The sequence below is a fragment of the Lactuca saligna genome, chromosome 9 (genome assembly GCF_052625555.1).
Source record: "Lactuca saligna cultivar CGN05327 chromosome 9, ASM5262555v1, whole genome shotgun sequence".
Lineage (NCBI taxonomy): Eukaryota > Viridiplantae > Streptophyta > Magnoliopsida > Asterales > Asteraceae > Lactuca > Lactuca saligna.
Genome location: NC_136425.1, coordinates 20,897,946 through 20,970,034, shown reverse-complemented (window position 1 = coordinate 20,970,034; position 72,089 = coordinate 20,897,946). Strand labels below are relative to the sequence as shown.

The 72,089-nt window shown below is 36.0% G+C and overlaps 3 protein-coding genes and 1 long non-coding RNA gene across 5 annotated transcripts; 2 read left to right on the top strand and 2 right to left on the bottom strand.

The window, feature by feature from the left end:
* Positions 1 to 18,572: 18,572 nt before the first annotated feature.
* CSLD5 (cellulose synthase-like D5) lies at positions 18,573 to 22,488 on the bottom strand. Its single transcript, XM_078976392.1, has 2 exons — positions 21,413 to 22,488; positions 18,573 to 21,318 (listed from the first exon to the last, which is right to left on the bottom strand). Exons 1-2 carry the CDS (start codon positions 22,360 to 22,362, stop codon positions 18,738 to 18,740), a joined length of 3,531 nt encoding a protein of 1,176 aa, XP_078832518.1. The 5' UTR covers positions 22,363 to 22,488; the 3' UTR covers positions 18,573 to 18,737.
* A 7,584-nt stretch (positions 22,489 to 30,072) lies between these two features.
* On the top strand, positions 30,073 to 33,121 carry LOC145014040 (uncharacterized). 2 transcript variants are annotated; one of them, XR_013665379.1, is made up of 5 exons: positions 30,073 to 30,370; positions 30,478 to 30,596; positions 31,426 to 31,517; positions 32,474 to 32,539; positions 32,885 to 33,121. XR_013665379.1 is itself a non-coding variant. In XM_078972402.1 (5 exons), exons 1-5 carry the CDS (start codon positions 30,259 to 30,261, stop codon positions 32,887 to 32,889), a joined length of 330 nt encoding a protein of 109 aa, XP_078828528.1. In that variant the 5' UTR covers positions 30,073 to 30,258; the 3' UTR covers positions 32,890 to 33,121. The 2 variants fall into 2 exon arrangements, 1 of the variants encoding a protein (XP_078828528.1); XM_078972402.1 differs by having other exon boundaries at positions 30,073 to 30,306.
* A 1,374-nt stretch (positions 33,122 to 34,495) lies between these two features.
* LOC145018551 (uncharacterized) lies at positions 34,496 to 36,574 on the top strand. The gene is made up of 2 exons (XR_013667068.1): positions 34,496 to 35,991; positions 36,085 to 36,574. It is a non-coding gene; the product is annotated as an uncharacterized LOC145018551 (long non-coding RNA).
* A 24,546-nt stretch (positions 36,575 to 61,120) lies between these two features.
* On the bottom strand, positions 61,121 to 62,893 carry LOC145015545 (ethylene-responsive nuclear protein / ethylene-regulated nuclear protein (ERT2)). The gene has a single exon (XM_078974022.1). The coding sequence runs from the start codon at positions 62,487 to 62,489 to the stop codon at positions 61,275 to 61,277; it is 1,215 nt and encodes a 404-aa protein (XP_078830148.1). The 5' UTR covers positions 62,490 to 62,893; the 3' UTR covers positions 61,121 to 61,274.
* Between the last annotated feature and the right edge of the window lie 9,196 nt (positions 62,894 to 72,089).

Here is a 72,089-nt window from a genome sequence, read left to right as displayed (position 1 = left end):
GGCCTCTCATCTGTTTACCACACATCAACTATCTACCCATGTTCTACTCAACATATTAGTAGATAAAAATATATATTTTTATACATAGTTTAAAACCTATATAGCATTCTCATTCAATACATTTTCCAAACAACATATGAGACACACACACACACATAACACGTATTTCATAGAGAACAAATCATATCTATGAGATAGAAGAAAGTGAATATCCATTCGCACATATAACAAAAAAAATATGCACATAACACGTATTTTATATAAAATACTTCATAATTATGCGTTAGAAGAAAGTAACTACACACTCACTTGATCAGAAGATGATCGGACAGCACTACGACTTGTAGAAGTAGTATTCTTCGGTAGATCTTGAAGATCTTCACAAAAATCGAGCTTCTCGCGGGCAGAGCTTCGGCTCGGGAATTCCAATTCTCGGGATCTTCGGGGCTTCGGGACTTGCTTCGGGGCTCGGGATGAATACCCGGGCTTCGGGATATTTCTAGCACGTAAAACGGGGCGAAAATGCGAGAGAAAGAAAGAATGGAGCAAAAGATCTCGGCTGCCCCCGCATGCCTTTTATAGGAGCTGAGTCCTCGCATTACGCTGGGCGTAATGCTCTGGTACGCGGGGCGTACTCCGGATCGGACCTCCAGGTGGCGATGTTTCGGTGGTGCTACGCGTCTCTTCTTCGGACCGCACTAACCGAAGTACGCTGGGTGTACTTGAAGGTTACGCAGGGCGTATCCTTCGGATCAGATTGGTGACTCCTCGGCCTCGGATAATATCGGGATTAATAATTAAATTTAATACTTTAATTAATTAATAAACTTCAAAAATTCATATCTTCCTCATACAAACTCCGTTTTCGACGTTCTTTATATCCACGCGTAAGTGAGACTAAGCTCTACAACTTTCGTTTAGACTCCGTCGGCTAATTTGAGTTTATTTTTATTATTTATTTTTAATAGGCCGAGATAGGAAAACTCCGTTATAAATTCATAAATTCTTCATCTGACGTCCGTTTTCGTCTGTCCTGTTACCGTTGCATTACCATTGATGAGATCTGATTTTCGTTTAGATTGTATCGGCTAAAAACCGCTCTAAAATAAATTTCACTTTTTACGTCATTCAGCATTGTCGGTTCTGTCGCGAAACTTCGACAGATCATAACTTCTTCGTTATAACTCGGATTTCGGCATTATTTATATATTCGGAAACCTCGTTTCAACTACTACAACATTATCTCTATATATCGGCTTTATCTAACATTTTATTTTGACGGTTATTTTCATTCTTAATTCAATTAAGACACACAATTAAGCACAAAACACATAATACTCAAATAATAAATTTCTATTATTTCAAGATGGGTTACAAAGGTTAACCTAAACTATTAGATTGCTATTAATGACAAACTCAGAAACACGGCGTTACAAAAAATGTGCCCTTGTTCAACACACAAACTACTAGAAATGTCCTTTTATATATATATATATATATATATATATATATATATATATATATATATATATATATATATATATATATATATATATATATATATATATATATATATATATATATATATATATATATATTAGAGAATAGGTCATGAGTAGAACAATATTGCAGAACATATCCTTATGTAGAAAACGATTTCAGAAAAATTCCTTATGCATAAATATTTTTATAGAAATAATCCCTACTTAATTACCTAAATAGATTTTAATTGTTCATATATAAGATGGTGCTCAAGGCCTAAAAATGAATGAAATGATGATGGTTATGACGGAAGCGACGCATAATATATAGACGCATAATATATAGGTGCTGAACATTTTCACTATTAAGTTAGTTAATGAAATTCTCACTTAATGGTAATTAAATTGATTTAACCATATTTTTTAATTTTGAAAGGGCATTTTTGTAACTTCCATATGATATTTTAAATTTTGGTTATGTTTTTTAATATTAAATTGTTTTAAACCTAAATAAATTATGAGTTAGGATATAAATGTGAGTTTTATACTTTTAGATGAATAAATACATAAATTATCGTATATAATTGTATTCAATAACCAATTGATTATTTTTAATCATGTTTACAAAGATGAAGATATACATTTAAAAGGTATATATATATATATATATATATATATATATATATATATATATATATATATATATATATATATATATATATATATATATATATATAGTAAAATGTGGATATTGAAGTATTTGATGTTTTCATTTTCTGGCATTTTATGGATGACACGACGAGGTATAGTTACGAGACGACGTGGGAACACAAGCTTGGAACGCGTGTTTCATCTCTGCTGTCACGACGTGGCAGCTGTCTAATGGACAATCCTATTTTTCCAGGTTTTCTCCCTATTTAAAGGAATGAGGAGGCTAGTGTATGCTCATCCTCAGCCTCCATCAGCCTCCTAAAAATCTGAAGAAACCCTAACATCATTGTTGAAGCTTTTTTTGGTGTTCTTGGAAGTTCTTGCAGGAAGAAGAAGTGAGTTAGGAATCAACAAGCAAGTCTTCCTTCTTCACCCTAGCACTCTCTCTCTCTCTCTCTCTCTCTCTCTATATATATATATATATATATATATATATATATATATATATATATATTGTAAAATCTGGATATTGAAGTATTTGATGTTTTCATTTTCTGGCATTTTATGGATGACATGACGAGGTATAGTTACCACACGACGTGGCGACACAAGCTTGGAACGCGTGTTTCATTTATGCTGCCACGACGTGGTAGCTATCTAATGGACAATCCTATTTTTCCAGGTTTTCTCCCTATTTAAAGGAATGAGGAGGTTAGCGTTTGCTCATCCTCAGCCTCCATCAGCCTCCTAAAGATCTAAAGAAACCCTAACATCTTTCCTGCATTGTTGAAGCTCTTTTTGGTGTTCTTGGAAGTTCTTGCATGAAGAAGGAAGAAGAAGTGAGTTAGGTATCAACAAGCAAGTCGTCGTTCTTCACCCTAGCACTCTTCTAGGACCGTGTAAGTGTCCAAGACTCGATCTTTATCATGTTAGGTTGCTAGATCTTAGTTTTATCCCATAAACTTCTTGTTTTTGTTAGTTGGAGTAGTGAGATCTCATAAGGTTTGTAACTTTATGAATCTTTGGGAGGTGTGTTTATGGCTTGGATCTGAAGTATAGTTGAGTTTTTAAACCATGCATGAGATTTTTATTAAAACCCTTATTTTTAATTATTATGGCTTCAAGACATGCATTGGACATGTGTGTCTATAGAGCACTAACTTTTATGTTAGTTTTGGTGTTAGAAACCCTTCTCGAGTTAATGTGCTAATGACTTTTTGGAATAAGTGCTTAATGGACGAATCCATTTCTTGCTTAGCCTTTTTGGAACCCAGGGTTTGAGATTTTGACCTTTTGGGTGGTCTTAATAGATTAAGTTATAAACATTATCCTTCTAGACTATGTTTCGGACCAGATATGAGCTTTGAAGCTTTTGGGGTTGAAGGAAACAGCTTAAGCCATTATGTTGTTTGAAACTCATTTCCCACGACGTGGCATCAGGTCGCCACACTGTGGTGACCGGGGATGGTTTGAATGTTTTGTCTTGATTCGGCGTCACGGCGTGGCCAAGGATGTCCATGCTATAGCGATTGGATTAAGTGTGAAGTTTGACGATTGACCTTGACCTTTGACAGTTGACTTTTGACTTGAGTTGACTTTTTGTCAAAATCCTAGTTTTGGAAGAAGAGTTAAGGACTAACTTATTATAACTATATAGGTGGTGCATAGCATCAGTGTTTCTGGAAGTAAGAGCTATAGCAGTTGAGTATCGATTGAGAGGTGAGTCTCTTCACTATACTCATGAGTCGAATGCACCAATGTTGGCATACTGAATTATGTTTTTAGGATGATAGTTATCTTTGTGACACTTGCTGATATGTTTGTATGTTCTTGTTGTCGTTGTGACTCTTGTTGTTATGATCGTATACTTAGGTGTATGGGGTTAAGTAGACCTGTGGTGAAATAGACCTATTATGTATGAAAAAAATACCGAAGGAGTTGAAATAGACTCGGGTGAAATAGACCCGTTCCAATTGAAAAATACACAAGGATTTGAAATAGACTCGGGGGATTAAATAGACCTGTCCCAGTTGAAAAAATAACGAAGGAGTTAGAATAGACTTGGGGGTAAAATAGACCCATTCTGTTTGAAAAACACCGAAGGAGTTGAAATAGACTCCGGGGGGGGGGGGGGGGGGGGGGGTGAAATAGACTTGTTTCAGCTTCGAGTTGTTATGTATGTTTAGTATAGGGTATTTTTAGGGAAAGTCGCTAACCTTTGTGCTTACAATTTTATGTGTATGGTTTAGGTACTTTTGGTTCCAAGGGAAAGAGTTTGACATGATTGTATCACCTCCACTTGTGTTCAACATGATTTAACTTGTTTTATACTCTGATCATTATATGACATGTTTTTATACTCTACTGGGATTTTTCTGAATGAATGAATGGTTTATTGGCTAATTTAAAGAAAAAATTGCACTTATAATTTTTGGGATGTTACAAGTTTGTATTAGAGCCTTGGTTCGCATGTGTCTGAACTCAAACTGAGCACCACCCATATATAAGAATCTAAGATTGCTCAAAAGTGAAAGTTTCTTATAAACTTCATGTGTAAATCTTTAAAAAATAAATGAACTCTTCATAAATTATTAAATCAAGTAAGTGAAGTAACACAATATAAATTTTATTTATTTCCAAAGAAGTCCTTTAAGTTTAATTCCAATGGAACGTACACGCATATTAAGAATGATCAGTTACACCGAAAACACTCTTTGACGCCGACATAGTATTTTTAAGATATTTTTGATGACAATGTCAATTTATTTGAGAAAATTATTAAAGCATCATACTTATGCTTATCATGTTGGGATGAGTTGACTTGAGAGTGACCGGGAACATGATGGAATCAACTCCTTATAATTTAACTTAATGATTGTTTGTTTACCTTAATAGTCATATGGATGGACATTGGTAACTCATTCTTTGGTTATTCATGGGATGGTTATGAATTTCCTAAAAGTTGACCAATGGGCCCGATTGACATACAATGTAGGTATATAACACTACTTTTACATTTAAGTCATTAGCAACAAGTTTGGTGTAATGCTACAACCGTGTCTGTGCCAAATGACCATCCTGACTATCCAGACTTATATGAGTGTAATGAATTGGATTGGGATTAGATGATTGTGCATTGTGTTATTAAACTATAATTTCATCCACTCTTAAGCACGCGTTATTGACTTTTTTAGAATGGGATTTGTTATTTATAAAACGATTTTCAAATCTTTTAGGGGATTAAGACTTAGGAATTGTATTATTTTCATTACCCAATTCTATTTCATAGTAGGTTTTCGATATTACTCACTAGGCTCCCCAAGCCTAACATATATTTTGACATGTGTCCGTAGATGAAGACGAAGCATAGATTTATCATTGGATATTTAAAAAGGTCATAACTTGTATGTTTAATTAAATTTTGTGATGATATTGGATTTAAGCACCATTATATTGGAATTAATAGATTTTCGTTTAAATGTTAAATGAACATTTCAGACAGAAATCACCCTCTAAAATTTAGTAACATATTAAATGATTTTGTAAAAAAAATATTTTTTACTAGCCGTAATATAGGTTGTTTCATATTAAATACATAGAGCACATCACAAATGCTATCAAGTGTAATTTTACTTCTTTTCAAATGGGGTCTTTCAGTTTAAGCGCAAACGAAACTACACACACAAGGATAAGGACCGATTACACCAGATTGCCAACACTCTCCTGCGCCGCCATAATGTTTTTTAAGACATTGTTGTTGACAATGAACCGGATTACAATTGTGTGGATCCAACACATCTCTACAGATTTTTTGTCCACGGGCCATTGAAACTCCAACTACAAATGAAAAATCCATAATTATAATATTATGGACGATAAAAATAAATATAAAATACATGAATGTTTAAATCTATAATCAAAATTATAATTCCATGGATGATACTTTTCCACTTAGTATCTATAAAATTATTTCGATAGTATCACAACTACACCAACATGTACTTTAAGCCAAAATGGATTTTTTTGTTATATAAGTATATTTATAAAGAACTTCCTTGAATATGCATTATAAAATTAGAATAATATTTTACAACATAATTATAAAGAAATTCGAATTGACAAACCTGTAATAACTACAAGAAGAAATAACAAGTAAGAGTATGCAAGCTTGACCATATTTATGTGTGTGGAATCCAAATCACTCGCAATATTTTACCGGATAATTTCTAAATGTTTATGTTTTGTGGATTGGCATGTTCATATATATAGAACAAATATATATTCCATTTTAGTTTTCTTATAATTCTTAGAACTGCAATATATAAATGTAATAAATGGACTGAATTAATACATAAGATTTCCAATTATAATAAATTTTGTTAGTTTTAAATAATAAGATGAACATTTTTACTTTTTAAATATATTTGACTATTTAATATATCAACACATTTTTTTATATTTGTTTTTCATAAAGTTGATATCTGAGACCATATAATTTAATGAAATTGATACGTTAATACAATGACTTTTTTATTGTGTTATATGAAATTTATACATAGTGTTTTATATATATATATATATATATATATATATATATATATATATATATATATATATATATATATATAATGTATATTCCCTATATATATATATATATATATATATATATATATATATATATATATATATATATATATATATATATATATATATATATATATATATATATATATATATATATCCATTCAAAACGATAAAATCAAATCTATATTATTAACCATAATATAATTAGAATTAAATCAAATTAAGACTAAAAAGGTTAATCGTTCTATATCACTTAAACACTCTTTCCAATTAAATATTATATTTAAAACAATTTAATTACCATTAAGAAAGAACTTCACTAATCGATTTAATATGGAAAATGATCAAAACACATTATCTTGTCAGTTTAATCATAACCATCATTAGTTAATTTTTTTCTATGAAAATATCTTATATATGAATTATTAAATTCCACTTAAGAGGAACCAAAAAGGTGCTACTGTGCAACACAAAGACTACCGAAAATGTCCAAGTATAGATTTTTTATAGAATAGCTAATGTGTAGAACAAGGTTGTAGTAGTGCAATCTTGGAGAAATTCCAAATGAATCTATGGTAGTACCCTATTAATTCTAGAAAACTCCTAATATTTGAGTGAGATCTCGGCACCTTCTATTGCATGACTGCCTCGATTTTGGCCGGGTAACCAAAATCCCCTCCTGATTAACGAGATGTATGAGGAACTGGACCTCTCATAACCAAAACACACACTTCGAGATCTTAGCATACAACCGTTCTCATCTCAGAACTCCCAATAACTCATTGAGGTGCTCCTCGTGCTGCTCTCAAGTCTTGGAATATATCAAAATATCGTCAATAAACACTATGATCGAACGATCAAGCATCGGTCTGCAGACCCGATTCATCAGGTCCATGAATACTGCCGGCGCATTGGTTAGCCCAAATAGCATCACCACAAACTCATAATGACCATAACGAGTCCGAAACGCGGTCTTCTCTACATCCTCTTCTCTGACCCGGAACTGATGATACCCCGACCTCAAATATATCTTAGAGAACCAAGATGCACACTGCAACTGATTAAAGAGATCATTTATCCTTAGTAGTGGATAACGGTTCTCCCTTGTCAACTTGTTCAACTCCGTATAATCAATGCACATCCGATGCGAACCGTCCTTCTTCCTAATGAAGAGGATCGGTGCTCCCCATGGAGAACTTCTAGGTCGAATGAACTGCTTGCCCAGCAGTTCCTGCAGCTATGATGACAACTCCTGCATCTCGAGTGGCGCCAACTGGTACGACGCCTTGGCGATAGGGGACGCACTAGGCACCAGGTCGATTCAAAAATCGACCTGCCTCTCTGGAGGTATCCCTGGAAACTCCTCAGGAAACACATGTTGAATATACTACTGAGCCCTGGCAGCTGAACAGAACCCTGATCCCACTCTGGTGCCCTCGCCATATACAATCAATTCTCCCCCACTTGGAGTTCGAACTACCACTCAATGGCCCTCACAATCTATCATGGAACCAAATCGACTAAGCCAATCCATCCCCATAATCGCCCATACTTCCCCCATGGGAATTAGAATCAAATCTATCGGAAATGACTCTCCGAAGATCTCCAACTCGCATCCTCGGTAGACCAAAGAAGCAGAAACTCCGTGTTAGTTGGCGATAGAGACTCGTAACGGACACTCTAGGTCGCCTACTGGAACAGTGAACTTCTTACAAAATGTATGAGATACGAAAGACCGACTCGCCCCCAAGTCAAATAAAACCAATGCAGACAAGGAGTTCACTAAAAACGTACCTAAACACAGGTACAACAGATAAGCATAACACATATATAATAAATGAGATAAAGGATAGAAACATACCTCAACCACATTCGATGCTGCCCTAGCCACCTCGGTTGTAAGCTGGAAGGCACGCCCCTGAGCCTTCGGAGGCTCTGCCTTAACTAGCCTCCCATCTGCAATCCTCAATGTAGCCGGTGTTGAAGCCTGCGCCAGCTAGGTGGCTACAAGAGGACATTGGGCCTTCATATGGCCCACCTGCTCATAATGATAACAAAATCTGACTCCAGAAGCTAGAGTCTATTGCCGGCAATCCCTAGCCAGATGACCTTGCTTTCCACATCGACGACACCCACTCCCTGATCGGCATGTCCCTAAATGAGTCTTTCCGCACTTCCCACAAGTGCGGCCTGGTTGTTCCCCAATCCTGGTATGAGCAGTCGTAGACCGCTTTGGCGCCGACTGCAACTGTGTCAGGGCATGTCGCTGCTCCCTCAACCGCAGCCCGATCTCCAACTCACGCCGCCTCGCGACCTCCTGTAGCTCCAGCAGAGTATCACATCGCTGGGTAGACATAAACTGTTGGATGTCGGTCTTGAGCATGATCAAATAATGAGTCATCCGAGCCTGCTCGGAAGCAAACTCTGGGCTAAACATCTCCCTCTCTTTGAACATACAGGTGATCTCCATCACCGACTCCCCATCCTGTCTCAAACTCAAAAACTCCTGAGCCAATTGTTCCTGCTCAACCCATGGAATGTATCGGGCGCAGAACATATCCCGGAACTGCTCCCAAGTAACACTAACACTCTGATCATCAGTGTACAACCCAATCGTCAACCTCCACCAGTCCTTGGCTCCGTACCTAAGCAGGTTTAGAGCACACATGACCTTCTGGTCAGTAGGACATGAGCAAGTAAAGTAACATCCCTCCAAATTGGAAATCCACCTCATAGCCTTGATGGGATCCTGAGTCCCATCAAAAGTAGGGGGCTTCGTGTTATGGAAGTCCTTGTACTGGAAGCCCCGACTGGATCCTACTCCTCCTCCTGTCGTTGTTACAACTGATGCAGCTGCAGCGGCAACCGTCTCCGCAAGGGCTGCATATCTGTCATCGAAGTACTCCATCATAGAGGTCTTGATAGACACAAACAACTCCGGAATCTGCCCCCGGACAACCTCGACCACCTCCTTGCGGATGATCTCCCTGACTTGATCCTCTGTCAACACTAGCCCCTCCTGCCCAATAACCTCAGTCGCTGTTGGGGCCTCTGATAACCTAGGGGTTGTGACTTCCTTGCTACGCGTATGGGTCCTGTGCTTTCAGTAGTATGGGCCCATACTACCTTCCACACCTACCCATATTTTTCTCAAGTATCATCATAACACCCTAACAATACACATGCATATGGTAGTCGCTCGACCTCACTCATCCATGAGACTTCCACCAACTCCTGCAACACTAGTGTATGCTAACCATACATAACACTGGACCCTATAGATTTTCAAATGTCGGATCCTACCCTAACCCCTAATCAATATGAACAGAAAAAAGGCCAAATCAAACATTCTCGGGCTATAAGATCTTAATTATGTACAACCGTGATACACACAACTACAATAATGATGTCAATCTCATATAAGGAAAACCCTAGGCTAGCACGCATCATGTAATCAGGCAATTCTATCATGAAATTCATGAAAATCACTAGCCTAGTACTAGCATGATGTTCTAACATATCACATAATCAAATAACTCTATGGTATTTTGGGATTTACTTACTGGCTCCGGCTGATTATACACCCTGAATCCTCCTTTACTTATTTTGAAAACCATTTAAAACCATTTTGAAAATCTTTCCTTGATTTGAGACTGGATTCACACGAATGTTCCTCTAATTCACTCAAACCAAGGCTCTGATACCAACTTGTAACATCCATAAAAATCATGCCAAATTTAAACTTTTTCAAAGCACGTAAAACCATTTAACATTACATAGTGTGTTTTCAAAATAATAAATATAGAGTATCCCGGTATCAAATCATAAAAATCATAACAACAGGAGGAGTGGTACGATCATGCCTTCGCCTTCCCGCGATCTCTAGAAGTACCTAAAACAACAAACTAAAATTGTAAGCCCAAAAGCTTAGTAAGTTCCCCTAAAATACCCATACCCACGACAATACACATATAATCATAAACAACATACTATGGGTCCAGTAAACCATCGGGTTGGAATACCCCAAGCCCTCAACCAATCGGTTGGAATGCCAACATACTATGGGTCCAATCATCCTCGGGATGGAATACCTTCAGGCCCACAACCAACAGGTTGGAATGCCTATATATTATGAGTCCAATCATCCTCAGGATGGAATACTTACGGCCCACAACCAATAGGTTGGAATGCCCGTGTCTATTGGCTTTCACACAATGCAGATAAGCCTCAACCACCAAACAAACATGTGCACATATAACAGATAATCACATAACAGTCTATAGAAAATGAACTGATCAAAACAGATCATACCACGTAACACATAATACCATCCTATCTATCAGGATACCAATCTAACAGATCATACATGCATATCACATAATATCATCCTATAACCAGGCACCGACCTAACCCGCTAATCATAGACATAACCTCATCCTAACTACCAAGATGCTAACCAATAAACATATCATGCCATAACCAGATACAATCCATAAAGGGCCAGCCTTGGTGCCTTAGACCCTATTGATATAGTGAGGATAACTCACCTTGCTAGTAGTGTTGAAATACTGTAAATCTATGATTGTTGTCTTGCCGGGAATCCCAAACTATTACACAATAAACACCAAATTAATACCCAAAATAACCTTCATAATTAAATGACCACACCATTCATTAAGTGCATTCTCTTTATTGGGCCAAGGCCCAAATACCCAGTTCTCGACTTGAAAGTCCATAGAAAAGCCCATTATTGGATCAACTTACCAAATTAGGCCCAACTTCCTAATTGGGCCTCACCCCATGATCCACTATCACCATCGGGCCAAAACATCTTATTTACTAAGTCCAGTAAAGGTCCAATTCCATTTAGACCATAAACAACCAAAAATCCGAAGCCCATTTGACAAATGCCCAACAGAGGATGTACGTGGGGCGTACTCGACCAGATGTTGACCATCATCGAGGTAGTTGACCTAGTATGCCGGGCGTACTGGATTTACGTTGGGCATACTCAATAGATTGCCAAAACCTTATTAAGTGCTTAATGGACCTTGATAAATTCGGCTAAAAGTCACTCGATCTAAAATTCAAGTTTCGGGCTGCATACTGCTAAGCTGAAACTTACAAAAATCATAATTTCCTCATACGAAGTCAGATTTGGGCATTGTTTTTATGCACGTTCTTGGTTTAACGAACACTACGATTTCTGTTTAGATCACTAAGACTAAAAATCGTTCTGTCGTAAATTCACTATTTACGTTACAAAACATCGTGCCGGTTCTATCGCAAAAACTTCGACAGGTCATAACTTCTTCGTTATAACTCGGATTTTGGCGTTCGTTATATATCCGAAATCCTCGTCACGAGCACTACAAATTGGTTAAGATTATTCATCTTAAACAATCTTCTAAAAATTCATTTTCAACGCTTATCGTCTCTAAATTAACTAGCCCGGATCTACGAGCGTTACAATTATCTCTCCCTTAGGATGAGTACGTACTAGAATCATCAACGAAATAGGGCTTGTATAATGATTCTGTACATTTTCTATTCATCCTAGGTAATAACAGTGACTTTTTTGTTCCTTCGAACGAGTATCTAACTTTTGGACTTCTCGACCGCAGGCAATGCTCAATCCTGCACATGCTCCATGTGTTATGTCGGACAAGATTTGATATGACGTTTAGGGTCGGAATATCAATCATCTTCTTAGTCATTACCAAAACAATGGTAATGGCATACTTGAACAAAAACGAAATCAATTACTAGCTTCTTGGTAACCTTATGACTTTCCCTGATCCAAGTGTAAGTCCAGTGCTTACAGTAGTATAGGCCTCTGCTACTATTCACACCTACTCATACTCGTCTCAAGTATTGTCTCGCAGTTTTTTTTCCTAGTCACCTTTCAAGAATTTCACATAATCATTTAACACATCAGGTAACAAAATGAAGCTTTATATTACTTCCTGAAATGATTACAAAAACTTTCAAGTTCAACCTATACTATACTTCTAACAGGCTACACCATATGTTATTACTAGGGATGAGCACATGGACCGGGGAACCGGCCGGAACCGGTATCGGAACCGGAACCGGAACCGGCACCGGAACCGGAACCCGATGGAACCGGTCGGGCCGGGACGGGGACGTTATTTTTGTAGATTTTTGGAACCGGGAACCAGTAGGAACCGGAACTGATATAACCGGAACCGGTAGAACCGGCAAAAACCGGAACCGTATGATGCTATTTTTCAAGGACCGGTTCCAACATTTGAAGACACGACAAGAACCGGTAGGAACCGGGAACCGGTAGAACCGGACCGATAGAACCGCCGGGCCAGTTCGGTTCTTGATTTTGGCCGAAGCCGGTTCCCGGTTCCGGTCCGGTTCCGGCCGGTTCCGGCCGGTTCGGTCCTTTTGCTCATCCCTAGTTATTACAGCTACTTCATAAATGTTAAATTCCTCATCCTTGATTCCCCGTGTTGTTATCTGCTTCATCGAGGATCATCTGGAATGCCCTTGGCTTTGGCAGTGCATTTGGCCTTGTTGCTTTGTTTTTCTTTAGGTAGTCTCTAGAAATATGCCCTTATTTGTTACATCTGAAACACACCTTCTTGTTGAATGTGCACTCGTTGGTGTAATGCCCAGACTTTCCACACTTGAAACATATCACCTCTTCGCTACATTTTCCCAAATGTTTCTTCTTGCACTTATTGTACCATAGTGCTTCACCTCCTCCAAACTTCGAGAATTTTTTACTCTCATTGGACCTTCAAGATCCTTCAAACTTCCTCTTGTCTCTTGTCTTTTCTTTTTCTAGACCCTTTTCTTTTATCTTGGTCTCTACATTCTTAGCATCCCAGATGGCGGCTTTCAGAGTGGTTGCTTGCTTGACCATTGGACCAAAGTTCGTTGGTAATCCATAGGCAAACTTATTAACCTTGGAGAGTTCAGTTGGAACTAGGTATGGAACAAGCTTCATTTTCTCAGTAAAACTTGCAGCGTATTCAGTAACTCTCATTTTTTTTCCTTTTTCAGATTCTAGAACTCATTGTTGATTTCCAAAAGATCCTGCTCAGAGCATTAAATCATCTTCAGCTGTACCAGAAAATCCTCCTAAGACATCTTACTAGCTTCTCCCTTAGAAATCAAATCAGCTAGTAGCTTCCACCAATTCAGTACTCCAGATTTTAACAGAGGTATTGTGAGAGCGGTCTTCTATCTGTTACTTCACTCGCAACTTTCAAACATTGTCTCCATTTCGGAGATCCAATTCATGACTTCCACCGGTGTCAGGCTTCCAGATAGGCACGGTGGTTTGGATGCCATGAAATCCTTGCATTTGCATCCACGTTCATCATTTCCTCCTTCCTGGTTGTTTCGTCTAACTATTGGTAGGTTGGCTTGACCAATAGCCCCACTGTAGTTTTCTCCTTCTGACTATCCATCATTCAACTTGGGTTGTTCAACAGGCACCAGAAGTTCCTCTTGGTTTTGTTGAAGTAAACATCTTGTTTCCTCCATTTGGCGATCCAACATCATCTGGATCATCACTTGTACTCCAGCCATTGTGATTGGCTCAGGTGCAGCTTCTGCTATAGGCACCTGTTCCATCACTTGGAGTTGAGGTTGTTGATTTCTGTTTGCATTTCCAACTCTACTTTGGGTTTTCGTCATTATGATATATACACCAAATTAGGCGAATTTAGATCCTTATTACTACGAAACGTTACATGCTAGTTATAAAATCATAGTCGTACGCTTAGAATCCTAAACACATAAGGTTTCCAGATCCGGTCGGCAACAAACCATAGATCCGAAGAAATAATGGCATATATGGCAAACATATAGCATTTAACACATCAAAGCATTTTAGTCATATTTCCTAATATATACTAGTACTCGTGTCTAAAATATGGTAGACACTCATCTCAAAATCATCACTTAGAATTCTAAGTTTAAGTCTAGAAATCCTACAAATTCTTAGTTCTCTTAAACTAATGCTCTGATACCAACTGTGATATCCCCCAATTTCTCGGCCAGAAAAGACCGATTTAGTTTATGATTTTAAAATAAAATCAGAGTAATCTTCCAAAGATGTTGCGGAATTTGTTCCCAAAAACATGATAATACATTATCAAATCATTTCCGAGGAAATCTATTTTATTCATTTTAAAACTTTGGAATGTCATCGTCAGTACAAAAAATAAGCATAAACAGAACTTCCATTCATTTACACTAGTAATTTTACATCTCCTTTAATCTCTCAGTGTAACGTAGTTTCGTATCGACACCTGTGATAATAATAACTTGAGTGAGTCAGACTTGGGAGCCTGGTGAGCATATAGGGTTTTCAACCCACAATAATAAAGTTATTATGTTTTATCATCAAACAATTAACTCAATTACTCATCCCCAATATATTCTTTAATTCTTAAGGATTTACCCTATGAATCATCTATCACACACTCCTAAGGAATAGGCATGAAGTTACATTGTAGCCAAGGTGTTTACAACAGGCACTAAGTCCATAGCTGCCAGGGTTTATACAACATGTGCTAAGTCCATAGCTCTCATTTATTAATAATCATCTTTCATTCATTTCTAAGGATTCCTCCTAAGGAAAAGGCACGAAGTCACATCGTCGCCAGGGTTTATACAACAGACACTAAGTCCATAATTGCCATTTATCGACAATGTTATTTGCAGGAGTCCACCTGCAATACATGTCAAGGGGTTTTTAGAGTACATCCGATGAACATATAGTTCACAACACCTACAGGTTGCGAGTCTGCTAGTGTTCCACGGACCGTCTAGAATAGTTCATGGTTGTCATCCATAATCTTTTGAATAACAGGGCCATCGCTTGGCTCATCGTTTGGACTTCACTTCTCACCATATTTTAGCACTCATATATCATCAATCATCTTTCATCGCTCATCATTTATCTCATCTTTAATCTACCCATCTTTTACCCATCATAATTATAGGTGGATATAAAATACATATACAATTTAAATCATTTAAAACCTGTATAAATCATTCATTCAACATCCATCTCAAATAAAAAACAATATACATTCACATAGCATGTATTTTATATAAAATACTTCATATCTATGTGTAAGATGAAAGTGACTACACACTCACATGATTTAACGATAATCGGCAGTACTTCGTTTCTTAAAACGATCGTTTGTGATCAAACCGGGATGATTTCTCAAAAACCGGGTTTCACGCGGACATAGTTTCGGCTCGAAAACTCTTTTTCTCGGGATCTTCGGGCTCTCTGGGGCTTGCTTACGATGTTAGGATACTATAATAGGCTTGGGGGTAATTTTTGCAATATAGAAGAAAGTATAGGGGAGAGAGAATGAAAATTGCAACCTAAAATCGGATGGCATCGATTACTATTTATAGGGCCTGGAAACTCGAGTTACATTGGGCGTAATTTTATAGTACGCGGGGTGTACTGCTTCTTCAAAGAGTACGATGAGCGTACATCAACGTACTTCCTTAATAGCCACTACGTTGGGAGTGCAACTTATTACGCTGGGTGTAGAAGCTTAGTGGCTTCGGATGTGTCGATGGTCAAGATACGTGTCGCATGCGAGAAAGCAGGTAACGTGGCCAACTCCGGATCACACACACGAGTACGCTGGGCGTACTCTGAATTTTCAAACTTCAAAGATTCGTAACTTTCGCATATGAGCACCGTTTTTGACATTTTTATATCCACGCGTAGGTGAGACTATGCTCTACAACTTTTGTTTAGACTCCACTGGATAATTTTGATTTTATTTTTAGAGTTATATTTTTAACGGGCCGAGACAGGAAAATTTCGTTAAAAATTCATAACTTCTACATTTGATGTCCATTTCCGTCTGTCTTTTTACTGTTGAACTAATATCAACAAGATTCTTGATTCTTGTTTAGGTTGTTTTGGCTAAAAATCACTCGACCTAAAATTCGAGTTTCGAGTTGCATACTGCTAAGCTGAAACTTAGAAAAATCATAATTTCCTCATACGAAGTTAGATTTGAGCGTTCTTTTTATGCACACTCTTGGTTTAACGGACACTACGATTTTCTTTTAGATCACTAAGACTAAAATCATTCTATCAGATTTCGGCGTTCTTTATATATCTGGAATCCTCGTCACGACCACTACAGCTTGGTTAAGATTATTCATCCTAAATAATATTCTAAAAAGTCATTTTCGACGCTTATCGTCTCTAAATTGACTAGCTCGGATCTACGGGCGTTACAAAGGACAACCCTTTTTGTCCAAAACACAACATGCACCACCTTATGGCTTTTGGGACAAGAAATGCTTCTAATAAAGTAAAATGATGAGATCTATGAATATATGCATAAAGTTTGGGACTTTATACCTTCTGGAGCTTCTTGAGCACAAGTTAAATTCAGATCTTTAAGCTTGATCTTCTTCTCCAACACTTTGATGCAATGCCTTCCTCTTAAAGCACTCAAGAACACACCAAATAAGCTTAAACACACAAAGGAAAGGCTAGGGTTTGGGGAGGACGAATGTAATCTGTGGAGGCTAAGGTAAGGGAGGTTTGATGCTCAACATGTTGCTTATATAGGCCCTACACCCTAATTATTAGGGTTTTTCACCCTGGCATTAGTATGCCCAGCGTACACAAGTGTATGCCCAATGTACTATGGCGGACCTTACTACGCTTAGTGTACTCTTATGTACGTGCACCGTACTCCCTCTTGGCCCAAGTTTGCAAACTTGGCCTTTAAACTTATCTTGGCTTTTCACTTCCAACCCCAAGGACTATAAATGACAAGGTAAAGATAAAATGGGGGGTTCGGGAATACCTGCCAAATCTCGGGATGTTATAGATCATCCCCTATGTCAAGATCTTTTACTTTGGTTATCCTCAAACTGTAACCCCCCCCCCCCCCCCTCTTAAAGGGATCAAACTCAGTTGAGTGTTTTTTTGTTGATCACAGGTTTATAGGGTACAATTAACTTTGAAAAATCAGCTGGCTCATTCAAACCCAACTTTTTACTACATGACCTGATTTCCTTTTCATTCTAACCCTATTCATTTCAAGAGAATGATCCTCTTAACCTTCCTCAACTTGGACCTTTAATGGGGACTTAAAGTAAAGGACTACTTTAGTCTTCCCATGCTCAATGTATAAATTAATTTCCTTATGATTAGGCATATACCTTGCCAGCTGAATGACTTCCTGATCAATGCCAATGAGTAACAATCCATTATCCAAGTATGTCTAAGATCATAAAATGGTAAAACATTATACTCATCATTGTACCCTAAAACTGTCATCATATCACTAACTTGTGGACTGAAAACACATCCATATCCACAATATCAAAGTGATCCACAAGCCCATCCGTGTACGACCTTCCAAATACCGTATTTGTGAACGGACACCCATGATTTATCTTGAATGAGCAAAATCTTGAAATAGAACATGTGTTGAAAATTCAAGAAAAAATGTTATAGATGGAGGAAGCAAAATTACATGTGTAAAACATTTTGTTAACCCTAGCATTACAAGGTTTGTGCTTACCATATTCTTGGGTGTAGCGTCGAACACAATGTGAGCTCCATTTTCCTCGACGATAAGAACTCACGATTGAAGAAGAGGGGATGATCAAGAGGTTTTCTTGGGGAAAGAGATGTAGTTGTTCAGAAAAGGTCATTTAAGTTTTTAAAAAGAGGGTTTATAATTTTCTTTAAATTAGTTGTCAAAAAATATATTCAAACTGGTTGATGGTTGATGTACCAAAATTCACTGCTACTGTCCAGTTCCTCTAACCTCAAACACAACAAAATAATAATAATAATAATAATAATAATAATAATAATAACACTGGTTATATTCATTGCAGAAATTTCTTACAAGATGTAATACTACAAAAATCATCAAGGATTACAAACAAAAGAAGAATCAGCCACGAGCCAAAACGTGACTTGGCTACAAAACAAGAACTAATAATAATAATCATAACACAACCACATCAAGGGAATTTGAAATTCTGCCTCCGGCTGCCGTCCGGCGGGTGGATATACAGGAAAATCAGCGACACCACAATGCATATCAACATCGACCACAGATACACAATCGTCGATATCTTCCCCTTCCTCCCCATCAACCCTTTAGCAAATGGATACAAATGCGATAAAACCCAGAAGCTAAAGAACACCCCTCCAAGAAGCTTGCTCCACTCCGGAAACGGACTGTACATCGTCCTAAACACCCCCACCGCTATCGCCGCCACGTTCATCAAGATTATCGTCACCGGAGGAATCATCAGCATCGTGAACCGGAACTCGTACAGCTCTGCAAACTCATCTTCACCGTCATCCGCTGCTGCTGGTTTTGATGTCAACGTGAATGAGATGTCGATTCCGGCAATCACCTTTAACAGACCTTGAACCACTGCAACTGGATGCGCACTGGTGCCGCCGATCAACCAAAACTGCTCGTTTCTCCACCAGTCATGGAGGGTGATCTTTGACCATTTGACCTCCAGAAGGGCGAGCATGCTTAGGGTAACTGTGATTGCTAGAAGTAGAACCAGAAACGTTACGTTCAGAGATTGAACGATGAATTTGCCGGAGAAGAGGGAGAGCGCCGGGAGGATGCAGTATGCCAATAGGAAAATTGAGGTGAATGGATACATTCCGACGTTGAAATACGCAATCCTCTGTAAAAACTTCATTCTCCGGCTAGCAAACAGAGCGTTGTTCCTTGAGAAAAAGATTTCAACAGACCCTGTAGCCCACCGGAGAACTTGAATCAACCTGTCTGTTAAGTTGATCGGAGCTGTTCCCCGGAAAGCATCCCTTTTGGTGACACAGTACACCGATCTCCACCCTCGATTATGCATCCGATAACCTGTCACAACATCTTCAGTAATCGACCCGTAGATCCACCCGACCCGTTTACCCCATTCGGTTTTATCTTCATAGAAACAGGTCACGACCTTAATTGCTTCTTCAATGGCTGCTCGATCGATTGGTTCGCGTTGAACTGCAAGAGACCCTGAAGGTCTTCCATGGCTGCCTTTTCCACGTAACTCATGAATCAATCGTCCTCCAAATTCAGCAACAGCAATCGAGTCGATCAAATAGGTGGAATCTCCGAAGCGTTCTGGAATCAAGGCCTGTTTGAGTTCATCATCTGCTTCGCTGTTGTTCCGATCATCTACAATCGGCAAGATCATCTCAGCATCGTCATCCGATTTATTCTTTTTCATTCTTCTCAATGAAAACTTGATCTTCTTCCCACCGAACCATCCATGGTGTTCAGTGGCTCGAGGTGGGCTAAACCCGTAAAGCGCAATTCGCCGGAAAATACAACCGGTGCCGACGTACATCGGACCTTGCAACCCGTCGAGAGCTCTCATGCTAACATCAAAGAACACTGTGTTATGATTTGCGTAACGATCGCTGGGATCGATACCTTCGAACCTCTGAGGGAATTGAACGTAACAGATCTTGTCACCACCTCGATCAAGCATGAAACACATTCCTTCTTTTAAAGCCAATGAGTTATATATGTAATGATCACAATCAAGGTTAAGGATAAACGATCCATTTGACATGATCGCACTTGCTCGAACCAGAGCATTCATGGCTCCTGCTTTCTTGTTGTGATCAAATTCAGGACGCTTTTCTCGAGATACATAAACAAGCATCGGTAGTCTCGTATCAACGTTTCGTGAATCGATCAGGTCCTCTGGATCGTTTTCAGTTTTGTAGGTGCATTCAGGACCTGGTGGAACCAACATAAGCTGGATAATTCCGGCATGGTTACCTCTTGAGTGATCTTCTTCGCCGGAAAACCAGGTTCCATGCCACGTGTTTCCGTCGGACATCCATGTAGCTTTGGGGACTTTCACTGATTCAGACGAGCTACCACCAAGCTCCATTTGTTTCTTCTTCGCTATAAGCTCTTCTCTTGCATTACAGGCATCGGATCTTCGCCGGATAGTCTCCGGCAATGCGTTGATCCTGACTTTAAACTCATCGTATTCTCGTTTAACCCGTCTTCTTTCCCTAACGAAATCAACCCGTCGTTTGTTCTTCAATGGATCACCTTTCTGTGAAAAATACGCCTCTGGGTTTCTGGGCTCAATTTCATGTTTCCTGCAGAAAGGTACCCATGTGCTAGCGAAGCTAGCAGCCTCCGCAAGAGCTTCAAATGTTACCAGTGAGCCACCATCGTCGGAGAGGTAGCAGGCGACCTTATCAACCGGATAATCGACTGCTAAGATTGAAAGGATGGTGTTTGCAGTGACGAGAGGTGGTTCTTTATCGGCGTCTGCTGTTGAAACGAAGATATCAATCCCAGGTAGATCGGAGAGTCCTTTAGGATTGTTCGTGGTGGGTTCGAATCTTTCTTTGAGCACAGAGAGATCTGTGGATCGGGTGACTGGGCAGAGCTTGGGAAGTTGGTCGAGAAGCCATGAAAACGCGAACCAAACTTCACAGATTACCGACATCAGCCATAACCAGACTGCTTCTTGGTTGGGATGCATGATTCGCCATGTTAAAAACAGAGTCAGAGCCACCAGCCGGAAAACTATCAGCAACCTGCAATTCAATTTCGCCGGAAATATACAAATTAAGACGACGAGTTTTTTATAAAATAAGCGGTTAACAATTTACAGCAACGAACAATGCTAACCTGTAAGGGCTGATTATGGCAGCTGAAATCCCAACTTTTCTTGTCAACGGTCTGTTCCTCCGATCATTGAACATTGGCTGAGTTTCGTAGTTGTCAGCACCACCACGGTGACACCCCTCTCTTGGCCACACCGCATTTCCGAATCCATAAGTTCCGTTTGTTTCGAAGAGCCACCGTGTGTGATCAAATTCTTGATTTGGTGCCTTAAAGGATCGCACCAGTGAAAAGTTGTTCTCCAGTTTGATACCACCACGGTTCTTCCTCAGCGGATTCACCGTGTCTTTCTCCTCCGACATAATCGGCTGATAGTCATCTTCATCTTCTTCTTCGCCGGCTTCTCGAAATGGTTCTTTACACCCAGGACAAACACCAGCTCTACTGGAACAGTAATCCATGTAACACTCGTTACATATTCTAAATCCACATTCGCACTGAGATTTCGAAGATTTATCCAGCAGCTTCTCGTCACATCCGTCCACCTGACATAGCAATTTCGACTTACTCGCCACCATTTCTTCAACTGATTTCATCCTCCTGGCATGTGCTCGTGTCTCGGAATTGAATCCTCCGGTGAACACGGTGTCTTTGATCCGATTCTCATTTGGGTTTCCATGAACTTTCGCATACTCAGGACTCGTCAGGGAATTCGACATGAAATGGTGTTCCGGCGTTGGAGGGATTTGAACAGTATAAGCAACGTATTCATCGCCCTCTTCCTTGGACATAGAAAGATACCTCCCTCCACCACCGCCGCCGCCACCGCCGACGCCATTCCCAGAACCTCGTCTCCCACCACTCAGCCGCTTGATTTCTCCACCGCTAAGTGGAGAATTCGAAATAGAAGCTCTTCTCACCGGACTTGTCAAGCCCACATTACGAAACGCGCCTGAGGAAGAAACTGTAATCCTCACCGGAGACGACGACGGAGAATTATGATCCGTAACCACCATTTCTCACTCAAATGGGATTTAATCACAAAAGAATATTTAAAATTTATCCGACAATGAAAACAAACTTGCAAGATTTCATCAGAGAAATTTAAAGATTTAAGGAAACCGAAAGGCTTTACATTTTGAAATCCCCTGCTCAGAGTTACTTTTGTAGAGAACAAGAAAGGGCTTTCTTTTAAATTATTAACGGGCAAGTAATCTCGGCCGTTAACTTATCAAATCGAACGGTTGTGATGTTATTAATTTGGACTTATGGCGACAAACGGTGGAGCCAGGTTGCCGTTAAGATTGAAAAGGGTGGACTTTGTGGCTTTGAAAATAAACGGTCGGATTATTAAAAGAAAATAGCCGTTGGTGGGTCTTCCACGTAAGCATGATTGGGTATTTAGTGGTAATAAATGAGAAATAATGAAATGAATAATTAAAAATTGTTTTATTTCTGAAGAGTATCTAATCGCAGGCAAGTATCCAATTTTACTTTTTCAAAAGGTGTTGATGTACTATTATAACTGATTTTAAATAATTTTAAATTTTAAAAACATAATGTATAAATAAGTTTAAAAGTATCAAGTAAATATATTAATTTTACGAGAATAGAATTTCCTTTTCTTTTTTTATTTATCTTTTTACTTATTTAAGATTATGATAATTATCAATTCAATCAAATTAATAAATACTTAATATAAATTGTCGCAATCGCTCCTAAATATATTTCCTAATAAATAAAGAACTTTTATATTATATGTCATATTCTTATTGATTTGATCACATGTCATTTTGTGATTATTTTCAATTAATTTTTTTTCATATTATATTTTGTGGTTTTTTTTATTTTATTAGTTTACACTATTTTTGTCAAAATCGCGATCCTGATCGTAGTATCGTACGATCCTACGATCCTAGGTATGAAAAACGATCTGGATCGTAAAAGGATCATATTTGGGGTAGGATCGTAAGATCGTAGGTAGGATCGTAGGATCGAGATCCGATCTGATCCTACCATCCTTTGATTTTTTTATTTTTTTGTTTTGCAAATAATTTTTTTTTACCACTTTCTGTCTTTTACCCTTTACCAATCTACCATTTATCATTTTTTATTGTGACTTATAACTAGTATTTTGAAGTATTTATAACTTTTGAGCGAAAAATTAAATATTTGAAATATCTTTCATGATTAAATATTATAAATTAAAACTATATTCTCTTTTGTGGGATCTTAGGATCTCGATTCCGATCTTACGATTCCGATCTTGCAAACCCAAAAACGATCCTAGGTAAGATCTCGATCTTGACAACCTTGGTTTCCACATAATATTTAAATTTAATAATTATAATAAATGTAATAATAAATGCATATCAATTTAATTAATTGACTTCCTTCTAATTTTAAATTTTCTAAGTTAAAGTTTCATTAGTTTCCTTTGTTTATTTATCTAAATTATTTGTTTAATTTAAAAAAAACAATTTAATTTTAATAATTCAATATTTTTCTATTTGTTTCTTATAAATTCAAACTTCTCAACTGTTTAGAATTTTATATTTTTTTTCTTTAAAAATGAACACATGTAATATATGGGTCTTACACCTAGTCTAAAATAGATATGAAAAAATAGATAGGAAGATGGTTAGAAAAAAAAAAAAATAGAAAATAACTTAATTTTTATTATGAAAATGTTATTCAAGATAAACTTAATGTTTTCAAATTCATAGTCTTTTAATTATTTTCATAAAGTTATACTATATAAGAAAACCCTAATTTCTGGGTTGATTACTATACAGATACCTGAAGATAAGAATGTTGGGGAGTAGTCTTCAATCATCACCACCATCCCCTCTATCAGTAAGCATGACCAAATCCACCTTCGACACCAACCCTTACCTTCTTCACCGTACTATGTGTTTAGTTCCTCTATGTGTATGTGGTACTCAAAGCAAGTGGACTTATGAATCTCTCAAGAACATCCGTTAAATGTCTATGGTACTTTAGACTCAAACTCCAACCCAACTAAAATCTTATCTCACAGTAGAAGTTTGGTTTCAGAGCAGTTGCATGTGGTTGGACTAAATATTAACAATGTTTAAGATTATATCATATAAAAAGCTTATTTTAACATATTCAATGAAAGTCCAATATGTATAAGTTATGTAGGTAAAAAATGAAGTGCTAGAGGATGAGAATGTTGAAACCTATATTAGATTCAAACATATATTGGGAATAAAAGGTGCTCAATGATTATGAAGACTTTATAAAGTGGTCAGGAGGAATGAACCCTAATTGAGCCGTCACCACCATACACTATATCGAAACTGAAAAAGTTAGGTCCGAAGGAGATCTAGGGGTATGATAGGCCGAAGAAAGTTGGAGATGAAGTGAATTGAAGACAAGGATAGCATACAAGTGACGTTTTCAAAGCGGAAATCAGTGTTAAACAAGAAATCGCAGCAACTTTCTGTTCTCTGCGATGCTACTGTCGTTGTTGTCGTCTTCTTCTCCAATAGCAAGATTTATGAATATGGCAGTGCCAGTACGAACAGGTCAGCCATCGTTTAGTATTATATTCAATTATCATATTCTTCACCCTTTCTATTGCTATCATGTACGAAGCAATAAGCTTTAGCAATAGACTCTGTCATATATCTGCAATCGGAATGAAGATTTCTTAGGCATAATTAATCGGAATGAAGATGTACTTGATTATTGTCTAATTTGAATATGTGGGGAGTTCGGATAATTGAGATGTATCTTTACTTCTTTAGTTTGTTTCATTCATCTTAGTCACAATCAACCTTTTTACGAGAGATTTTGGCTTGGATTCACTATATTCATTTTTTATTGTTGTATTATTTTTAGTAAATGTTAAGTATTTGGATACACTGTATTCATTTTTTATTGTTGTAAGATTGATTTTTAATTTTTAGTTTTTTTTTATTTTTATAAATTTTATTCATTAATGATAATCTATTTTTTTATTTATTACATTTTGATTTAATATTGCAATTTAGAAAACAAATTGGTTAATAAATTAAGCACTTTGTTGACAAATAAAACAAAAAAAAGTTCTTTGATTTTTTTGTAGATTGACCGAGTTAATACGGATGGGCTAAAGGATTTTAAAGATTAATGATGAATCCAGATGGATAACAACTTGGAATGAGCCAGAATTTATTTATATTAAGACATTGTAATTTTTCATTTGTGATTATAACTTTATTCATATATGATTGTAAATTTTTGTTTATTTAGTTTGTAACACCGTAAATTTCAAAACAAAATTTTTAAATTTTTATAAAACACAATTCATTTAATATTCAGAAAACAACCACATTTAGTTATCCAATTCAAGTAAATACAAAATCCCAAGATCTCAAATGTATAAACTCCGTGCGTGTGTACGGATCAAACCGGCGCCTTCCCGCGGTCGTCACTAGTACCTGAAACAATAACATCAAACACTGTAAGCACAAAGCTTAGTGAGTTCTCCAAAATACCACATATAACACATATTAGCCACTCGAGGCTATAACTCTATGGGTCCGTGCACCCAAACTCTGTGAACCCTCATGTTCAAACTCTATAAACATGCACAACATAAATCACATAGAAATAATGCAGTACAACACATAACATACATAGCATACAAATACTCTATCATATAACTCTGGTTACCTACTCAAGGTAAAGTATAGTGAGAAGACTCACCTTGCGTGTCTCGGTAAGTCGTGAATCCTGAAATCACTAGTGCTCGATCTCCCGAGCTATAGTCCTCCTAAATCACAATACATCTCTAATTAACACTTTCCCAACTAAGGTTGACTACTCTTTAACAAGTCAACTTAGGTCAACGTTGGTCAACGATCAACGGTCAACTTTGATCGGACTCGGCGAGTGCACTATAACGACTCGGCGAGTCTGAACGTATACACTGACTTCCCTGAAATCCTCCCTTGACACGTCGAGTATTCTCCTAACTCAACGAGTTCCACCTGGCATGAGTTGCGGAGCCACCACGACTCAACTCGCCGAGTCTCAAGAACAACTCGGCGAGTCCAGCTTGACTCAGTCCACCTGTCCACTCTGACTTCCCCCCTGACTCACTGAGTCAACCCTCCCCAACTCGGCAAAACCACTCGCTGTGTGGTCAGGCAATATTCATACTACTCGCCGAGTCTGTTCTTCGGACTCGGCGAGTCCGTGCCATGCAATGACTCAAACTTGCTCATAAGGTCAGATCCAGTCCTTCCAACCTTATTTAGCACGTAAAGTCACTATCTTGATGCACATACAATCTCTATATGACCATATATGATGTTTTTGTCTCAAATATTACAACTCAAGGTCATAAACTCCATTGTTATACATAAAGCTTGATGAGTGAGGCTCTTTGGACCTCTATGGATCCAGATCCAGAGCCTCAACACAAGAAGGGAACTATTTGGCATCAAATCAACCCAAAAATGTCCATAAGAAACCCTAAATCCCATTATACTTCACAAAACAGAAAGTAAACCGAAATCATACCTCTAGATTAATGATCTAAGCTTCAAATCCACAGAATAACAACCTCCTTTGCTTCCTCTTGCCTAGAATCTCCTCCTTCTTGCTAAATGTCACACACAAGGTCAAGAAATGCTTCCTTTCTCTCTCAAAACATTCAAGCACTCACGGGTTTCTCTCTAAGGGTTGGGTGAGCACAAATGATGGCCATAAGGCCCTTTAAATAGGTCCCAAATCCCGGAAATTAGGGTTTCACCACACAGCGTGGACTCGCCGAATCCACCCTTGGACTCGTCGAGTCCGGACGCGAACCCGTGCCCAAATCCGTGATCCTACTCGGCGAGTTTGAGCTCCAACTCGCCGAGTCCACTCACAATTTTCATAAATAAATCCAAAATAAGTACCTGGAAATTCCGGGCTGTTACATAGTTTTTGCAAAGTTGATATTTTATCTCTAATTTGTGTTCTATTCATTTAAGATTACAAATGTATTGATTTTTTTTTTTTTAATGTTTATAATGTTCTTTATTCAATTACAATTATATTTGTATTCATTAAAAAACCATAATATTTTATATTTATGAATGAAAATGTGCATTCATATATGAATACATGGTCTAAAAGTGATTTAATCATTAAGTATAATTGTGTCAATATAAATGTACAACGTCAAATTATAATATAATCAATTATGATTGATAGTTTAGTTTTTTTTATTCATTTACGACTGTCGTATAATTTACGTGAAATCGGAGAAAAAAATGAATTTTTAAGATTTTTTTTTCAAATTTAAAATAAATTTTGGCAAAAATGTTTTTTTATATTCCATTAAAAAGAAAAAAATAGAACATTTTTTTGTTTTTTGGTAACTGATCTTAAATTTAAAGGAATTTGATTGAATTGAATTTTATTTTATTTTAATTTAATTAAAATATACAATTACTCATTTGATCCTTACCTTTATATATATATATATATATATATATATATATATATATATATATATATATATATATATATATATATATATAGGTTATTGTGTTCTAACTAAATACTGTATGGATGTAGAAATAATTGTGAGCCAATCATTTTAGTTATTTTAAGAAAAATGATTAATATATAATATTGAATTAAAAATAATTGAAAAATATCATCCAATTTCATTATAAAGGTATTATAGTCAATTAGCATAAATTTCAAAAAGGAGAATTCCATATTTTTTTTGGGATAATTCATTCTCCTGATTTAAATTTTCCGATTTTTCTATAAATTAAATTTTAATTATAACGTAATTTTTAATTTTATCCGATTTTATTCTGCAAGAATGATATTGCGTTAAAATGATATTCTATAAAAAAATACTAGGATACATATTTCTGACAAATACATATTTTGCTTAAATGAATTTCTTCAAGAAAAACAACATTTTTGAACCATCGGTTAAAACTAATAATATCCTTATATATTCATAGACATTTGAAAATAAATACGAATTTATACATATTTTTACAAAATAGTAGTTGTATATATTTTAATAAAATTACAGATATTCAAATAGCATGTCATAAAAAATAAATAAAAGTCATAAAAAATAACATTCTTAAATATATAATTCTTGAACGCACTTGATCATCTTCAATGGTCAATTCTTACGAAAATGACATTCTATAAGAATAATATCCGTAAGAATGATTTTTTTTTTTCTTTTTGTACAAATACAATTCTATGAGAATATATTTGTCTTCATCATGTAACATTTGCAATGCACTTGTCTCTGTAAAATTAAAAAAATAAAATTATAGTTAAACCATGGCGAGATGATAAGAAGTAACATTAAAAAATGAAAATACGAGAATCAACATACAATAATAGTTCCTATTCTGATAGAATAAACATACAAGAACGTGACTTTGCTTATGACCAATCTACAAAAACCAACTCTTTCATAATTGATCGCTTATGTCTCTTATTCGTCGATGTTGCTACCAAAAAGGTATTGTCATTAAATTTTTTAAGAATGATAAACAAAAACCCCGAACTGCCTTCTTTTTCTTTGTTTAATTGAATTGTAGGTGGGTATCCTCCAAGATTATGAACAACCGAAGAAGAAGACAAGTTACCTGGATCACAAATTCCATAAATTTTGGATTGTTAATGATAAATATTGAGAAAAAACAATCACGTTATCATCAAAAATTGAACATAGATGTACTGATTATGAATATGACTTTTATGATTAAAAACACCAGGAAATTAAGTGTAATATTTTCATGCATCTTCAAAGTAGAGAAGGGCACTTCACCAGTTACTAATTTTCTAGATTTAAAGGCTATTAAAGATTTACTAATATATCCTTATTGATTTAATTAAAGATTTTTTTTAAAATTTTTTTATTGGTTCCTACGTCAACACAATAGACACATAGAACATATGAACTTACCCCCCCCCCCCCCCCCACCCCCCTCTCTCTCTCTTGCTATATATATATATATATATATATATATATATATATATATCAATTACGAGACCCTTCTTTAGACAATAAGACTATGCACGTCACCTGCTTGCCTGTTGCTTTCCTTATCCAATAAGAAGTCTGGCCGTCATTCTTTAACTTATGTGGAGTTGGTTTGCTTTCCTCCTCCACAGTCACACTGCCTCAATTAGCTGCGTCAAGCCGAGTTACTGTCTATTTTCTCATGCTTTTCCATTTTCCCACCACTTCCTGCTTGGATTTACGCACCAACCACTGGGTTCAATAAACGGCGTCGTTTGGTTGTTGATGAAGGTACCTGCCTGCTTGCTTTAGGTCATCTAGACGTCACGATAAGGCACAAGACTTGGTGGTGGGTTTTCCTTGTTGGCGGCGACGTTCCACCTAAAGCTGCTTACCTTTTGGATTCCCTTTTACAGCCACCTCCCATTGATTGCGGCCGAGTCACCCATTTGACTTCCTCTTAATGCCGACTCCATGTTGATTCTGTATTTAAGGTTCATATAGAGGGTGTTTGGGATAATTTTTAAAGTGACTTTTAACTTTTATCTTTTTCTAAAAGTCAAAAAGATGTTTGGTAATTCTGACTTTTCTAACTTTTTCAGTAGAGTAAATGATATCTTTTTGAAAAGTCACGAAATCCTGACTTTTCCATCTTTTACAAAAAGAACTTTTTGGCTTTTAAAAGCTAAGTCAAACACTCGTAATTTCACATGTTTGTTGTTATTTGTTTTTTTAGGATTTAATAATTGATTCTTCTTTCCCCATTTCCATAATCGGTTTGTTGTTGTTTCTCTCTTAAACATTTTGCTTCGTACTCACATCTCCTTCTTGTCATAATGTTTCTACCTCCTCAATACATCTCAATTCTTCTTTCTCTCTCTAGGGTTTTATTGCTTCACGATTGATGTTGAAGAGGACGAAAGGGAAGGGCTTGATGAAGACACGATTTAATGTTTGTTGTTATTTGTTTTTTTAGGATTTAATAATTGATTCTTCTTTCCCCATTTCCATAATCGGTTTGTTGTTGTTTCTCTCTTAAACATTTTGCTTCGTACTCACATCTCCTTCTTGTCATAATGTTTCTACCTCCTCAATACATCTCAATTCTTCTTTCTCTCTCTAGGGTTTTATTGCTTCACGATTGATGTTGAAGAGGACGAAAGGGAAGGGCTTGATGAAGACACGATTTAGCCTAAAGACCGTTACTAATGACAAATCGATGCCATGGAACCTTAAACTAAGGTAATCTGTTTTTCGCAATTTCTCTTTTTTGATTGCTTATTGACATGCACAGTATCCACCACTATGACCAGCTTCTATTCCTACTCTCACCTTTTGTTGACTGTTAGATAAAACTATTTTTCCTTTTTTTTAATAATTTAACATATACAATGACTTTCTTGATTCTCTTTTGATTTTAGTAATCGTACGGAGAAAACCATCATGACCAACTTCAAAATGTAGTTCTTTTAGTGCCTGGGTTTGCTTGATCTAATGATGTTGAAACAGGGAAAGAAGAGATGGTTTGGGGTTCAAATTTGGGAATTTTGATTGTCAATTTTTATGGCCAACTTTGTTGTCAGTACTAATTGAACATAATATGTTCTTATCTAACACTAAATTTATTAATTAGATTTCTAATATATCTACATGCCCTTCCAGATCATCTTTCTTGATGTTTTTTGATAATCTTCATACCCAGGGTATTTGTAGTTTGGTTATGGTTCTACTTAATTAGGATTTAGAATATTGGTGTAAGATGCATTTGTGAATCAAGGTAATGGTTTCAATTTCAGTATGCCCTTTAAAAAAGGAGTTGTTCTTGATTAAAAGATATCTCAATTACCCATTTATAGGAGTATCATCCGAAATATACAACAATAGTAGAATATCATTCCATCTTAATGTTTAATGGCTATTGATTGCATGTCTATCATCCGAATATAAAACGTCAATGATGTGCTAGAAATTGAAATTTAGAATGAGTAACAATTCTTGGAGGCTCTTGAAGCCTTTTTAATTGTGTGGCTTGAAAGTTTGCATTATGATTACTTTGTTAACTCAAGTTTAGTGTGCTAGAATATGGAGATTTGGCAGGAGACGTGTTTCTGAACCTATGGATACCACTTGATAGATTTGTCGGGTATGAGAATGTACTTGCAGGTAAGGATACATTAGTAATATGGTTTTTGTTGGTTACATAGATTGCAATTAATTCATATGAGACATAATGAGATTAGGATGAGGACTTATTTGTGTTGAGAATTTAGTAGCATTTTCACCAGATGTTGGTGGGACTAGCTACAAGCTCGAGTGTTTCGTGATCTTTTAATATTTTTCTTAGGTTAAAACTTAAAACTAACAATTTATTTGTTATTTTCAACCAAAAAATGAAAGCGGTTATTTCTTTAAATCCTTTTTCGGAAATGAGAAACCTAGATTGCAAGTCGATCTCAGACCCTGTGGACTCATCAAACACTTGCACCGCTCCGTTCCAAAACAAACATACTTCTATGGATGTTAGTTTCCAAAAACAATTCGATTCAACCTTTGTGGGCTTTGGAATTTGACTTACCATTATCTGATATGGGACGGAATCAAGGAGTATAAATAAGAGTAAATACCATTAAATTTGTTGAATTTAAACTAGCATAAAAAGATATGGAATTTAAAGTTTAAAAAAATGACAACCAAGATTAGTAAGATGCTATTTTCAAATTTAAAGTTTGAATTTGTGTCTAACTGGAACTTGAAATAGAAACCTATATTTATGTATTTAAAGATTTGAAATGGTTGTAATAGAAACCTATATTATATGTGAAGAGCGTTTCCTTCAGCTTGCATCTCAAACAATGGCCCATGTTTCTTCATTAATGCTCAACCAAGGTTGTTGAGATCTTATAACCTTAAAAACTAATGTTAGCTGGTAATCGTGATAGGGAAAAGAGCATGGTATTTCCAAAGGTTTTTGGCTTCAAGTTGTTAGGGAAATAAAATAATGGTGCAAAAGCTACTGTTGGCGCTCTTTGACAGTCACTCAAAGATTGAGCTTTATACACCAATAAATATAATTTACTTTATAAATCAATATGTTATCTTATATGTTGGAGTTCTTTTAGGTATGAAGCATGGTAAGAGTTTCAAAGGTCAGCAAGATTTTGATGCGGGTAAATCAAGAACAAAAGGTAAGACGACTAAATTGATTCAGGTTAAGTTCTTGTTTATGATTTTGTGAAACTATAGTATAAAAGTTAATATTTGAATTTTTTCATTTCTTAAGCTTTTAGTATTGAATTTTTTTTCAGTAACATTTTGTTAAGAGTTCTATCTTTGTTTTTTTTTTTTTGGACATTTAATTAAATGAGAAACGGGCCATCGGATCATGTGCGTACTTTATTTTAATCTCTTGACAGGTAACTTGTGTAAAAAAGATGCTTTATTGTAAAAGAAGTTTTTTTTGGTTGCCAATTATGATATAAAAAAAGTATAAGAGGAAAATTGAAAAGCTCCATTTTCTTAAAATTTTGCAGGATAAAGAAAGCTTTTGATGCATGTAATAATTTGGCAGGGCGGGTAGCTGGTTTTGATGACTGTCTTTTCTTTCAACTCATCATGTGAAACATTAGAAAACTTTGACATTCGTATTAATCATTTTGTCTCTCTTATTGTCTTCACAAAGAAGCACACATGTACATAGATTATAGATAAGGTGTTGAAGGCCATTGTACCAGAGAGCCAATGAGATTTTATATACATATTTTTTTCCAGATGCCATGGGTCAAGACATAATTAAATAAAGCGTGAATGACTTTAGGTATTTTTTTTATTGCTGATAGGAACCAAACGATTAAATTAAAAATGCTTTCAGGGTAAAACAAAAACATGCTAAAATCCCCTTCCTCAACAAATGGTACGGAAATTTAATGGCAACCTCATGCTTCCCTGATTTCAAAAGGATATTTGGATCATCATTGACACATTAAAAAAATTAATTTTTTTTTCTAAATATATTCTAACTGGAAACCAGGAGCAAAGGCTCAGCAGAAACACATGACACCATTAGTTGATGCAAGAGTTTTAGATGACTGGAAAAATAGATCTTTTATGAGGATATCAAACCCTGAGCATAACGTATATATAATAAGTAGTATTGCATGAATCATAAATGCATATATTATATCTAACGCATACCAATTGTTCGATACAATGCTCATGATAATTCTCTTTCCGTATGATCTCAATTTAATAAACTTATACATATACATTGCAAGAAAGGGAATTTTTAGGAGAGTGAAATTTTTCCACAAGTTATCAAAGTATTTATGAATATTATTTGTGTTTATTTAGCTAACTGTTGGTTGTCTTCATTTGACTGAAGTGTGTCGGGTGTAAGTTTGATACCTATAAAAAGTTTACATTTTGATTCCTTTTTTTTTTTACCTTAAACTTTACTCCTCAAAGAACATACAAACCCATCTCATTTAGAGCTTCAAAAAAACTGCAGATCGAGGAGAAAGATACACATGGGAGAAACTTTCAGCCATTAAAGCCAACTGTGGAAACAAACTTGTTCTTGATGAATTTGTTGTAATTTTAAACCGCATGAATACTTAGAACTATCAGGCTCGTTCTGTTGGTTTTGATGTTTTTCATTTGACTTTGGCCAAATATTCACTCCTTGACGGTGGTTGTTCATAGCAGATACGAAGTTGGTATATAGAAATTTAGATATTTATTATTTGTACTTACAGTTTATTTTCAATATTTAATCATTCGTTTGATCAAATAAATCTGATGGTAACTGACAACAAATCCGAGTTTCATCAAATATCTCACCCTCAGCTAATGCACCTTCGTAAGATTTTCATTAACATCAAATTTAAAGGTATCTATATACCCACATAATCATTATACCCTGGCAACCTACCTATATGGCCTTATTATAATAATACAATGAAAGCATTTTACCTCATGTTATTTCAAGAATTCGGTGTTCAAATACAGATCCATAAACACACCCCAAATTACCAAAATTGTCCCTCAACCACACTAAAACTCAGCATCAAATCAAGTCTCATGCCATATAATCACCAGAGTCTTCCATCTAATAAGTATTTAAATATACCCTTAAGGTATATAAGATTAGGTCCTCATTCCTCACAATATTACGTAGTTTTATCACTTGGTTTTATTTTTCTGACAAAAAAAAAATAACAATTTCCATAATCGACAGAAATCATCAAACACAAAAATACGTTTCTGATTTCACATCATCTTCGTCTCTTCCAACACTAACGTTGACATTCACATATCTTGACAGCCGTCGTTGTTTACAGTTGAAGCCCATCCCTTTGTTCGCCGACTATCTCACCTGCGATGCAAGGCATGTTCAGGCCCAACGAGACAAGGCAGACAGCCCCCAGCCTCTACTCCATCGCAACAACGCAGCAAATCGACAACAAACTTGGGGAATTTGGTATATTCTCGGTTAATAAAACACTTTGCCATCTTCAAATTCCCATTCTTTATGAATTATTTCTTCTATTCATCTTCAATTTATAGTATGATCAGTTGAGTTGATTATTTTTTGATTCAGTGAACTGGGTCTATACTCTTTACATCATTTCTAAATTGGTTTGAAATAAGGAGTTGGTTTAAGAATGTATCTCCAAATCATCATTATGTATAATTGGGGATGTCTAATTCCATCTTTCTTACAAGGGAAGGGGATACGATGTGCACAGTGCACATAAGGTGCTCGATGAAATGCCCGAATCAATGGATGCAGTTTTCAAGGCTTTTGAGAAGATGTCTAAGCCGTGGCTGACCGTTATCAATCTGGTTGATGTCCATTCTGGTGATCTTTTAGCTATTTCAAAGATTCGTGGAAGATGAGGTGGCTTTGAAACATTGGAGAAGTGGGTCACTATCTCATTTGCTGGTTATACAACAATTTGTTTAAAGGATGAATTCGGTAATCTTTGTGATAGGAAAGCACTAGTTTAGACCCATAATTCCACATCCGTGGACCCGAATCGGAGATGGCTTGGATTAACCTGACCCAATTAGAGTATCCAAATACTTGACTGTAATTTTTGGGTTAGATTTGCTTGTAGTTTGCTTAGGCATGATATGAAGCAGTTTCATTGAGCAGGGACGCCGAATCAAAAAATCATTTATGAACTTGAATTAAGTCGGTTTATATATTCAATCTGAGGCAGAAAAGTTACTAGTAGAAAAATGCAAGTTAGGGATAATGATTCAACATTTTGTAGCTTTCAATAAACGAAATTGCTTTGGGGGATGACATAAGAGACCATTTCTTGCAGCTAGCAGTTAATCGTTCCTCTATTATATGTTGTCGTGTCTCTCCTAAACAGAAAGCCTTGGTAATCCACCTAGATTCATCTTAATTACTTCAAATCATATCCTAAACAATTAGAAATTAATCCATCTAATTTTGTGCAAACTAAGATTACTCGATTAGTGAAGAAATATACTGGCAAGATGACATTGGCGATTGGAGATGGGAATGCAGGTTGTGATGGCAAGTGACTTCTCAATGCCCCAATTTCGATTCTTGAAACGATTGTTAATAGTGCATAGGCATTGGTGTTACAAGAGAATCTCCAAGATGGTTTCTACCAAACTTAATTTAGAGAATATATTTTTTTTGGTATAAAAGTAAGATGACTTACTTTTTAAATTGATCGATCGTGTATTGCTGCAGATTCTGTATTTCGTATACAAAAACATTGTATTTGGGCTTACGTTATTGTACTATGAACTCTATTCCAAATTCTCGTGGGACGTGTTACATGACAGATGGTATATGCTTATGTTCATCCTGATGTCCGTGAAGAGACAAAGGTAAAAAGTACATTGATAATGCGAAAAGTTTTTGAAAATTGGTATATTTAACATGGTTTGGATTTGTATGGAATTCTTGAAGAGACATAAAAACAAGGCATATCCTTTGATGAGTTGCTAACAATCCCAGAAAATGATGAATGGATGTACAGTGATAGGAAATCAACAACTTGTTTTGAATTCATTCTGCTATGGACTGAAAAGATGAAGTGTTGGAAGAATCATAGGAACTCTAGAAAAAGTTTGTGCTGTTGTACAATGAATAGACCATGTATACGTTGATAGAAAATGTATAAATCATAAGTATTATTTTTGTTGATTGAGCTGAAGTAACAACCCATTTTTCGTAATTATCCGAAATATAAATGTACTTATCATTTTTAATTAAAATTGTCAAATGAGATTTTTCGCTTTTGGTTGTATTGTTTATGTGAATTAAACTTCCCCATCATTAAGTTCGCAAGGCTTGTTCTTGAGGTTTGTTCTTGCCATTTTTAGGACAAGGGTAAAATTGTCCAACAAAGTGAAAAACCATCATACTTTATTTTATTTTCATCAAATAGCATCATACTTCCATTTTTCACAAAATATTAGCATACTTTCATTTTTAACCCACAATTGCATAAAAATTACATTTTTAACCCAAAATGACACCATACTTTCTTTTTTACCCACAATTACATAAAAGTTACATTTTTAACCCAAAAGACAACATGATTTCATTTTTAACCCACAGTTGCAGAAAAGTTACATTTTTAACCCAAAATGACACCATACCTTCTTTTATACCCATAATTACATAAAAATTACATTTTTAACCCAAAAGACAACATGCTTTCATTTTTAGCCCACAATTGCAGAAAAGTTACATTTTTAACCCACAATTGCAGAAAAGTTACAATTTTAACCCAAAAAGACAACATGCTTTCGTTTGCAACCCACAATAGCAACATAATTTTGTTTTTCACCCACAATAGCAACATGTTTTCATTATTTACCCACAATAGCATCATATTTTCGTTTTCAACCTCAATAGCATCATATTTTTGTTTTTCATCCACAATTGTATCATATTTTCATTTTTAATCCATAATAGCTTCATGTTTTCGTTCTTCACCCATTATGGCAACCTACTTTTCAGTTTTAACCCTTAAGAGCAACCAACATTCAATTTTAAACACAAAAATTATAAATAATCAACAATTTTCATTCGAAAACAATAAAAAGTCTTAAGAAACATAAAACATTTCCAGATTATTCATACATTGTTAACCAAAAAATAATGTCAAAAACGCCAGGAAGCATATGGATTTTTCCTTTGCTCAAAAAAATAAAACATCTCATCATTATGTCTTTTCCAACAATTCATCTGCCTGATACATGAAAAAAAAATATTGTTAATATAATTATTAGAGTTCTAAATCATGAAAATTAAATTAATATTATAAGTACCTTTCTTTTTGAACAACTAGTAGCATAATGACTCAATCCTTGATAATAAGAGCATGTACGTTTTTTACGGGCTTCTAAAGAAGACTTGATTCTACTAGCAATTTTAGGATGCCCTTTTGTAGTAGTTGGACCAAGAGGATCACGGACAGATAATTATGGCATCATATCTATTTGCGAAACTCCCATACAAGAACCTTGAGATGCATTCTCCAAAGACATAGATTTCTTTCGATTTGATTGATCATCTAAAAGACTTATCAATAGCATATTGACTTTTTGTATCTCTGAAGGGGAGTCTCTTGCTTGTTCAATTAGTTTAGTAAAATTTGAACGGACACACCATAGTGTGTATGCACTAACTCCATTTTCATTATTCATTTCTCCGAGTCCAATACTAGCACTACCCAGTTTGTACCTAGCATTAAGGGTCCATCGTGGTAAAATATATTGACTCGGGAGTTCTTTAACATGCTTCTTTTTCATCACATATAGGCTATGTTTGCATAAAATCATGTTTGTCTCATACTTAGCACAGGAACATGTGATGCTGACTTGATCCAAAGAACGAAAGGTAACAATGCACCAATATCTTTTATCAACATCCAATTGCCCAACTCGATATGTGCTTTCTTCTGCAGTTTTTCCTATAGTCTCGTGAGTCAAAATGGTAATAGCTTCGATCCATTCTTTTTTTGAAAGTATCAAAAATCTTTCTAGTATAACATTAACCTGCTTTTGCTTTGATTGAATGAACTGAAGAAAGAACCGGCCTCGAGTTCATAGTCTTGAAGTCTTCATCTTCTTTGGCGGCCCTTCGAGACTCAACTACTTTGTCATATTATACAACAAATTCATTCAACATGGTCCTCGAGTTAACAAATCCATCAAAAAATGAATTGATACTCTCACTTCGTCCGGTTGTGGTCATACCAGCAAAGAAAGTATCCTTCAAGAAGGGTTTAGCCCAATGTATACGTTGGTTATACATATCACTAATCTAACAATTGCTTTCCAATTCATACTTACTACGCATAACTTCCCATGTTGCTTCAAATTGTTCAATGGTATCACTATTTACCCAGTGTTTGTGCGTTTCTTGAAAATCACTATACCAGGAAACATACGACCGAAGGTGCTCAGTTTCATGCTTCATGATATGCCATGAACAAAAGCGATGTCAAGTCTTGGAAACACTTTTTTTTTATTGCATTGCCCATTGCATTGTCTTGATCTGTTATAATTTCCTTCAGATACTTGTTAAACATACATTTGAGGAAATGTTCAAATAACCATTCAAATGTCTCTTCCTTTTCGTTTTCAAGCAATGCTCCAGCAAATAGTATAGACTGCCATGATGATTCACCCGAGTAAAGGGAGCAAAAGGCATCTTGAACTTGTTAGTCATATAAGTGACATCAAACACAACATCTCTGAATTTTGTATAGGCATCTCTTGCTCTACCATCAGCCTAAAAGATATTTCTAGGCTACCCATCATCAGACAAATCCATGACAAAATACTGGTTACTATCAACTAATGTTTTATCTTGAAAATGTTTTATAAGTCCATAGAACTCCTTTCCTCTATGTTTTTTTCGTTGCTCAGATAAGACATCGGCACATTGCTTTGAAGTAACATCAGCTACATTTGAGTTTTTCATTGTATTAACAACCTTTTTAATCTGAGAAGGTTTCAACCCTGCTTGACCAAGCTGCACCATAAGGGATTTACCTTCTATTGAGCGGTGAAAATTGCTATGAGATCGATGCTTCATCACCTTCGTAGGTGTCATGGTCAAGTAATGATTGTGTGTGTCATTAAACGAGTCCACCAACCATTTCCCATCCTCCTATCTTGTTATTCGAAGCTTTGCTTGACATCCGGTTCTAACATCTCTACGACGTTTTTTCTCATTTTCACTTGAAGCATTTTTTCCATCTTTTTGAAACCTTCTTTGTTGCATACATATATCTTCCGAAAATGCTCATTTGTTTTAGGATTTTTTATTGTGTCATCTCTACGTATACCAAATCCATGAAAAAATAAATAATCATTATAAAATGTATAGGCATCATCGGGTGTATCAAAAACCTTTTCCAGAATACTTTCATCTTTAACTTCATCCTCATCAAATTCAGTGTTCACACCGATACTGTTTGTTTTTTCACATTCATATGTTGCTTCCACGTAATCATTTGTGTCAATATCTTCGGTTATATATGGTTCTATGGCTTGATTGGTTGCTTCGGCTTTACTCATTATGGCCTGCAATGGACAATGCATATTTCCAAATAAAATATAAACACCAAATGGTTTTATATTGAATATAATGGAAACATTATACATAAAAAAACACAATAACAACCAATTGACTTTTTCCATTCCCAATCAACAAATTTCATTAAAAAAAATTAAAAATTGTTAAGCATCAAAATACTCTATAAAAATGACTTTTTCCTTTCCCAATAAATGCATATAAAATGAACAAAACACTACAATTATCAAATTAACATGTATAAGTTAATCATAAAACATAAAAATCCATCGGTACTTCATAATGATATCTCTTGGGCTCTAACACATTAACACATTATAACATAACATGATCCCTACACTTTTTGTAACTATGGTTGATAGAATTGTAACCAAAACTAGCTGGTGCGTGCAACTTTTGCCAGTATGTTCATAATACATAGTTTTTGCTATTTGAGAACAATTGTTTTCCCTATGAAAATAGTGACAAACATTGTGAAACTATGTTTCTTGGCTACAAGAAGCAACTAGTTTTGTGACAAGCAAAACTCCTAAAACTGGACGTACAAACAAATTGAATATATGATTGAGTGATAAAAAGTTATAAAAAAAATTACTTGGAAGAGCTCTAAAGGAATCACAATTTTTGTAGGTATGAAGCAACCACACTCTCGTTAGTTTCTGTGAATCAAGCCTGTGAATTCTGATTTATTTGAATCCGATTTATTTGAAATCGTTTTTGTGATAGTATCTCAATTTTGTTTTTCTTTCACAACCAGTCCTTGAAGCCGATCAAGGACGCCTCCGATCAAGAAATTCTGATAATCGATTTATTTGAAATCGTTTTTGTGTTAGTATTTCAATTTAGTTTTTCTTTCACGACCAATCCTTGAAGTCAATCAAGGACGCATTCGATCAAGGAATTCTGATAATCGATTTATTTGAAATCGATTTTTGTGATAGTATGCCGATCACATAGTAGAAAATCAAAGAGGATGAAGTTTTTGTATTATCAGTGAAAAAGGAAACACGTATAAGGAAATTATTATTTTTTTTCTTTTCAGAAAAATTAAACCAAGTGATAAAACTACGTAGTATTGAGGATGGGTACCTAACCTTATATACCCTTAAGGGTATATTCACTTTTCCCATATATATATATATATATATATATATATATATATATATATATATATATATATATATATATATATATATATATATATATAAATTGATTATTTTTCATTTACTATTGTTTGTCCTTTGTTGCAATTATTTATTTCTTTGTATAGAAAATTGTAAATTTCTTTAATATATATATTGCTCTACTGCCCACGTTATGGGTCAGGGGGTTTTCAATTACCTGTTAACACATGGTATCAGACAGTCCCTAGGACCTTTCTTTTTCCACCTATTTCGCTTCCTCTTTCCCCTAAATCTCTTTCTTCTTCTCTTTTCTTTTCCAGTGACTAGTCTTCCTCCTCCGTCGATCATACCCTCCTTTATATGATCACCATAAAGTTATCTCCTTCAAACTACCTTCTGTAGAAAAATCAGATGATATCCCTGTTTGCTTATCAGAACCTTCTTCCTTACATTGACGGTTCTACTGTCGCTCCTTCTCCTGAAGTTCTAACTGATGGCAAGTCCAACCCTAATCCTCTCTATACCACTTGGAAAATAAATGATCAACGAGCCGTCATTATCCTTCATGCCTCCCTCTCTGAGGAGGCAACTGCTGAGATTATTGGCCTTCCATCTGCTCGCCTCATTTGGCTGGCGCTTGAGACTGCCTACAACAACTCTTATGTTGAAAGGATCCAGAACTTGTGTGACCAACTTCGTCAATCAGTGAAAGGTGTGTCTACTGTTGCTAAATTTGCCAGTAAATTTTGAGGGTTTTTGTGATCAATTGGTGGCCATAGGACATCCCGTTGAGACTCAGACAAATTACATTGGTTCATGTGCGGGTTAGGGCCCTCGTTTGAAACCTTTTCAATTGCTATGAGAACCAATCGGTCGGCGCCTTCCTTTCGTGACCTCTTGGCTCAAGATGAGAGTCACGAGTTGTTCTTGAAATCACTGCATGGTTCCACCCATTCCGCTGCTGCTTTCTCTGCGGTTCGCCCCTCCACTACCCTCTTAAATAAATCTCGCACCAGCTTCCGGCCTTCCCGTGGAGGTTCCAATGGTGGTCGGGGACGTGGTAGGCGACCTCCCCATTGTCAACTATGTCGTACTGATGGTCACTATGCCAATGTTTGCCCTCAACTTTCAAGTTTTGTTGCTAAAACTACTACACCCGGTGTCGATATTGCAAATGCTTTTCATGCTCAATGCAATATTGCTCCTTCACACCCGGATTGGTATGTTGATTCTGGGGCTACTGACCGTATTTTATATATATGACAGTTTAAATAAAAACTATAAATAACGTGAAAATATAAAAACACTATTTTTATGTTATTATTCTGCAATGAATTTTGTATCCACAACTTTATGTCGTTATTCAGCAATGAATAAATGAATACTCATAGGTTACAACTAAAATTAGAACTTACTACAAATATACACATACATAAATTTAAAATAGAATAATAACATTCTAATGAATATATGAATAACCAAACGTTAATATTCATATTAGAATTATTTGAACAATACACATATACAACACTTATTGAAAAATAATAACATAAACATAAAGTTTTTACATTTTCACATTATTTACTGTTTTTATTTGAACTTATATATATATATATATATATATATATATATATATATATATATATATATATATATATATATACTTTGATAATTATTAACATTTCTATGACACACAATATGTTCTTTTATTATTATTATTTTTTTGACAGATTTGAACAAGTCGCTTCATGTCAATATTGTTAGTTTACTGAAAAGAACTACAACTCTCATGTTACTTGAGGAAACTTTAAAAGATGAATTCAGAGTCGAGATATAAATGAAGTTATAATGTTATTTAATATATTTCCATTATTTACATCTAAATAGAAGTCCTTAATCGTAACATATTTTCATTTATTTGTGTACTATAACATCCTTACTTTCTTTTATTTCCATTACAAAGTTAAACTGTCAATTTTGTGATTATTAAAGCATTGCACTTTGAAAATCCATATAATTGTAGAATCTTATTTCCAATTTTTCTGATACAAGGACATTATGCATTTAAAATCTGCCTAATTATACACTACACTATCATTTTTTTCTTAGATGACACTGTTATAATTGGGTAAAAATTTTAAAGTAAAATTTTAGTAATATGAAGAAATGAAAGTAGAATCTTACATATAACAAATGACTTGCTATTTTTCACATTTAACCCTGTAAATAATTCATGTTAGCGATTGCAACCGAGAAAGCATCCAAAATTGAAAAAGTGGAAGACGCAAACCTTAACGTATGACATCATATAAATATGTACAAACAATGTTTCCATTTATTGGAATTTGGCCTTAAATTTTTGTTAGTCTCCCATGGCAGGGAGTGAAAGCTAGGAACATGAAACAAAACAATCACAAGCCATATATTGATCTTCTTGATATTCTTGTATTTACAAGCTCTTCAGATTCTATTCTTGCTTGCTTTCTTGGAACAACTATTGATGAAAGATAAAGAAACTATGACTTTTGTTACTGTAAATCCATGATTTTTTTTTTTCTGGAAAAACATATATTGAGTCCTTATAGTATTGAGTAAAGCACTTATGGCCACTATACTAATATAATGTTATCGATCATCAATGTTAAGTTTGTCCAAAAATATAAATTTCCAATCATTGACGACTTTTATAAATTTAACAGGCTAGGATTAAGAAATTGTTTGTATATCACATGAACCATTATTTTATTTGTGTGTGTGTGTGTGTTTAGATCAAACTGTCTTGTTTGTGTTTTTGGTTTTGAGCCAGTTATTTTTGATGTTGGTATTCAAAGTTGATTGTCCTAATTCAAAGATAATTGTCCTACTAAGTAAAGTAGTTTTCTTATGCCCTTTACAAAATTTTCTTTTAGTAAAGTAAGGTGATGTTTCTTTTTGATTTAATGGACATAATAGGGGCAAAGATTGCATAAAGACTTTCTTTTTTGGATTGAATAATCTAACTGAATGACCATTATATTGTTGTGCCCAGTATTAGGCACAGTTGCATGTACATGCGTGTTTCTTTTTGACATAAATGCAGAAAGAACAACTTAATAGAGAAAATGTGTAGTTCTTTTTGATTTAATTGGTTTAGTGGATACAAGACTTGGTTCATTTTGATATGTATAGGTGTTTCTTTTTGCATCAATTTTAGACAAAATGGCAAAATGGTTATTTATTATTATTAAGATGGTTTGTTCAGTCCAAAAAAACATTCTTTATTCATACAACACTTATTTATTAATTCAACACCTGATAAAAAAAGGGAAATAATGATTACCCATCAAGTCCTAACATTTTAAAATTTTATCCTCATTTATGTCATCAGTTCCTCAGACATTCTATAAGCATTATTTATTCATACATCACTTAATAACTTTGTTCATTAACAAAAATCCATATTTTGCTCATACATTGCATATTTTGAGGATTTGCTTTTTGATTGTGTAGGCATGGAAGGAACAAGTGTGATATCAATGAAGATGAAACCACAACGACAATTCAGGAAATGAACATTCACTTGATGTGTAAGAATCAAAACGCCCTTCAATACAATGGCAGCGAGGTTATGTCTGGATTAAGATAATATCAAACAATGCTAATGTATATTACTTTTGTTTTACCTCAATGCGTAAACAGATTCTCATTATTTAATTTGTAGCTTGGACAACCCAGCTTACATACTTAGGCTCGGTAAATCTAATATTAGTTATAGATTAAGCACAAATTTATAAAAAGTAGGGACTTATGGGGAAACCCCCCTTTTCTACTACTCTTGATAGTTTCTTTCGCATGAATATCAACCGTTTCATAACAAATCATGTCGAAACCAATCCAGACCCCAACGGCTTGAAGGGTCTTCCGCTGGTTATAATAAACATTTATAAAAAAAAATATCATATGATAATTATGAAACTAATATTTAATATGAGAGATAAAATAGATGATAAAAAATAATGATGCTTTGAAGTTAAATATAACAAATGAGTAAAATGGAATATCATTGAGCAAATGAGTTAATTTTACAAAACAAAATGCTAAAAAAAACATTTGTAAAAAATAGTGTTGTATCTACCTAAAAAAACAACACATTCTAATTGTAAAAACACTGGCCTTTTAGAGGTGGCCTAGTAAACTTATGGGTCGTTTGATAGTTGTTAACTGGGTTGGAACTGATCGGGTTAGAAGCTGACTGGGTTAGAAGTTTTATTAAGCAATCTTACCTTATAGGGATTTTCTAATATGTGCTCTAAGGACACATACAAAAAGTATTAATTAATCACAATTATTACCATAATTAAATGTGAAATACATTAATTATAAGAAGTATTACCATAATTAAATATAAAATTCATTAATAATCTTTATAATTAATGCATTTCACATTTAATTATGATAATAATTATGATTAATTAATACTTCTTATATGTGCTCTTAAGCACATATTAGAAAATCCCTACCTTATATTATATATATTATATGAGCATATTGTGGATCAAATTTAGAAAGTAGCCCAATATGTTGTATTACCATTGATGCAATCCTGGGCCTTGTGGACAGAAGCCCAATAAACTTATTTTTGGCTGCCTAATAAACTTATTTGGGCTTGAGACTGGTTAAAGAAAGATTTATAAATGGAGGCTCAGTTGCCATAATATAATTAATGCTAGATTGCTAGTTATGATGAACCGGTAAAGAATGCTTGGTCCTAGACCTAGTTAAACAAAATTTTGTTTAATAATTGATTTTTAATTTTGTCTTTTCTAAAATCCAGTTAAAATAAGATCACTTATGTATGACCAGGCTTGTTAAGACCATAAGGCCTGAGTAAGGTTTCTTTTTCCTTTCTTTTTTCTTATATGGTAACCGGTTTAAGGGATTAGTTGTGCTTGTCTTTGTCTATATATATGTTGCATTAATGTTAGCAATAGAACAATGTTAACACTTATTTTTAGATTATTTAAACCAAATCTAGATGTGTAAATACCGACAAGAAATGTGTGATCGTGTTGCTAATAGTGTGGAAATGCAAAAAATACACTATAACTAGATTTTGAAATTGCGTTAATGGAGTCGGGATTAAATATGCGTCATGAACTGTTCATGGGATTGAAAATGGGTTGAGAAGAGCCATCATGTTAGCTAACGTAGGGTTGTAAACAATTTTTTTTGTTAGATTAGTTAAAGGAATGAACATGAATTTTGTTTGTTTATTTATATTCTGAATGTTTGTTCATTTATGTATGTTTATTTAAATTCGTTTATATATATATATATATATATATATATATATATATATATATATATATATATATATATATATATATATATATATATATATATATAACACGATAATACAACTTATGAGAGTGAAAGTTGTGATTCTAGGAGTCGGTTCAACCTTTACAACTTTTATAGTCAATAAAAATATAAAAATGATATTGCTAAGTACCACCGACATATTAGAAGTGTTGGCGATCAAGTTTTATACACTAATAATTTAATATATTTTTGTTTAAGTTCATTTTGATTGAGTATTTTCCCATGATTTTGACTGATTCTCATTCCTCAACATAAATACAATAGAGTACAATAGTGATTGATTTTCATTCCTAAACATAAATATAATAACATGTTAGTCTCGATGAATAAGATGAATAAAATGGATGGAAGTCTTTTGTTAAAGATGTGAGCATGCCTATACTTAAATGGAACATGGAGAGAACCATACTTGACCAAGGGCAATTTTGTCATGACCAAAATGGATGTCGGGTTTGATGTTGTTATTGTAGACGATATTAGATGATTGGGGAGGAGAATGGAGCTCACACATTAGATTCCAAACCAAAGATGATTTTATAACAATATTGGTTACACCAGGTATATGCTTCAACACTATACTAGAAGAATGTGAGTTGGTGTTTGGAGGACCATGACACAAAAAGTTATTTACTTCTCAAATGTAGCATGGACATATTGGGTTGCACATAAAGTACAATGTAAAAGCAAGAACAAATAAATAAAAGGATTGGTTTGTTGTTAAACAATAGTTTGATTGATGGTTTAATTAGAAACTATAAATAAAAAGGACTCTAGTTTCAATCAGGCGTATTTAACTGTGACTAAATAGTTATCTATTTAATTATAGATTATTATGTCATTAATTAAAATGTTTTCTCGATAGGCAAGTTAAGCATCAAAGCTTTCCTTTTATAAGATATTTCCTTGGTGAACAAGTTTATCATTACAATTTGCATATATAAGGCATCAATTTTGTCGCCTCCTACTTCCATCCCCTGATAGCCATAGAATTTCCTTGCCCCTCCCACATATTTGCGAAAACCCTAACCTCCAAAAGGAAGGATTTTGTTCGTCATATTCCCCAAGAAATTTCAAAGAAAAAAAGGAAGAAGAAGGTGTTATTGCTTTGGAGATTGTTTGCTTTGGGGTGTGACATAGAAAGAAAGAAAAAGTGTAAAGTAACTAGGAGTATTTATTACTAAAAGACAAAATTGCAAAAATGGTCCCTTTGGTATGTATTTTTTTAAGGTTTTGGTCCAAACCACGGGTTTTTTAGATTTGTGGTCCTTTTGGGCTAGTATCATTGTAAAACTGGTCCCCGATAAACTTGAAAAGACGAATTTGCCCTTTTAATTAGTTTTTTCCATTTACTTAATCATATTTTTCTTTTATTTAAATATAAATGCTAAATCAAATCAAGAAGGATCTCTCTCTCTCTTCTCTCTCTCTCTCTCTCTCTCTCTCTCTCTCTCTCTCTCTCTCTCTCTCTCTCTCTCTCTCTCTCTCTCTCTCTCTCTCTCGGGAATGAAGTATTATTCAAAAAAATAAAACCACATACATACACTCATTGCAGCAAAACACCCACACTTCTTAGGATGAAGAAGTTCCAAATCAAACTTCCTCCCTGCTGCCACCGGAGAAGACAACGAAACCCACAGTCTCCGACGAAGCTGATGAAGGTAATGAAGATTGAGAACATGTGTCATCATCTCATTGACGATCTGAAACCCTCTAACCCACCCAACCCCAACGAAGAAGGTTGGTCGATTTCCTCTCTAATTTCTGATTTCTTGGTTTCAACAACCCCAGATCACGCACCTCTCGTCCCCCCTCTCTTTCTCGTAGGAAAGCATCATCTCCATTACTAATCTTGGTCTCAACAACTCCGATATTCTCAAAACTCCGGTAACGACTTTCGACATAGATGCAGGTTACCGGCGGCGAGGAATTAGACCCAGATTACTTTATTATGATTTTTATTTCATCAATAGGTAGCGTATCTTCAATCATCTATTATTCATTCATTTATTCAATATTTACGTCAATTACCTTTTTCCAGATTGATTTATGAACTGTGAAATTGTAATCTTAATTTGGTAAATTTTGGGGATTTTAGGGGAAAATATATGAATATAAATTGAAGCCAATTGGTGATTTTGGACCTGTAATCAAAGCTAAGCTGGTGGCATTGATGCAATTTCTTATAAACAAGGTTTTGATTTTTTTTCCTGGTTTGATTGGTTTGATACAGGTTGAAATCGATGACTAAAATCAAGTCTTTTATTTAGAATTGATGCAGTTTCTTATAAAAATGGTTTGGTTTGGTTTTAATTTATGGTTTAAGGTTTCATTATGTTTTAGTGTCGTTAGATTTAGCATTGGTGGTGTTGTACGCCGGTTGTCGGAGTTGGTTTCAAGGGCGGTGGTGGGTGGTCATGTTGGATTGTGGATGAAAGAGCAATAATATTGGAGAGAGAGAGAGAGAGAGAGAGAGAGAGAGAGTCCTTTATTATTTTTTAATTGTTAAAATAAATAAATAAATATTAAATTTAAAAAATATATGAAAGAAAAATGGAAAATAAATACCCCAAGGGTATTATAGTCTTTTCAATTTTCGGAGGAACTATTTTCACGTAAAAACTAGTCCAAAAAAACCATGAAACCAAAAAAGTTGTGGTTTGGACAAAAACCACAAAAAAAAATACATAACATAGGGACCATTTTTGCAGTTATGTATTACTAAAATTCAAGATGCCTCTAAAAGAACGATGTTAAATGTGGTAGGTACAACCAAATTTGGTAATTTGAAATCAACAAACAATTTCCACTAAATAACCTTATGAATAAGAGACGGAATTCAAAAAATAAAGAAAATTCTGTCATTAAAACTGAATGAAATAAAAACAAAAATTACTTGAAAATTTAGGAAAACTAGGATTTAGGGACCTAAACAATGGAATCTAAGGGTCGACTTCATCAATATATCACACGCCTCCAAATTCTTTATAGATCAAAAGTTATGCTCGCTTCAAGTTTGGCCTCTTTTTGTGTAACATCCCAAAACGTAAGACTAAAAATTTCATTTTAATTATAATAAAACCATCAACCAAAGCGTGTTTCTAAAAACCATACAAGAAAATCCGAGTATGTCGATCAAACATCCAAATACATCAGAATCATATAAAGCGGAAATCATGGTGTGTGCGATGCGATCATCCTGAGCTCTTCCCCTTCGATCCGAAAGTACCTGAAACATTAACTAAAAACCATAAGCACGAAGCTTAGCGAGTTACCCAAAATACCTCATATCATACATAAAAACATATGGTGGGCCATGCTCGATAACCATTGGGTCACGCCTGATATTGGGCCCCGCCCTACATTGAGCCCCGCTTGGAACAGACTTGTCAGTATCATGAGATTGGCCCCGCCCATCACATTCATCAGGCCTCGCCCGACATCGAGCCCTGCTCGAAATTCATATATACACATAAACACATGCAAGAATCACTAAGATAAATAGCATACAATACACCCATCAGACCTTACTTGGCATCAGACCCCGACCGATATACATATCACATACTACACATAGCATCCTAATCATAATAAATCATGGGCTGACATTGGTGCCTTCAACCCATCAATCACAGTGAGGAGACTCACCTCAAACTGTTGAATATTTCAGATAAAAACTCTTGTTGCTGATCCGGGAAATCTCTGCCCTAAACATCATCAAATAATATATAATTAAAAATTAGGCCACAAACCATAATTGGGTTCCCAGTTCATTTGTCCAACACCCAAGGTAAAAGGCCATTTTACCCTTTCCTCACTTAGCTTAATATCCGAGGCCCAACCCAATGACACCAAAAAGCCCAAGACAGACCAAATCCCTAAATGATACTCAAAACTCAATATGGGCCCAAATGCAAGAAAACCCATATCCTAGCAAAGACCCAAAGTCAGAAAGGTCGATGTCCCAACAAGACCCAAAACTCCACTAGTCCAAATATTTGCAAAAGACACAAAAGCCCAAGACTAGGACTCGTACGTTGCGCGTACCAGACGTACATCCTGCATACTAAGTTGCATGCCTGATCGCGGACATGAGCACGTAGGGGCAGCATACACGCTTATTAAGCACTTTTTCCTTAAGTGCTTAATACTTGCATTACAACATCCAAATTACAAATCCAAGTCTAGAGGAACGTCCTAATCCATAAGTTCTTAAATTGGAGCCTTTACATGGCTCAAAAGGACCCAATACTCGATTTTAACCATTAAGACTCATAATAAGAGTCCTAAGTAATGCATGGTCCAAAATAAGACATCAAGGTAGCATTTTTATGCATAAGGAACATTAAAGAGGCTAAGACCTAGCATTTCCAACTCCTAGAGTGACTTATACTCATACGAAGGACTTATAGGGCCAAATCATACCAAAACAAAGCCCTAAACTAGATCTAGCAACTGGAGTTACCAAGGTGGAAACTTTATACCTTGTAACATCCCGGAATAGCAAGAGTAGAGTTGAAGGACTAAAAGTGTAAATTTTGAAGGGCAACTCGGCGAGTCCATGGATGGACTCGACGAGTACGGGTGCGACTTTGGTCGCGTGTCAAGTGGCCTACTCGGCGAGTCCAAAGATGGACTCGGCGAGTAGGTGCTGAGTGGAGAAAACCCTAAATCCGGGGAATGAGCCCTATTTAAAGAACATTATATCCTCTCCCCAGCCTCTTTGATCCCCCTTGAAGTCCAAAAACCCTAGAAAGCGTGATTGTGGAAGATTGGAGTGCATTTGGAGCTTGGAGAGGTGTTTGTTGAAGAAATCTTGAAGGAGAAGAGGCTTGGATCAAAGGGCTTTGCTTGGATTCGAGTTCCATTGCAGTTGGGCATTCTTTTGAGGTAATATCTCGTTCTTGGACTATTACTCATATGGATTCATCATTTTGGGGTTTATGGGGAGCTTATCTTTGTATGTTTTAGAGTTTGGAGGTTAGATCTGAGGTTGCTACCTCAGATCTGGAATGGGGAAGGCCTAGAGAGCATTAAAGTCCCTGAGTTTGAGTGCTTAGTGAAGCCATCATGTCCCAAACCCTAGCTCTAAAGTGAATAAGGCCTAGATCTCTTTGGATTCACGTAAAGTTTGCCACTTTACGTGATGGATGGATTGTAAGAGGCTAGATCTATGTTTTGGATCAATTGCATGGCCTGGAATGCTTCTGTATGGATTCAGACCGGCGGTACTCGGCGATTCACATGGGTGGACTCGACGAGTTGCTTGAAGATGAGCTGGAAACTCGACGAGTTGGATGAACAACTCGGTGAGTAGGTTGAAGATAGCCTTAGACTCGGTGAGTCTGTTCTTGGACTCGACGAGTCTTGTCGAAGAGTCCCAATATTTTCTGGTTGAGTCGAGATGCGGTGAGTCAAGGGATGACTCTGTGAGTTAGGTGCAAGTGGACTCAGAGTTGTTGGACTCGGCGAGTCTCGGGGTGACTCGGCGAGTTAGGTCGCGGATTGAAGGAAGTTCTGAGCATAGGGACTCGGCGAGTCATCGGATTGACTCGGCGAGTAGAGTCAGTCAGGGGTTGACTTTGACTTTGTCCAAGGTTGACCACTTGTCTTCCAGGGGTATTTTGGTAATTAAGGGTATTTATTGAGTTGAGTGTTTTGGTGTTCAGTGGAGGAGTTCGTGTCGGAGTTCGGAGCAACAGGATCTTATCCTTTCATCCGGCAGTTTCGAGGTAAGTTATCCTCACTATATCAACAGGGTCTAAGGCACCAAGGCCGGCCCTTTATCGGATTGAGATCCGGATATCTGTTGTTATATTATTGTTTGATATGTTTGCATCCGGGTAGTTAGGATGGTATCTGTTAGAGACCTGGTTATGGTCGGTATCCTGATATGTAGGGTGAGGCTATGCTAGTGACCAGTTGGGTCGGTATCCTATTAGAGCATGTTGTGTTATGTGATCTGCTAGATCGGTTTATCTGAATATGAATTGTTATGTGATTATATGTTTATGTGCACATGGTTGTTTAGACTGGAGTTGGGTTGAGGCGGGTCCTGCTTCGTGATGCAGGCCAAGATACCCCGGGTGGACCGGTTATTCCGAAGGCCCAGCGAGCGGTTCAGATAAGCTGTAGGCCCCACAAGGGCGGACCAGACGTGCCGAGGCTCGGAGAGTGGACCAGGCCGACTGAAGGCCCGATGCGGGCGGACCAGTCATACTGTAGACTCGGAGAGTGGACCGGGTGAGTTGAAGGCCCGGTGCGGGTGGACCAACCACATTGCAGACTCGAGGGACATGAATGGACTCGGAGGGTGGACAGGTGGACTAAAGGCCCTACAAGGCGGACCAGTACCATCGTAGACCCGATATGCATGGCTGTTATGTGATTCGTTATGAGTTAGCATGATATGTGTATGGTATATGTGGTTGGTATTTTGGGGGTATCTCACTAAGCTTTCGGGCTTACAGTTGTGGTTTAATGTTTTTCAGGTTCTTCAAGAGAGTGTGGCAAGGCGAAGGCGTGATTGTACCGCTCCTCGTGATTTTGTAGTAATGTGATTCTGGGAATACTCTAAATGATTTGTATTGAAAACCTTTTTGTAATAATTTAATGGAATCGGGTTGTTTTTGAAAAAAAAATTAAATTGGTTGGATTTTTCGGTTGTTACATACCTCTTAAAGCTTGCAAAGTTGATGAAGATTCAGGATCTTTAAGCTTCAATTCCACTAAAGCTTCACCTCCTTCAAAGTAACCAAAAACACCATAAGATCACAACAGTGGCTCACAAACACTCAAATGGAGGCTAGTGTTTTATTCTCAAGGTTTGGAGAGGTGGAGGCTAGCCATAAGAAACCCCTAAAGCAACTTAAGGTGTTTAAATAGGGCACAAACCCTAAAAATTAGGGTTTTCCCCCTGATGAGCGTACACCTAGCGTACTACCACGTACACCCAACATATGTGGGTGCCTGCGCGTACAAGCCATCGAGCCAGTACACCCAGCGTACCCGGCTAGGGACCAAAATGTAAGAAATTTTACAATGAAGGGCTCAAAGGAACATACCTAAAATTGCAAATGTTACCATTCTCCCCACTTGAATCTGACTTCGTTCTCTAAATTTTTTGTTACAAACAACTCTGGATAATGCTCCCTCGTATCAACTGTGGGCTCCCACGTTCATTCCGAACCCTTGCGGTGCTGCCAGTGCTCCTTTACCAGATCTACTGACTTGTTCCGTAGAGCCTTCGTCTTCCGGTTAAGGATGGAAATCGGTCTCTCAATGTAATTAAGGCGGTCATCCACCTGAATATCCTCAATGGAACCACCACAAAATCATCAACCAAATATTTCCGTAGTTGAGAGATGTGAACCATGATATGGATCTGACTAAGCTCCTCGGGTAGATCCAAGAGATAAGTATCCCAACTCCTAAAGGGAGATATGTATCCCAACTCCCACTGAAATCCAGTACACATGCCTGAAACATATCCTCTAAGGTATGGATAGTCCGCTCACTCTGGCCATCAGTCTACTGGTGGAAGTAAACCGGACATCCTTGTTTGAAACCACTGAAACCAACACCCTTGTCGTGCCATAACCTCTATGATGTAGATGTCGACTAACTTCTCCACACAGATTCCTGAATCGGAATGAAATGCGCGCTCTTGGTCAATTGATCCATGATGACCCATATCGAATCCACTCTGTGCATTGTCCGAGGAAACTTCGTTATGAAATCCATAGTAATCTCTTTCCATTTCCAAACGAGAATGATTAACAGTTGCATCTTGTCGTGAGGTCGCTAATACTCGGCCTTGACTTTCCTGCAAGTTAAGCACCTCTCCACATACCATGCCACATACCGCTTCATACATGACCACTAATAATCAGGACGAAGATCTCTATACATCTTCTTTGCTCTAGGAGGAATAGAGAATATCAATTTGTGTGCCTCTTCCATCAAAATCTGCCTCATACCACCCCATTACGCAACCCACACCCTCCGATGAAGGATCAATAACCCCCGATTATCATAATCGAAGGAAGCCACCTGACCCATAAATACACTCACTCTTTTAGTGCTCTTCATGTTGGATTAGTGTCTAAGTCCATAACTATAATTGGTATGTACTTGACCCAACTTGTCAAGGTCCATTTGGGTTGCATGGCATCAAAACATTTGGATAGACTGTTTGTGAGAAGAGGACATTTGTGACACATTAATATATTATAAGTTCTAATATATTAATATGAAATCAAGTTATTTAATTAGAAGTGATCAAGAATTAATTTGGACTTAATTTAGTGATCAAAAGAGACTAATTAAATATATGGAGATTGATTGTGTAAATCATTCATTCTTATATATGTGGGCTTATGATCCATGATTCCTTATGTTGGGTTTAACCCATGTGGTGACCCATGGATACTCCATGGAGGTTAAAACCCATGGAGCATAAGGAATGGGTAAAGTCATGAGTTACATGGTGTAACCCTAATAGCCACACTATATACAGACTCCATTGGTTGGTGAAATTGGCACTAGTGTATACACAAGAGTGCAAGCCGATTTCTAGAGTTCATGTATCTCTTCTCATGGTTATTCCAAGTGTTGGTGATGTTGTGTGAACCATTTGAGGTGTCACACTTGGGGCACTAGGCTCTCGAGCTTCATGGAGTCAAGCTACATCAAAAGGTATATATTCTAACTTATTATATTACCCAAGTATCAAAAAATTGTATGCTAAATAGGGTAACTATGACATCCCCATTTACACGGCCAGAAAAGACCAATTTTGTTTATACTTTATAAATACGTTATCAAAGCATTTCCGAAGAAAAGTATTTTTAATTCGTTTTAAAACATTTGGGATGTCATCTTCAATACAAAAACATAAGAATAAACAGAACTTACATTTATTTACACTAGTGATCTACATCTCTTTAATCTCTCAGTGTAATGTGACTTCATCTCAACACCTGTAATATAAATAAACTGAGTGGGTCAGGTTGGGAAACATGGTGAGTACATAGGGTTTTTAACCCACAATAATATAATTATTATGTTTAAACAATCAAACAATTGACCCAATTATCCATCCCCATTATCTTCTTTACTCTTAAGGATCTATCCTGAGAGTCATCTATCCCGCATTCGTTCATTCTGAAGTCCTTTGCTTCAAGAGTTATAGGACTGGCACTAAATCCATAGCTGTCAATGCTCGTTCGTAAAACACTAATTCCATAGCTGTTGGGTACTAAATCCATAGCTACAAGTGTTTATCTAATAGGTACTAAGTCCATAGCTACCAATTCCTAACAATTACTAAGTCCATAGCTACCAGTGTTTGTCCAATAGGCACTAAGTCCATAGAAAAACAACCACTATATATATATATATATATATATATATATATATATATATATATATATATCTGAGCCGAGAAATTAAATATCCTCCTACATATCATCCTATCGAATTAGATGGTGACATATGTAATATTTAATGTTTATTTAATGATATTTTAGGATATTAATATGACATATGTCATCATTTAAATGGATAGGAGAATTGGTAGGAAGAAAAGGTAGAAGGATATTTAATTTCTATTATGAGCCTTCTACTTAGATTATAATATCTAGTTGAGTGTTATCTTCAAGATCACCATCATAAATGCAAAGGAGTTTGAGTTTGATATGTTGGAATATTTCACTAAAACATGGCAATAGGACCATTTATGGAATTATAATGTGTTTGTTGATATATTTACATATTATAACGACAAAGACACCCATAAATAGTAGCCCATCTTATATATCTTATATAAATGTTAGGAAATTTATATGGCAAAAGTAATTCCCTTTTAGATGTCTATCATATACATAGAAAAACAACCACAATATTTCTCTTTTTAGCCTCACAAAAACAAACCCCAAGAACACCAATCAATTTCAATCGCTTCAACTTATGTATCTATGTGAAAATTGGCTTCAACTAAAAGAATTTTGTGTTTGAATTAATAAGAAAGTAAATGGGACAAAATTGATTTCTTGAAATTAAACAACATGATACCATATTACCATTGTATAAAGGCATCTTCGTAGAAGGTTACAAGTCTACTTCTTTTATGTTCATGTAGTTTATAAATATTATAACAAGTATATTACACATATCATTTATGTGGTTTTGGGCAGGGGCGGGTCCAATGTAGAGCCCGGAGTGGCCCCCTAATTTTTTTTAGTAGTGTATTTTTTTTTTTCAAAAAATTTCGTTTTAAATGTAAAAATTGTAAAAAAAAAAAATGAAAAAGTTTGTATAAAGGTGCAACCTGATACAAACTCATCACATATTAGGCTCGTATCATGCCATAAGCTCAAGTGTAGAACTCACTCTAAAAAGCCAGCTTGTAGGAAAAAGGGGAACCTAGACTTATAAGTCACCAACTTATAGTACTTTCAGCCGATGTGGGATCATAACAATATCTCACGCTTTGAAGAGCCAACGTCCTCGTTGGTCACGGTTGACACCCCTTTTCGGTCCAAGTCACCACTTCGAGTCATTGTTGGTTACGGTTAGCACCCCTCTTTTCGGGTCCAAGTCACCACTCTGTAGGCCACCACTCCAAGTGTTGGCACCTCGAAAGATGTGGAGGGATTTGATATCAATTGATACGAACCCATCCCATACCAGGCCCGTATCATGCCATAAGCCCCAGTGTAGAACTCACTCCTAAAAGCCATCTTGTAGGAGGATGAGACACTTAGACTTATAAGCCACCAACTTATAGTACTTTCAGCCGATGTTGGATCATAACACAACCAAGGTCGTATTTCCTCCATTTGTTGTATCTGAATATGTGATTAGTGATACTATATCGTCTGTGATCTCTTCGTCATTTGCTTTGTGTAGTCTGATGTATGCTTGACCATGGAGTGAGCGTCCATGTTGTGGTTGAGTATTTAGGAAGATAGATTGAAATGACTAGTTATGTTAAAAACGTTTTTAGGCTATAAGTATTACATGGTTTTTTTTTTTTTTTTTTTTTTTTTTTTTTTTTTTTTTTTTGAGGTATAAGGCTGGAGAAAGTGATGTCACACTTTCTTTATTTTGCCACACTGTCACATAGACGACACATCACCAAAGTGTGGTTCTTTGCCAAACCGAAAGAGTGGAGCCACACTTTTTTATAACAATTTAATTTAAATAAAAACTTTAAATTTCATAAAAAGGTAACATTTCATTAATCAAAAATTAAAATACATACATTCTATTACTTAAAAAAAATAACATGACATTTAAAAAAAAAAACCCTAAAAACTTAGAAAAAAACCTAAACATGAAACAATTAAAAACTTAAAAAAATATATATAATAAATTAAATTAAAACTAGAAAAATTAATCATATTTATTAGCATAACGTTTTTTGAGATTCACTTTCATTGCCAAAGCAATTTCAGTCTCCTCCCCGATCATATGTTATGTGTTCATCGTTAATATTTTGTAGTCACTATCCCTTTGTTTTTGAAGCTCTTTTTTATAAGTAAGTTGCAAAATCTTGTCCATTCTATCTTTTATACCTTTCATATCGGACCCTATTTCTTTCAACTCATTCGAATCTGATGTTTTGCCTTTGTCTTTCCTTTTTTGCTTTGTTCCTTCCCATTGGTCGTGAAGGTGGTGAAACTGTAACGGCTTCATCTTCGTTCAGGTCGAATTGAACTCGAGCATTAGATGTAGTGTGGTCGGATTCAGATATTCTATTGCGTTTTGAAAAACTGTCAATATGTTCATCTGATATTTTGCTATTTTTCCATTTGTTGTTATCTTTCACAAGATTTCAAACTTCAAGAAACTTGAAAGCCTTCACGTTTTCTTTTTGATATACTTTTAGTGCTTTCTGCAAAATTACATCATCGTTTTCTCCGCTTTTCCATTGATGTTTCATGTTGGTATACAAATCATTAAACAACATGACTTCCCTATTCATCTTCCCTCATTTCGAGTACACTTGATGTTTCGAACGATAGACTCCACAATCCATTCATTTGTGGAACCTATGTAAAACACGAATCCTAAAACGGTCATGTTTTTGATCTTTTCTAGACGTCGCATCTTCTGAAATAACAATCCATGATTATGCCAACACTAATACTTCTAGGGGTTCACATCATTTATCTATCGCCTTCTCTTTTCTTTTACTTGGTGCTCGATTGGGTTGAGTTTCTTGAACAAATTCCGGTTCGGAATCAGAAATGACCATTCGTGGTTGTGATTGTGTTTGTTGAACAAACTCAGGTTGAGACAAAAAGTTAAATGAATTAAAATCTAGGTCGGGTTGTGGTTGTGTTTCTTGGTAGTGGTTATGTTGGTCGTTGTGGTTGTGGTTGTGAGATTTGTTGTGGAAAATACGGAAGCATACTGCCATCGTGATAATACGAAGACAAATAAATCTATTGATCATATGAAGGTCTTGGGGTTGTGGTGTTTCCAGTGAGTGTTTTTTTTGTTAGTAGGCTTTTTGGAAGAAGACATTTTGAGAGGGTTTGAGAAAAAGATGGTAAAATGTTAAGAAATTTGAATGAGGTTTTTGTAAAAAAGTGATATGTATATATAGGATTAGTTTAAAAAAATTGAATTCGAAAAAATGACCATTAAAATAGTCAAAAAGCTTGAATCAATCAAAACGCACGGCCAAAAGGTGCAACACTACGGCCTGAACCGCATCTGACCGCACTCGGGGCAGTGTTCAGCTGCCATGATGGCAAAACCGCGATTCTGAACCGCACCACTCCCCTAAGCCTAAAAGAGTGTATACGGACATAAATGGTAAAAATATCATGGTTAATTCTTTAGGTTTCAAACTGTCACTAGGTTTATAGTCTTTCAAAAAATTAGGCTAATAAAAATCTATTTTTCTTATTTATTATAACTACTAACAAATTAATGGCAAACTGCTTACAAATAATTGATAACTTTTTTAACGTAGTGTATTGTTATGGAATTTTTAAATATGTTACACTTTGAACTTTATAATTACAATTATTACGCACAAAGTTTATTTATTAGGTATGATGTTACGATATTGCTTTGATATTACGATTACGATTTTACAAAACGAAAATGATCAAGGTAAAATTTCGATCTTAACAACCTTGGGTGCAACCATTAGAAAAATATGTGCAACTAATAGTATATGTTGAGTGAAAAAAATTGGTGCCATTACTGCTATAAATTTCTATCTACCCCGATTGGGATACCTTTTTACCTTAACCCTGGCTCCGCCACTGATTTTGGGTGATCTGCATGTTTATTGTAACGTCCGCAAATTTAAGCTAGACATTTAAGAACTAATTAAAATCCTAAAACTGGATAATTGCATGTCATACGTGTGCGTACTATATAATTATTAGGTATTGATGGTACGAATTACGTATTGGAGTACAAATAGTATTCATTTTGGATGACCAACAATTGTGGGTCCAGATTATGCAACTGTAAATATGTCTGGACAACACTTAATCATTCTATATGGTCTTGTGAAAAATAAAGATTTTCCACAAACAATAATAATATGTTTTTTAAAACGAAAAAAAAAAAAAAAGTTTTTTTTTAGTTCTGAAAAATACGAGATGTCACGTGCATCTCTTATTTTTTCACCCCTCTAATGTCTCCCCTCCTACCCCCAAGATCCCCAAGAGTGTACCACCACTATGCCACCACTACCACCACCATCGTCGCCATATGTGCCCATAAAACTAAATCCTACAGACAAGCACCGCCATCTTTGATGTACAATTAAATCCAAGAACTATTTTAGAAAATATTTTGAAAAGAAATGACAATTGCCTATAATTGATGTGGAAGAAGAGAAAGATGGAAAAAAATCTAACGATAGTCTTTCAGAAGCATTGATGAACAAATCGATGGCATGTAAAATCAAACCCTAAATTGTGTAGATTTCAGTTTGCTTGTAGTTTCATTGGGGTTTCTAGGGACATCAAAGTCGAAAAAACAACAACAACATTAAGTATTAAGCGTGCAGATTTCCTCAAACCACAGGTGAGATTTGTGTAAGTTACATTTAGTTTGATGTTGATAAATGGGAACATATGTAATGAACATGCACTTTCAAATTGTTCCTCCACCTTTCCCCTTTACCTTTTAACCTCTTACCACTTTTACTATTCTTTGGGGACTCCTTGCAAGTAAATTTGTTGTGATCTATATTTATTCAAACATTGCATTTCACCTACTTTCCATATTTGTTTAATTTGAATAAACCTTGTAGGCCTCCATGACATTCCTCCTTTTTTTTTTGAAGGGAAATGAGCTAATAAGGCCACATGATGCTACCATTCATAGGTTTAAATAAGAACCTATAAGTATATGGGAACAAGCGGACAAAATGGTACATAAATGGCACCATAATGCTGTAGAAATAGCATCACATAACAACACCGAACTTTTATATAAATGGGATTTTTTGAGGGGACCAAAAATGGAGTACCTTTAAGCATTTAGGAACATTTGTGGAGTTGGAAACTTGGAATACATTCTATATGATATATCTCACCATTATACTTATTCATCTTCAAAGATCACTCACAACTAAAATCACCATACAACATAATATCATCATTTTACATTATGTGCTTTTGAAGATTAAAAATCAGACATTGTCAATATGCAAACAAGTATTATGCATTTGGTGAAAAGAACAAACAAGTATGGTATAGCCTATAGGTATATTTCTATTCCTTAAATAAAGTTGTGCACAAGTAAGGAACAGCAAGATTTAGACACAAAGAAAAAAAAAAGATTGTAAAAAACAAATCTAGATTAGGAGTTGGGAAACTTTACACTTCTCCATTCTGCCTTCTTCAGTATTAAGCACCATGATAATGCAAGGACAAGTGCCAAAATCCGGCCTCCAATCAGTCCAATTAGAACAATCAAGCACAGAACCAAATACCCAGAATTCTGTTGTGATCCCTTTCCTAAATCCTTGTCATTGCAATCAGTTTCACTTGATAAAGTTAATGATGAAGATGAAGGTCGTCCTTCTATTTCTACAATATTGTCCTGTTCTTGCTTCAAGACACACAAAGTCTCACCTTTTGAATCTGAAGATTCATTACAGATGAGTACTGGTTTAAGATCTTGGGCACATTTCACTGTTTCTTCTTCTTTGAACACACAAGGTATTTCGCCTTTTGAACCAATGGAAGACTTATGGAGTTTCTTTGGTACAAGTTTCTTCATTCTTGATTTCAGTATAGCTCTACGAGAAGTTTTATGCCTAATTTCCATCACAATCTCACTTTTAACTTCGTCTAATTCTTTCTCCGATCTAACCTCCTCCTTTAATTCTACTTGTTCTTCAATCTCCAAGACTTCACTGCATACAACAAGAGTTGTATTCTCCTTTGATCTTTTCATACTCTTGGTTTCATGGAAGTTAGATTCAAATTGAGGTTTTGAATCTAAACTAGGTCTTCTTGAGCTCGATCTCCCCAACAATTGCTTCACTACCGATTCCAGGAAGAAAAGAAGGAAAGCTGACAATGTAATCCCAACTGTAAATTTCTTTGTTCCTAACGCCAAAACCAACATAAACAAAACCTTCAATGCAGCCACCAATACCGGATTCAACTTTGCCATTTCATCCTTCTTTTCCACTTCCGATTTGGTAGGATTGTCAATCTCGATTTTATCGTCGCTCGAAACCATACTCTCAACAACAATATCCTCTTCGATGATTTCATCACTTCTCGTATAATCCGAATTACCGGACGAAAAATTATTGGGATCTACGAACAAACCTGATGACGAAGACGTCGACGTCGACAACGAAGTCTGAGAATCATTTTCCCTCTGTTTCTTCGCCGAGGATTTACGAAAACGACCGCGATTCCTGACGTAGAGATCAATAAGAGACGTTGGGAAACCGGTTTCCACAACAAGAGAGCCACCGTGTTTCGGCGATTGAAGATGATCGGCTACCAATTGCGAAAACCTCGTGCACCTAGTTTTCTTCTTCCAACTAAACGGCATACTGAAATTGATAATCTCGTAAATCTTCTGCCGAATCACTAAATATCTGCTACTCCTCACCTAAACAATCACGAGACCCCAACATATTTTATGAAGATCGGATTCTGAAATCATGAGAAAAACGTGAGGTTATCAAATATGATAATTTATGATCATCTTTGTCACGAATTAACATCTGTCCAGATCAAATACTGTAGATCACTCGGATCTGCGTCTACCAAAAGTCAAATTATGAACAGTTAAAAACCCTAATTGGGGAAAGGGGAAAAGAGAAAGCGTGTTGGGTGAAAGAGGGGTTGAATGGAGTGCGCGTGATGAGAGAACATAAACATTCATTCATGGGGCGGGTGCCTTTTCTTTATAGCTTCCCACTTCCATGGCCAACATATAAATCAGCTTCGCATGGCAAACAATGCCAGGAGTGGAAATTTCCACTACATTTATACGTTTTTTCTACGAAATGACTCATTTTTGAATTTTTAGTTACGTTTAATTTTTAATAAAATAAAATTAGTAAAGTTTTAAAATTTTAATCAAATATAACCGTTCATATTTTGTATGAATTGATTATTTGTTTATATGGGATTCTTCTAAGTATTTTAACATAAAAAGAACAAGAATTGAATGTGAGGAAGAAATAAAGGAGAATTTTGTATAATTTTATAATTAAAAAAACATTTTTCTGTTTTATATTTTGCTAAAATTGACGGGTTTTCCTTTTTTCCTCGTTAAAACATGGAAAATTATTTAAAACTGGAAATACAAATAACAGGGTAAATTGGTAAATTGAAGTTTTAGATATTTTTGAAACTTACGGATTTTGTCCATTTCGAATAACTTTTAACAATTTTTTCCTTAAAATAATTTTTTAACCATTTTGGTCCATGGATCCTTTTACACTTATATTCATGTGAGGAACTAATACACCGTAAAAATATATATATTTTTTATTGGGTTATTGTAGTAAAAGTTCTTAAGATTTTTTAGTGTTGTCAATTTTGTCCTGATGATTTTTTGTGCGCTAATGCTTAATATTTTGGAAGATTTGTTTATTTTTGACCTACAACAAGTCACCACCCACTTAGTGTGTGTGGACTTGTCTATTCTCATTTTTATGCTTATCGTCTAGCTTATAAATATTGCATGCATGTATTTATTAGGGTTAACGCTTTGTTGCCCTGCTTAACTCTTACAAAAAAGTTCTTATTGAACTCTTCTAGGGTTATTAAATTAAAGTATTCGACACTCTTTTGATCATTGTTCTTGTCATTTATTTTACAATAGAATCTATTGATCTTAGTTTTATTACTCTATAATTTGTATCATAGCAGGAGATAGTGTAACTCATTCGTTACTCTTCCTGTCGAGTTTTACTAGGGTTTTGTGTTTTTCTTTGATACGTTCTTGTGGTCTCAATCGTTTCTATCAATTGTAGACTTCAGATCTAGATCTTTGATTTTTACCCCAAACTCGATTCACTTATTACACATCTGATTCTATATATGTTTTAGTGAATTCTTGACATCATGCAGAACGAAGATCCACATACTCTTTCTTTCAATCTCTCTAGTAGTATTGGATCCACAACTAGGATTCCAATCCTCTTCCCTCAAAATTTCGAGGTCTGGGCGTTGCACTTTGAAGACTATGTTCTTGGCATTGAAGAACATGGTTCAACTATATGGCAAGCGATGACTCAAGAGACATTTTTGCACACTGCAACCAGGAAGGTTATCAAAACTCAGACTGATTACAATGCGCTTCTTATTGAACACACTAATGTTCCTCGGGATGAAAAGGATAAGCTGATGTGCAGCATAAAAGCAATGAGAATTGTAAGGTTTGCTCTTCCATTGGATACCTTTCGTCTCGAGAGTGCATGCACTACGGCCAAGGAAATATGGGATAGGATAAAGGAACTTTATTCGAGTGACGTTGATTTGGAACACTCTGTGCAAACATTGCTTTTATCAGAGTTTGGCGCATTCGCACAAAAACTGATGAAAAACTAGATCAGACGTTCAATCGATTTAATCATTTGTTGAGCAGGATGCTTAAGCATAATCTCAGGCGGGAAGTAATAGAACAAAAAGTCATGTTTATGAATGGACCGAGATCTAAGTGGAAAGCTATTGTATCGACTGTGAAGGAACATGAACAGTTCAAGAGCTACTCATTGGCAAAGCTTGTGGGAATTCTAAGATCCCATGAAGATGAAGTCATGAAAGAAGTGAAGGTTGTTTCTAGAATGGGATCCCTAGCGTTAGTGGCAAAGGGAAAGGAGGCAACTGAAGAAGATTTATAATCTGATCTTTAAGACAAAGAGATCTCAAAAGAAGACAAGGCTTTGTAACCCTAAGAAGTTCTACAAGAAAATTTTCTCTCGTTTTCGGAATAAATACAGGTAGGGTGGCAATTCCAGTTCCGAAAAGACTAAAGATGAGGGTTTCATGAACTCTCAAACTGATGAAGAGAAAAAGGAGAAAAAGCTTCTGGGTGATTCAAGATATGAATGTAATTACTGTCACGGCGAGAACCACTTTGCCAAGGAATGTATGCTTAGGAGGATGAATGAGAACAAAGAATCTGAGAAGGATGAAGCTTACTATCTTAAGAAGATTGAGGACCTTCGGAAGAAGAATGCTTCAAACGTGAAGAATCGGCGTTGATCGTGCAATAAGGAAGCGATAAAGATTGAAGAGTCGAAGTATGGTCAATAGACTCTGAAGATGATGAGGTCAGGACACCCACACATGGTGGGTGTTTCATAGCAAAGTCAGTTAACTGAGAGTATGAAGGTAGATGCTTAATGGTACAGAATGACATTTCAGAACAGAGAGGATACGCAACTGACAACGATCAAAATTCTAGAGTTGTTTTGCAGAATAGACTATTTCAGAGCAGGTGTCAGAATGTGAAAGGGTCATCGATAAGGTACACTCTATACTTAAATCTCTTAACATACACGAGTCCCGTTGTGATTCCGAACTAGACGATTTAAAATACATTGTTTCTAATTTTAGAGATAGTCTAAAACGAACTCGTCTAAGTAATGCTAATCTAAATGATCAACTCAGCAGGGTAATGTTTAAAAGCAGGGAAAGGAGGTTAATGATAGAGAAGTTGGAATTAGAGCTCACTAAATCAAGAAATGACATTATTTATCTTAAGATAGACAATTTTGCTTTTTTAAAACAAAGGAACATTTTTCGTTTAATTGCCAAGCGTTTATATTTCAACATTACCCAATTGCATCTTGATTTCGAAATAGGAAAAGGATTGCACAAAATGTTTTTGCCCTTTCTTGAATTGAAAGATGATGAAATCGATGCAGAATGTTATAAGTGTGAATCCATTGTTTTCTTCTGATAATGTTTCATATTCATATAGAATTGGACTCGAGAAAATAGAAGATTACATTAAATACAAAGAACACAACAATATGTTGAAACAAATGTTAAACGATAAGGACAAAGAAGAAATCAAACAAAATTCTATGCAGAAGTATGACTCATTATGCATTAAATTGAGTTCGAAAAATGCTCATGATCATGAAAAATTTTCTGAATTTGATGAGAGCGAAATAAGTGAGATTTTTGTAGATGATGAAGTTGATTGCTCAGAGTTTGTACAAAATAATCATGAACCGAAGAAACAGTTGATTTCTGAAAATTCAATTGAATTTGTTCGTGTTGTAGAAAGTAAAGGTTCAAGTGCTTTGAATGCAAAAGCCACAGTTTTTCCAAAAGTACAAACAGTACTGAATCAAGTTTTTGTAAAAACCGGACTGGACAAAAATGACACTTCAGATCTAACGTCCCTAGTTAGCGATGGTAATACTGATGGACGTGACGAATTTTTCTGGTCTGGACCAATTGACAACGTCGATGAGACAAGAGGTCTATCCGAAATGACCTTATGGAAAATGAAAGGAAAATACGTTTCAGAACCACTGAATCGTGTTGACCTTCATTACAATCAGGCTTGTCTTAGTGGCACTAAAGATGTTCCAAGTGAAACTTCTTCCGAACAGACCTATATGCCAATCCAAAAGGAGAAACCAAAATCTAACATTCACAAATATGCTGCTGAATTGATTGAAAAGAAAAGACATATGAATGCTATATATAGGAAAATTTTGCAAGAAATAAGGCGTGTTTGGAAAAATAAGAATTCCAATCAAAATTTGGTTAATTCTAAAAGATTTACAGTTCAGAATACAAATTCTTCTCCAATTTAGAAACCAAAATCAAAACCTTTTTCCAAACCACAGGTTTCAAAACCACATGTTTCTAAACCAATTGAAAAACCGAATTTTAATAGTCCTTTAAAAACACAGTTTTCAAAATCTGTCAACACATCAAAAGATTTAAAGGGAAAAAGTAAAGTTGTTTCGGAACCAAAGATTTCTCTTAAGGAATATGAAGCAAACTTGAAAAAGGAGGAAAAGGCATTTGCAAAAAAGATGGCTAAGACACACAAAGAATTTATTCAACAAAAAACAAATGCAGTTGAAATTAATCATTGTGATGATAAAATGGAAGTTTTCAAAATAATAAAAGAGAAGAATTGTGTTTTGCTAAGAAGATATTTTTGGGTTGATAAGACTAAGAATTTTCCTATTCTTAAGAAAGCCTCACAAGGACCCAAGATGGTTTAGGTTCCTAAATCTCTCTAAATTTTGTAGGTTATACGTGATGAACAGTACGTTTCAGAATGGTATATTAACAGCAACTGTTCACGTCACATGACTGGAAGAAGAGAAGAATTGAGAGAGTATAGACCGTTAAAAGATGGCGGGAGAGTAAAGTTTGGGAACAATGCCATAGGAGAAATCAAAGGCTACGAAATGATCACAAATGGCGAATTCTACATTCATAAGGTAGCTTATGTAGAAGGCCTGCAACATAATCTAATAAGTGTTTCCCAATTGGTTGTAGGTACTGGGCTAAAGGTGTCGTTTGATGACGAGGGTTAAGAGATTATTGAGAAGAAATCTAAGGCAATGCTTCTGAAATATAAAAGAACGGGTGAAATGTATCCTCTGAATTTGAATCCTATCAAATGAAAACCATCCATTTGCCTTCTTACGAAAGCATCTTCGGATGATAGTTAGCTATGGCAACGAAGACTCTCTCATCTAAATTTCAAGGATATAAACAAACTTGTATTGGGTGATCTTGTATGGGCTTTACCTCTTCTGAAGTTCGAGAAGGAACATATGTGTGTTACTTGTAAGCTTGGAAAGCAAAGTTAAAAGTGTTACTCCACCATCATTAATACCAAGATTATTGAGTCACTAGCATTAATGCATATTGATTTTTGTGGTACGTCTGCTATCAAAAGTATTTGTGGTAATAAATATATTTTGGTTGTTGTTGATAATTTTTCTCGATTTACCTGGGTGTTCTTTCTTAGACAAAAATCAGATGCAGCTTCGAAGCTAAAAGATTTCATCAAGCGAATCGAGCTTCAATTACGAAAACTCGTTTGAAAAATTCGCAGAGACAATCGTTCTGAATTCAAAAACCAAACGTTTGAAGATGAAACGATCCAAATTTTCAAATAAAATTTTCATTTTTAATTAACCAAAACATTCCCAAAAATATGAAATAACAATGACAATTGTTTTCAAAATCCATAACATCAACATTTTATTTCAAATATTAGAGTATCCCATCAAATCAAATGTCGAGGAGTTCATGTCATGCCATTAAGCCTTGACCAGTTGCCCTTTCCCTTAGACTCAGATGTACCTAAAACAAATCAAAAAACTGTAAGCTAATGCTTAGTGAGTTCCCTAGACCATACCCCACACAATCCACATAACCATATAATCCACATTAGTTATATCAGCAACACAAACCACATAATCCATGCATATAAACATATAGGGATGCCCTGGAAACCCTATAGGGTCTTACTCCGGGTGCCATGTAAATCCCCACATGGTCTTAGTCCAATGCCTCGGGAACCCCCCGAGGTCTTGGCTAAGGATGCCCTAGAAACCATCCAGAGTCTTATACCCTAATGCCTCAGGAACCCCCCGAGGTCTTTACCCAGGATGTCATGGAAACCCTCCAAGGTCTTACACCTAAATGCCTTGGGACCCCCCCCCCTCGAGGTCTTTACCTAGGATGATGTGGAAACCCTCCAAGGTCTTATACCTATGTGCCCCGGGAACCCCCCGAGTTCTTCCATGCAAGTATCATAATTACAACTAGCATACCACATACCACATAATCAACTAGCACAACACTTAGCAAGTAATGGGCCGACCTCGGTGCTTTCAACCCATTAGTATGGTAAGGATACCCACCTCTTAGGAAATGTTGAACTGATAAGGTTAATCCCAACTTGCAGCTCCAACTCAACTGTTTACAATCATCATGTGACCAACTTTGTCAAAGTCCCGAAATACCAGAATTACCCATAAGGTCAAACTTGGTCAACCATAGTCAAAGTCTAAGTCAATAGTTAAGGTCAACAGTCCATGTTGACCCCAACTTGTCGAGTGCATCCATCAACTCGTCGAGTTCCTTCATAGTCCATACAACCGAAATCTCGAGTCAACTCGTCGAGTTATCTGAGTAACTTGTCGAGTTCCTTAAGATCTAGGAGACCGAAAACTTGTGTAGACCAAAAACTTTAATCACTCACCGAAAGCACTCAAAATCCTGAAAACGGGTAAACCATACCCAACTCGTCGAGTTCCTTCATCCCTTTTTGTGTTCAGTCCTTTCCAGTTGAATCCAAAGCTCCAAACTACAGATCCATCCCCTCTAGTGCAGTTAGCACGTAAAGTTGCAAACTTTACATGCACGCAAGGCCTAAAAAGGCTAAAACTCTAAAACTAAGGTTCATACAAGGTTTAGTACATGGAAAAAGGCCTAAATTAGATAAAGTAGGCGACTTTATGTCCACGGAGGCCTAGAGGTGTCCAGATCTGAAACCATATCTTCATAACAAGTTCAAACTTGAGAAATGTCACCATTTTGCACCAAAAGTGACCATATAGTTCCATAAGATGAGATCTAAACAAATAGAGATCAAGATAGCAACTTTTTACCTCCAAAAGGATGCTAACAACGGGTAGATGTCGGATCTAAGGCCCTCTCCTCACTTCAATCTCTTCAATCTTCAAGTTTCCTTCTAGAAAGCACAAAATTCACTCTCCAAAGCTCACATACACTCAAGAAGGCACTAAAGCATGGCTAGGATTTCTCTCTGGACAGTTAGGACGATGAGGGAGGCCACAAATGACCCATACGTTCCTTAAATAGGGTGCAAACCCCTGAAAATTAGGGTTTTGCTTTACAATGTATAATCGTCGAGTTGGGCCTTCTAACTCGTCGAGTAGATCCTAAATCCCGCATCCCACAATGATCTCTACTCGACAAGTTAGAGCTCCCTAACTCGTCAAGTTCCATTCTAAAACCCTAAAATTCGGAAAAGTAATTGATACTTGAAACGAGCGTTACAGAAGAATTCTTAACTAACAAGGGGATAGCTCCCAACTTCTCTGGTTCTTACACTCCACAGTAGAATGGTGTCGTTGAAAGACGAAATCAATCTATATGCGAGGCAGCAAGGATGATGTTCTTATTTGTAAATCTCACACTTTACTTCTGAGCTGATGATATTGCCACAGCTTGTTTCACGCAGAACCGCTCATTCATCAACAAAATATTCTTAATTACACCTTATGAAATTCTAAACAAAAGGAAACCTAACGTAAAATTCTTTAGTGTTTGGTTCCAGGTGCTTCATATTCAATTATAAAGAACATATGAGTAAATTCGATGTGAAAGCCGATGAGGGAATTTTTCCGGGATATTTGTTGACTTCTAAAGCATATAGGGTTCTGAACAAGAAATCTAGGATGGTTGAAGAAACCTATTATCTCACATTTTCTGATAACTATATGAAGAAGTTTCAGAAAGCTGATTGCCAATCCGAGGAGATCTTTCCTTCAACGAATCCTATGACAATTCCTCATTCAAATCTATATGAGGAATTTCTGAATCTGTTTAATGAACCTAAAAAGGAAAGTTCCTCATAATCAAATACTAAAGATAATCAAACTGATGATTTGTAGAAGATTATTGATGAAGTTGCCGAAAAGATTGAGACCGAGCCACAGATTCTGAGTACTTCTGGATTTCCATCACAACCAGGATCTTATGATTCTCCATTCCAGGGGGAGAGTTCCACATCAACTTCTAATACAGATTTTCCAATCCAGGGGAGAATCCGATTATGAATGAAGAATCACATGCAGACTTTCAGGGGAGAATGAAAATAGTGACTCCGACGTACAATCGGAATTCGAAGATGTAAATGTTGAATTGGATCCAACCTATGATCTAAACTACCCTCCATTAGCAAAATGGACTAAAGATCCTCCTAAATATCAAGTAAATGGAGACTCATAATGAATATAATGACTCCGACATACAATCAAAATTCAAAGACGTGAATGCTGAATTGGATCCAACCTACGATCCGAACTACCCTTTATTGGAACAATGGACCAACGATCATCCTAGATCTCAAATAATTGGAGATTCATCTTCAGGTGTTCTAACAAGGACTCAACAAAAGGTGAAACAAACTGCATTATTTTCAAAATTGGAATTTTGCATGTTTAATTCCTTCATTTCAAAAATCGAGCCTAAAACTATGAAGATTTCTCTCGATCATGTTGATTGGGTTCAAGTTATGCAGGAAGAACTCAATGAATTTAAGAGAAACAAAGTCTGGAGATTGATTCCAACACCGAAGGATACGTCAGTGGTCAGATTGAAATGGGTATTCCGGAACAAATTGGATAAAGAAGATAACTTGATTCGGAACAAAGCACGATTAGTTGTGAAAGGTTACTGCCAGGAGGACGGTATAGATTACGAAAAGACGCTCACTTGTAAACCAAGTTTATAACAAAATGTGAGTAGTGTGAACACTACTCGTGGCGGGTGGCATCTGATGGTCCCTGAAAGGCGGCTATGAGTGCCCGCATTTCCCTGATTGCATCCCTATCCTCGGCGGCCTGATGCTCCATTGGTGTTACTCGTCTCTCCATCTCGGCCTTACGCTCCTGGTATTCTCGAGCTTCACTTCGAACGAGACCAGCTTCTCGTTGTAGAACCTCGGTGCGGTTCTTAGTGTGGTCATGATCCTGATCCAAGCGCCGAAAACGGGCTGCCGTGACTTCCGCGGTAGCACCCACCTCCAAGATTTAATTGGCGGATGCCCGAATCCTTTGATCGGGTCGAGTGATATGGTGGATAATGATAAGGAAGGCCCTGTCAGCCGAGCCTCCCCTGTCGAGGTTGTAGAAACCTCTATTGTTGGCATACGGGTGGGGTTGGCCTTGTTCCTGGCTCCACAATCCTAAGTTCACTCCCCATGTGGGATTTGGTCCTGGATAGTCCTGTGCAGGAGCATGTGCAGGGAGAGGGTTATGTACTTCGGGGCCTTCTTCTTTGTCTTCCTCCATTTCTTCTTCTTCTACTTCTTCCTCTTCTTCATCTTCTTCCTCTGGGTCCTCTTCGTGGTCTTCTTCAGGATCCTCCTCGATCATCTCCTCGGGTTATGCCT

Bases quoted from the DNA above. Each gene is read 5' to 3' on its own strand.
- LOC145014040 (XM_078972402.1), top strand. From the start codon at position 30,259: ATGTTGAAGAGGACGAAAGGGAAGGGCTTGATGAAGACACGATTTAAT. The intron at 30,307-30,477 runs GTTTGTTGTTAT...TTCTCTCTCTAG, and splicing joins TGATGAAGACACGATTTAAT to GGTTTTATTGCTTCACGATT. The intron at 31,518-32,473 runs GTAAGGATACAT...GAGTTCTTTTAG, and splicing joins GTATGAGAATGTACTTGCAG to GTATGAAGCATGGTAAGAGT.
- CSLD5 (XM_078976392.1), bottom strand. From the start codon at position 22,362: ATGGTGGTTACGGATCATAATTCTCCGTCGTCGTCTCCGGTGAGGATT. The intron at 21,319-21,412 runs GTTAGCATTGTT...ATTGAATTGCAG, and splicing joins GCCATAATCAGCCCTTACAG to GTTGCTGATAGTTTTCCGGC.
- LOC145015545 (XM_078974022.1), bottom strand. From the start codon at position 62,489: ATGCCGTTTAGTTGGAAGAAGAAAACTAGGTGCACGAGGTTTTCGCAA.